Here is a 72,089-nt window from a genome sequence, read left to right on the forward strand (position 1 = left end):
AGAAATCAAAAGGAAACGGAAAAACTAACGCCCACACGTGTGGACGTTTGTAGATCGCCCACACGCCTCCATCACCACTCATTTTGCCACGTATGAATAAATGACATCAGCAGAAATCTTTTTGATTTTCGGCTTAAAAATATTTTATCTCCTAAATAAAAAAGCGAACTAAAAATCCGTTTTCACCATTAAATCCGTCTCGACGAGATCTTCAAAACTAGACCCCATGTTGATATGTTTTGACGAATTTTTTTTTTTGCCCAGAAGTTGCCATGATGTTTACACTATAGTTGCCATAGTTCTTAAACTAAAGTTGCCATGTGACAATTTTAGTTTGTAGATCATGGCAATTTTAGTTTTTTAATGATGGCAATTCCAGTACTTTGATCATGAAAATATTTTTTTTATTGAACCATGGCAATTTTAAGTGCATGTATCATGGCAATTTTAGTTTATGGTGCATGGCAAGTCTAATTTCTTAATTCTACGTTTTATAATATGTTAAAATTTAATTTTAAATATAAAATAAAATAGTTGAAACATATCATGGCAACTTCAGTGTAAATATCATGGCAATTCATGTGCAATAGACATCGCAACTTTTAACCAAAAAAAATTCGCCGAAATATATCGATATGAGATCTAGTTTTGAAGATCTCGTCGCGAGGGATTTAAAGGTGAAAACGGATCTTCAATCGCATTTTTCATTTAAGAGATAAAACATTTTAAAAACTGAAAATCCGAAAAGATTCTCGCATGCATGCATGCGATGACATGGCAATGTATTTGCATTAAAGACGTGTGGTGCGTCTTCTTTCCTGCCACACATGTGGCAGTTATCAACGTCCAAAGGAAAAGCAAGAGATGCATTGTGCTTCAGTTATTTTAAGTCCTCTGACACAATACATCCACCCGGCTATTAAACTACAGGTACAACAACAAATACAACGCAGACATCTGTAGATGACATTGATCTCCTCTAGCAGAGGCTGTACAATGGAGACCAAGATCATGACATCTTCCCCAAAATCCCCGGTATCCTGGCAGTTCCCCATCAGCAACTCAATGAAGATGTCTCTCTCTGGAATGAGTCGCAATGCTACCTGACAGTTTGCAAGTATGCCCAACACGTTAGTTCAGTTGACAAAACTCAAACTCGAGTCCCTCCGATCCACATTGTCGCTGATTGGTACAAAGTTGTACTAAATTACTGACAATTAATATGGATCCAATGGAGTATTAACATTTATCGAAAAAGTGAACTACATTCATCGCGTGAACAATCTCCGAAAGATTGCTAGCTTATACAGTCACGTAAAATACTCCCTCCGTCCCATAATATAAGAGACCGTTTTTTACACTAATATAGTGTCAAAAATGCTCTTATCAGGGCCGGGCCCACAGTGGTGCCAAAAGTGCGGCCCGCACAGGGCCCAAAATTCTGAGGGGCCCCAAATTTTTATACAGACCTAGTATTAGAAAGAAAAAAACTAAGCGCTATTGGGCCTTGTGACGCTGGAGTTGGGCTGGAGAGGCGACGAGGCCATCGATCGAGCGCATGCCTCGTCCTATCGCTACAGGGATCGGGATTCCCTAAAAAAAGAAGCTACAGGATCGGGATCGGCAACCGGCAACTCTCGAATCGATCGTGCCTACAGGAACCGAAGAAACGTCGCCTCCTGGAGGAAAAAGCCCATAGTAAAAGCCCACTAGCGGCCAGTCGACAACGTAATCTTCGATCTGGTCTCCTGGACTCCGTTCTTTCGTCCGTAATTAGCGTATTATCTAACTCTGCCACCGCCGCGGCCGCCGCCGCCGCCGTGTGCCCTTGCCGCACGTCTAACTCTGATCTCCCTACTGCCTACTCTGCTTCTCACAATGTAGCAGATAGCAAGGTACTTCACTGCTTCAGCCAACAAACTAGCAGGTTAGCACATCACACTATATTAATTTCTCTTGATTCTCATCTCATATATGCGTCCTGGGAATTATCCTGATGCAAATTATCCTGTATGAGCTTCTATTTGTGATGTAAAAATTCCTATGTCAACCATATGAGTTTAGAATTCAGAAATTAAAATTCCTCTGCCAAACAACACAAAAGTTAATTTGTTTTTTAAGCTGACTTGCTTCTGAAACTGAGATTCCTCAACTATGAGGAGTGAGAACGCTGCCAAACACCATTTAGATTAATTCATTTTCTTATTGAATTGTCAATGCACTGAAAATGTTAATGAAGCTGGTGTGCAAGTTCTCAACCTTGTTCTCGATAATTATCTTTTGTACTGGATTTTTTTATCCATACTTGGTTTGGCCCCCTATACCCAAATCCTGGCTCCACCCCGCCTCGTCCCTCGTCATTACTCATTAGATCAATCGGATCATCGGAATTTGGATAGGTATGACTTCTTTTTATATGTCCAATTGTTATGTAAGACATTATATTATGTAGATTATACATTATATATATACACATTATAATAGCTCGTTAGTTCATTTTTTGTGAGATAGGGCCCCATTTTTTAGTTTCGCACAGGGCCCTGAATTTTGCCGGCCCGGCCCTGGCTCTTATATTATGCGACAGAGGGAGTATGTAGCAGCCGTGATGATGGACAGCAGTATGTCAGCTGATCAAAGTAAAGTGGTCATACCCTGTAAGCAGCTGATGAGATCCATCCATGGAATGGCTTCAGGGTGCTCTCGTATGTTTCTTCCACCATCTCTTGCAGGCTTGACTCTGGGTTCTTCACTAATCTCTCCAGCAAACATATCGAGAAATTCACCGACCTAAACCGAACGTATTTTGCGACACATGAGAACAAAGGTTTTGGAACAAAATTGACACATATGGTATACAGGTACCATATGTTGTTAGATGATAAGACAGTCCATGTACAGTTAAGTTACCTAGCCAGCCAGATAATTGCCCTTGTACAACTGTTGGTCTTCTTTGAGGTCCCTTCCTCCATTTCTTCCATCACGATCTCCATCAAGCCCGCGTATTTCGAGGTGTCTCTTGCATGGAGATCCTGTAATCTCTGCATAAGGAAAGATAGATAACTGTGAACAAATTAAAACGCGGAGCCGGTATGCTCAGTCAGTCGCTTAGTTATGTGAACAAATGCAACGCAGAATCACAATATTACCTGAACATTTTGCTGAATGTCTTGCCTGAGGACTAGAAGCGTTGGCCCAATCGCATCTTTGACGGCGAAAAACAAAGCATACAGTGAAAAAAGAGGAGATAGTAAACTATGGTTTAAAACAGAGTAGCTCTGAAGAAATCGAAGTTTAATCCATACTGTTTTCAGTTTCAGTTTTGTTCAAGTAACTAACCAAGGACACGTAGAAGCTGGTTGGAGACACAGAGGAGATCCATGGTGGATGACCTCCTAATTTTTCCCTGCTGCTCCTGATCTTCACCATCTCCTGAGCTGGGCAAGGAGAGGTCCTCGATAGCCATCCTCAGCTCAGACTTGCCCCTCTCCATCTTCTCCCTTTCCATCTCTCCTAGTCCTAGCTACTACGTACTACCTTAGCTTGACATCTGGCTCGATTAGTCCCCTAGTTATATACGCACAGATTCAGCCTCATCTGCTGCCATTTCTTGGGACAAATGATGGGGGTCAACTTCTTGATGCTATTTTTGTAATGTAATAATTGTTATGTCTTGGAGCTATCCTATCCTCTATGGGAAGTCAGAGCAGCAAATGGTGTATTATTAGGAGTAAAATATGAGGTGGTGGCTCTGTCGATCGCCTAGCTTGGAAATGGATGATTTGATTCAGTTGATGTACTTGTTTAACGGTTAACCAGCTGGCTTGTACTTGTCGTTGTGTTGTTAAACCATTGGCTCCCCGGAAAAAAGAACGTTGCCAATTAATTGTAGCTCCATCTTAATTAACGGCTAACCAGCTGGCGTGGTTTCCAGGTGAAAGATACATGTACGAAAAAATTTACTTTGAGATGCACCGCAGCTCACTTTGAAGAAGACCCGGCCGGAAGCGCGGTACGCAAGTAATTCGGCGAGCGCTTTCCAAAACCCGAAACCCCACATGCTCGGGTAGGACCTGTCAGGGCGTGCAGCGGCTATGGGTTGCCCTAGGTCGACGTGATCACCCATGAGCCTCGTGGATCGCCGCCCTATAAATGTGTGAAAAAAGGAAATAACATTCAAACCAATGTAGAACCAATTTACTGAAAACAACGCAAAACCACTTAACCAATTTAATTCTGCTAATGTTCTACTTGTATAAATATAATATAGAGCTAAAATACTACTGCTATAATATCAAACACATAAAAATATAGAGCAACATTACTGATAAAAATATATAGCAACAGTAATGATAAAGAAAAACAAAAACAAGACTGCATTGGCTACTACTGATAAATAATAGAGAGCTAAAAATACTTATAAAGAAGAGCTATGGCCAGAGATTTATACTTTTATATCAAGACTAATGGCCAGAGCATAAAAAACTGACAACTCCTACACTGCACTGGCTACTTATGCATTTGGTACTATTGTTGTATCAAGATTTATGGCCAGAGCATTATACTTTTAACATCCTAATTGCAGACTAATTCTATGTGAATTAATAAGTAATCAATTCACAGATTTCACAAAATCACTAAAACAGCTAATTGCACTGCTCACTTACCTTTTTTGCACAGCCTAGAAACCTCCTGTCGCTATTAGTGGATTCAAATGCCACCAACTTTTCACAGGGGGCTCGATGCTCATAACGTGCATCATGATTTAGAGCCAGGACGCTCCATTTCGTGCACTCCATGGTCGCAGGTGGCTAAACATAAGCAAAATGGCTTCAATTTCGATTAGGAACAGAAATTCCCCTTTCTCCCTAGAACCCTAACCCTAGATGTGGTTTAAAGGAGCAGATGCTAACCTGGCTTGTCACAGATTCATCGTCAGACGACGTTGGCAGATCATCCCAAGACACCATGTCTCCCTCCCGTCGGCGGTGCAAAGCTGGTCGCGGCGGCGGATGGCGGCGGCAGCAGCTGCTGCGGTGCGAGAGGGGAACGAGCAGAGGAGAGAGTGGTTGGATGAAATGCCCTCCCGCACGTGACTAAGACTTAACGAGCGGTGGTAACTGTCGTCTGGCCTCGGCCGTTTGCCCGGCCACGTGGTTCCGACGGGGGAGGGGGGGGCCAAAATGTCAGATTTTCACTTAGTCGCGGCTCACATCTCGTTTAGTGCGTTTTGTTATTCACTTGCACCAAAAGTGGTGGTCTTTTGTGATTTTTGGCAAAAAGGTTAGTTTTGGAGTACTCTCGCCACAAATGTGGTAGCTTTCAGCAATTTACTAGTCTGAGTCCCACCACCCACCAGCCAACTCTTTTATGCACTCTAGGGTGATTGGTGCATCGGCAAGGAGAGTTCTTTTGGAGTTGTGCTCTTCGGAGGTGACCGGTGTTGGTTGAGACGCGGCTTCGTTGATCAGTTTAGGGCATGTTCTTATGTGTTGTGGTTGTACTGTCTACATTGGAGTTGGAGTGAGTTTGCTTCTTGCCGGGTTGTAGTGGGAGCTCGTCAGTCTTTTTTGTATTTTACCCTCTGTCTTCTATAAAGCTAAGCCACGCAATTTGCGTCCACTCAAAAAAAAAGTAGAGATCATTAGTCTGAGTATATGATAACTAGAAAAATATCTTTGCGCGTAGCTAGCTTTGTGCTGACCGGTGACACAACAATGAAAACATCTTTGGTTTTATTGCCGTGAGATTGCAAGTGGCTTTAGATCGACGATCGGCGCCATTGTCATCCTCGGCCTCATCTAAGAGATTAGGTGAAGAACTATGATTTGATTGGTTTTTGTATCATGCAGTTAGCAACAAGAGATGAAGAAGAAGATTCTCGATGATCGCTTGTGCGGAAGCATGAACGGTGTTGCCACTAACCAACAAAAATAATGTGAGGGAGGGAGGAAGAAATCAACAGGAAAAACAAGAGACACATTGTGTTTCGGTTATTTAAGTTCTCTCACGATACATCCAACCGGCCACCAAATACAGCGCAGACATGTGTGAAAGCTTTAACAAAAAGGTATCTAGAACCCACCGCCAAAAATAAAATCGATAACTTTCATTTTTACAAGGCAAAGTGGGTTAATTAGCTTATTATATGCGGTACACTAGTAGATATAAGTAGAGCCATCAGGTGACTGGTCATCCTTGTGTTTCAGGTGGATTTCAGCCTGTCGAGCCGGTGCTTAACCTGTAAATTAACCACCATGAGCTGCATCAGCAAATACACACCTTCCCCAAAATGATCATTAAGAAGATGTAGGGATTGATAATGGGGAACCAACGAAAAAAATAGCGCGCTACAAAATATAGCGAGGCTCTTCTCGAAATGCTACATAAGTTATAGCGCGCTAATAGCGTGCTATATTTCAAAATAGCGTTTGCAAAAAATGCCAAATATATCCATAAATAAAGTATTTCAGTAGCTTAAGACACCATCATAGAGAGACATAATCTTGCCAGATAGGAAGCACACATTTTAAACAGAATGTCAAACTGTAGTCAATCTATTTAACATATATTAACTCTGAACACTAGCACCGAGTCTACATCTACCGTGCAATAACTAGAAAGTAAACCTGTGCTTCCCTATTTTTCTGATATTTTTCATTATTTGAACGCTATAACGCTACATGCTACAACGTTATAGCGCCGTGTAGCGTGCTAATTGCGTGAATAGCGCCATAGCGGCTGAATTTGCTAAAATATAGCGTTTCCTTCTGAATACGCTAGAACGGCGCTATAACGGCGTTATAGCGTGCTATTTTTTTCGTTGTGGAGAACACCGACCGAAATGGCATTCATCTCCTCTAGCAAAGGCTGTACAAATGAGAGCAAGATGATGACATCTTCCCCGAAATCCTTGGGATCCTGGCAGTTCCCCATCAGCAACTAAATGAAGATAGCTCTTTCTGGAATGAGGCGCAATGCTATCTGCCATTCGTCTAGAAGATTTTACCTAGCTACCTCCAGGCATCAAACATCTCTCCCTCAGGAGGAGTGAAACGTGGTTACCAACCTGGCTCTTGCATGGCTCTCTGGTCCTCTCAATCAGACTGTTCACCAGAGACTCGAATTTTGATCTTGTCAGTGTGATGTTCAGATGTTTTGCTCCACTGGCATCAGCAGTGATGAAGGGAAGATTGATTTCAGTCTGGGTTGTTGAGGAGAGTTCGATTTTCGACTTCTCAGCTGCTTCACGCAGTCTCTGCAGGGCCAATCTATCCTTTGACAGATCAATATTTTCAGTGTTCTTGTACTCCCTCACTAAGAACTCCATCAGAGTATTGTCAAAGTCTTCTCCACCAAGGAAAGTGTCGCCGTTTGTTGCTTTGACCTGTCAATCAAGAACATAATCAACAACATATCAGGAATGGGAATGAAGCACTATATAACAACTTTCCTTGCTAAAGTAAACTACTGGTAAGAAAGATGCAAGTTACAACAAACACTGACCTCAAACACTCCATTAGAGATCTCCAGAATGGAGACATCAAAGGTTCCTCCTCCAAGGTCAAATACAGCAATCAGACCCTCCTTGTTGTTTGTTCCATATGACAGAGCAGCAGCAGTTGGTTCATTGATGATCCTTTGGACATCAAGTCCAGCAATACGTCCTTGGTGGCCTGCCTCTGAGCATCATTGAAGTAAGCTGGAACAGTGATCACAGCCTTGGAAATAGACTTGCCAAGGTAAGCTTCAGCTGTCTCCTTTTCAAAATCTTGGTCAGCACAAACCCACCAATCTGGCTGGGCGAGTACTGCTTGCCATCTGTGGTCTCAACCCAAGCATCTCCATTGGGAGCCTCAGCCTTCACGATCTTATATGGTACCATGTTCATCTCCTTCTGTGTCTGTGGGTCATCAAAGCGCCGCCCAATCATTCGCTTTGTGCCGAAGAAGGTGTTCTGTGGGTTGGTCACTGCTTGACGCTTGGCCGGAGTTCCCACGAGTAGCTCTCCTTTCTGAGAAAAGGCAACAACTGACGGTGTAGTCCTGGCGCCTTCTGAATTCTCAATCACCTTTGCATTCTGCATTTAGAGGGAGGTTTAATTGCTCAGACAATTTTAAAACAGGAGGAAACTAGCAGAGAACGGAACGTGTACATGCAGAGAAAGTATTCTGGGGCCACACGACAGACCTTTCCCTCCATAACCGCGACACATGAATTGGTCGTTCCCAGATCAATTCCAATAACCTCATTTCCAATTGGCTTTGCACTGAGGAATAAAAGCAAACAAAAGAGTTAGTTAGATTAGATATGCATGCTGCAAGGATCTTCCCCAAATTTTATACTGTATAAACCAAAATAAGATGGTTGTTACCTGAAAGTTCTTGCAAAACTACCCCACTTGGAGCACACATTTGCAGCAGCATATGTTGATTGGACGCTGGCGGTCAGCTGAAATGTCAACAATCAAAATCAATAGTCAGAAAGTCGCATCATTGACAGTATTAATTAATCCCTAAAACATTTCGGTGGTTTAGTGGGCAGATCTGTTCTATGCACAAACAACAAAAGGTTACACTTTCCAGACAGAAGAAAGATGCATATTAGTGAAAATACAGTAGTAACCCCTGTTGTTATTAGCACATAATACACCAATGGGCATCGTCCGCTTACTATTGCGTCCTCTGTTTACCCCACTCATTTGCATGAAAACTTGTTCCAAGTGAACGACCGATTGCTAATCAAAAGCAATCATTCATTCCTAGAAGTCCATACTTACATGTATAGAACAAATTCAGAGTCACCTCTACAGCAATACAAACACGTAGTAATCCTGGACACTAGCGGTTAAGGACATGTTTTTTTTCAGAGAGGTAATAAGGCATACTACAAGGAGATGAGAGGTCGAAATGGAAACATGGTAATACAAGAAACCGTTCCCAGCCACTGAACATTTGGGTTAATCTATCTAGAACATGGCATATGACCTAAGTACTAACAAACAACAGTCCATACTTTGCATGAATATAGAACAAATTCAGAGTCACCTCTACAGCAATGCAGAAACACAATAACAGTCCATACTTGCATGTATGTAGAACATATTCAGAGTCGCCTCTACAGCAATGCAGAGACACAGTCACTGCTGGGCAGTAGCAGTAAAGGACATGCTTTTTTCAGAGGGTTAATCACATCATTGACGATACTCAATATTAAGCTTGTGTAAGGTAAACAATCAATATTCAGAAAGTCACATGATTTACAATATTAAGGCCGAAAACATTTTAGTGGCTTAGTGGGCAGACGTATGCACAAAATGGGGGGCATTTTTCAAACTGAAGAAAACACACATATCACAGTACCAATCCCTGTAAGTGCATAATACAACAATGGGTAAGCATACAGGATTGAGCGTCCTCTGTTTTACCCCACCCCACCCCACCCATGACCCACGGGCATGATAAATTGTTACAAGCCACTAATGGTTGGCTAATCTAGAACATGCACATGATTGCAGTGCATAGCTAGGAAACAAACACTTGCATCATGTGTAGAACAAAAACAGGGTCACCTCTACAGCAGCACTAGAGAGCCATGACATGATTCTTCTGCTACTAGGAGACAAGATATGGAAATGGAAACCTGCAGTCCACACTTGGCATATGATCTAGGGTCAATCTAGAACATGGCATATGATCTCAGTACTAACAGACGACAGTCCACACTTGCATGCATGGAAGAAATTCACAGCACCTCTACAGCAATACATACAGAAATATAATCACTGCTGGCCAATACCAGTAAAGGACATGCTTTCTCAGAGGGGCAATCACATGATTGACAATGAGGTAAACAATTAATTAATAGTCAGAAAGTCAGATCATTGACATATTATTAAGCACTAACTAAAACATTTTGGTTGCTTAAGCACAAAAGGGGGGGGGGTGCATTTTTGAATCAAATATAAGAAAGATGCTTGTAGGTGCATATTATTTACCACAGCAATAGGTAAGTATACAGACAGAGTTGTGCACTGCACTTACTAGTGTGTTCTCTGTTCACCCTTTGCACCCACGGGCGTGAGAAATTGTTACAAGCCACCGATCGTTGGCTAATCTAGTTAGAACATAATATGGCACATGATGGCAGGCAGAGGCAGTACATATGAAACAAACAGACCAGAGGATCATCAATGGGTAAACATAACTAGTACAGAGGCATGACAGACAACACTTTTTATATTTTTCAGAGGGGTAAAAAGGCATGCCTGTTAGTACATGAGATCGGGAAGCACGTAATTAAGCAGTTTGCAAATCACCAAGTTGCTAAGCATTTCGCAAACCCTCGGTGGAGGCATCCGGGGGTGCATAATCCGACAGAGAAGCATCGGATCCGACGAAATCCATCCGCGCAGAAAAGGATGACGGGACGCGGGCACCAAAATCCACCGCACGCGCAGCAGACCAGAGGATCATCACCATCACAAGAAAAACAGAGGCGACGGTACGGTACACTAGGGGAGGATGGCGGAGCTGCACACACACCAACTTTCACCTGCCGCTCTACTGGGCCCTAGCTGTCATTGTTTCTCCTCCTTCTAGACGGCTTCCTCTCAATGCCCCTGTGGGTCCACGTCTTCAATAGATTCTCTTAGCGCTGGGGACGGCATATCGAGCGCGACGAGAGGGCTCCCCGTTTTGGTTTTCATTTGTTTCGTTTTCTTCTTTTCTTTTTGGCGTTTCCATGCAAAAAAAATAAAAATTCATCAATTCCGCACGAAACTCATTTCGAATACCTCGATGTGACAAATCCAACACGGAAATCATTTGTAGTTTGAACACGGAATTCGAGAGATAAAACATTTTGCAAAAAAATTATATCAAAGAGAAAAACGGACATGTTGAACAAGGGTGTGCCACTAGTCCTTGGGTCGTAATTACTATCTTGCTAAGTTCAGTTATCATAGCTGTTCGGAATCCACACACCATCCCGACCGACGGTCATAATTTTTCTTAATATGCCCTTTAGTTTATTCGAGACTTGATCGGAGAAGAATATGGTCCCTGGGTTGCCTCTATTGCAACTATGTTCCTTTTTACCTTTGAAAATTATAGAGTTACCCCATGGGCGACTTTTGAAAGGGGTACCCCTTAATCCATGATTTCAATCAAATTGACGTTGCAAAGGAGGAGGCATCAGACGAGTTAATTGGGCCAGCCCATTTTTAGTTTTGAAGTTTTGTTCACATTTTAAGAAAAATGTTTTGAATTTCGAAAAATATTCATATTTTTACAAAGAATGTTCAAAGCTTCAAAAAATAATCAAAATGTCAAGTTTTGTTTACATTACATAAAATGTTTTGATTCCAAACATGGAAAAAATGATCAAAAATAAAAACTAAATTATCCAAATTTTAAAAATTTGTCGCTTTTCCAACAATGTTCTGATTTTTTTTCCAAAAAATGTTCTCAGATTTCTATAACGTTTGCTACAATGCCTTGTTCCAGCATTGCAGTTGCTCGGTCGATCTCTTCAGTCCTCGGTGTAGAGATACCGTGCATTTCCCGCATGCTTCCCTGTGCTACTAATGGGTCAGTCCACTATGCTACTATTGGGTCAGTCCACTCAGGAACCCCCCCCCCCCCCCCTATGAAAGGGCGACTACTTGTCGCAATGAGCGTCATATAGGAGCTCCCGCGATCGTGTCTACACATTCTTTTTCTTGCTTTTTTACTACCATTCCAATTTTAGGGTCAGATCTCATTCCCCGCATGGGACGGGGAATAGTGATCAAACGCACCATCCCCTAATGAAACGCTTAGTATATGGGCTAGCCTATTCATGTTTCCTCCAAATTACCAGTTTCGAGAAGGTTCTAGGAACTTCCCTGAAATGGTTTTTCCTTTTCAACTTTTCCTTAAAATTTTAAGTTTTTTTGTTTCTTATTCATTTATTTTACATTTTTCTTCCATTTTTCCATTTCATGAACATTTTAGAACAATAGGAACATCTTCTGAAATTTGGAATATTTCTTAAATTGTTTAACTTTTTTCTAAATTCAAGAAAATTTTCTAAAGTCTAGAATCGTTTTTCTTATTAATAATATTTTAAAGTAAAAAAACAAATATCAAATTCATGAAAACCTTTTTTCAAATATAGGAATATATTTTTAAAATTCATGAACATTTTTTGAAATTCATAACAATTTAAGAAATATGGAAATAATTATCAAATCCATGAACATTTTTTGAACTTTGAAACATGTTTTTCAAATTCCTGATAATTTTTTGAAAATTTTAATATTTTTTCTGAAATTTTTGTACAGAATTTTAAAATTAAGAAAAATCTGTGAAAAGGAAAAAACTACCATACTGTTCTTTTGATTTCCTTTTGATTATTTATTTTTCTTTCTTTTTTTCACAAAAAAGCAACTTTTCAGATGAAAATGATGTGCAGTCTTGAAAAAATATTTGCGCTTTTGAAATATAATGTTCTATTTTTCCAAAAATGTTCGTAGTTTTGAAATTTTGTTTGCATTCTAATAAAAAAGTTCCGACTTTCGAAAATATTTTACAAAGAGTGTTCAAGTTTAAAAAATAAAAAAAAATCAAGTTTTGTTTACATTAAAAAAGTTTGGATACCAAATATTGTTCTTTTTTAGGAAAAAGAATTAAAAGTAAAAAGGAAATTATCGTATTTTCAAAATTTGTCGCATTTCCAAATATGTTCTCATTTTTTCCAAAAAAATTCAGATTTTCTATAACATTTGCTACAATGCCTAACTTCGAGATGGATGGTTGTGGTTACGATGGTGATGATGGCTATGGAGATGAGATTGGAAACGGCGGGGGCTAGGGTTGAAAGATGGTTCTGGTGCTCTGTTTCGCGAACATTGTCACTATTGCGCCTATAATTTTTCTTTTTGATTTATTTCTTACCAAACTACGTGTTTCCTAGTACGTGATGATTCACTTCGATATTTTGGCTCTTTTCCCGCGGAAACACATTAAACAAAGGATTTCGTGATCTCTTGCATTCATTAGTCAGCGTGACAATCTCAGAGCAATTTTCTCATAAATTCTAGGATTATTCATTTTAACAACGGTGTGATGAGCACAAAAATATCATTTATCAGATCATTGCTCTCCAACACGAAGAATGAATGACGAATGATAAAGAAATGACAAAAGAGAGATAAAAAAACTAGGGTAAAAATAGTATATGTGCTTGCGATTGTGTTTTTTAATTGGCCATCACCTCTAATCTATAGGGTAGAATTCCGCTGTCTGTAGTGCAGTATGTTGGTTGTAACTTTTGCATATGATCTTGGATTGAGATGATTCAAAAAGCAAAAGCATTTGAAAGACTTTTTATGCGGAACACTTATCCATTTGAGTCCATCTTAAACACATTTTTTTTCCATGCCAAAATGTGACATCAACACAAATCCTCTACTGTGCTTATAAGGATATTACCTTGAGGAGTTAACACCTTCAGATTCCAGTTGTCCTCCGAAATATTTATCTGATTTCCATTCCCCACTCGCCATATTTATATATCCTCTTTTGGAACATTCTAAGGCCAACTCTAACAGATCCCCTAAAAATAAAGGAGGATCGGTCGAGTAAACCTTTAGTGAAGTATTTTTACTCAACTAAGTTTTGGCCGGACCTAGCCGATTCCCTAAATATAATGGGGTATTCCTTTCATTTGCATTTCATTTTTGGCAAATATAATGGAGTATTTTTTCATTTGCATTTCATTTTTGGCTACCGAAAAAATTCATTGCTTCTTTATTTCATTAAACGACATTTTAATACATTGGACTGCATATAATTCACACATTCTTCGCTACGAGAATTAAATCAAAGAAACAAGAACCACAAATAGACACTTTAATAGATATCCAACTTTCATAATTACTCCCACTAGTTGGATTAATATATTTTCTATGTCTTAATTGTTGATTCTCTCTATTGACTTCTCAAGCTTGCACCCTTATTTATTCTTCGGCTCCGATGAATTCGATATTGCGCCGCATCTAATCTCATCTCTAGTACCTACTCTAGTAAGGAGTGCATGAACATCTATCAAATTTTGTGCTATCAATAGATCGATGTAATATTCTTCCTCAAACCACATCTTGCATCCATCCTACACACAAATTTGAGCAAACAATGAGCTACAAATTGCACTGAATCCGATGAACAACCGAATCAAAACTTACTAGTACGTTTGTCTAGACGTGTGTTGCACATGCACGCTTACTAGTAGCTTTAAACAACAAGAAGCACCGATTGTGCTTTCTTTTTTGACCCAACTGGTTCGGTCTGGTCTTTTTTGAGGGTAAAGCCAACAGCTTTAAAACTTAACTGCTCTTGGGCACATCGCCCAAGACACAAACGCCCACATGGGCGGGTACATCGGACTCCCACTCTAGAAAGTGGTTAGGGTCACATGCACGGCCAACACCGGCAAGCTCATGAGCGAGCAACAGAGTTTGCGCTACGCCTACAAACAGAGATAGTAACTTTAGAAAACCAGAGTTTCAAGTGGTATTTTATGTCCTCTATAACAGCTGCATACGCTGAGGAGCCGGCCTTCTGCAAATCCAGTGCTTCTGCTACCAGCTGAGAATCAGTCTCCAGCTCCACTCGAACTATGCCCAGATCCGCCGCAACATGCACAGCCTGCGACATTGCACAAATTTCTGCAGCAAAAGCATCTGAAATATGATCCTGCCTCCCAGCCCGAGCATAGACCAAGGTGCCATCCCTCGATCTGACGGCAACACCCCAGCCCGAATGGTTCTGACCTGGAACGAACGACCCGTCCACGTTGATCTTGAACTCAGTGTGCTCCAGTGGCCTCCACTTGTCAGGAGCCGGCTTGACCGGCTGTTTCCCGAAGATTTCAAGATACTCGAGCACGGTGCTTCTCGTACGGCGGGCCACCGTATCGGCTGACCAGGGCATCTCTCCCTGTCTCAGCTTGTTTCTGTTTGACCACCACATCCACCAAAAGACAAGAACATGCAACCGCTTTTTTACGTCAAGCCCCCAAAGGAAATCCAGAACTGCATGCACAGGCCCGATGGACTCAAGCTCAATGCGTTCCTTCTCCATCTCTAGCAACCTCCAGACTTCTTTCGCATGCTTGCATTTTACGAAGAGGTGGGCACCATCCTCATCTGCCCGACTACAGAAAAGGCATTTGGTGTCAGCTATGGGGATCCCCTTGCGAGCCACATTTGTACGAACGGCCGGGGAATCATGCTTTAGGCGCCAAGTAAACATCTGGATATTGGGGGGGCATGGTAGCTTCCATAACCGTTTCCAAGAGTCATCGGTGATATTATTCAGAATGCCAGGCACATGTGAACTATCCCCCACTCCACCATCCTGTTTCATACGCTCGAGTTGGACTTGAAGTTTATATGCGCTTTTGACCGAGTGCACCCCTTTAGTGTCGTATTGCCAAGCAATGAAGTCCTGAGTTCCGTCCCTTAGCGGTATTTGGGGAATATGCTTGACATCATCTGGCCAAAACGTATCCCGAACAAGCTGCACATCCCACGAGCCCGTGATTGGATCAATCAGGTCGCTAACTTTCTGAAGCAAGTTTGCGCCTCGGGGGGTGATCACCCCGCACGACCACGGACGTGGCAGCCAAGGATCGGACCAGATATTGACCTGCGAGCCATCCCCGATCCTCCAGATATATCCCTCCCGGAACAGCTGCAAACCATGCAACAAGCTTCGCCAAGAGTAAGATATACCATCACGTGGTTTGGCCTCCAGAAGCTTGCCATCCGGAAAGTAGCGGGCCTGTAGTATACGAGCACATAACGACTCCGGGGCCTGTATCAGACGCCAAATCTGACGCGACGGCATAGCGAGGTTGAAACCGTGCATGTCCCGGAACCCTAACCCACCCTGAGCCTTGGGCAGCGTCAACTTTTTCCAGCTAATCCAGTGTGTGGTACGATCCTTGTCTTGCTGGCTCCACCAGTAGTCGCATAGGAGCGAACTCAATTCCTCACAGAAAGTTTTCGTAAGGTAGAAACATGACATAGCAAATGTAGGAATGGCCTGCGCCACGGCCGTGACCAACGTTTCTTTCCCACACTTTGCTATAAATCTTTCCTTCCACCCATACACTCTTCCGGCTATGGCCCCCTTGACAAAGGCAAAGGCTTTCTTCCTGGACTTTCCCACATGGACGGGTAACCCCAGGTATCTGTCACTCCAGGACTCGCTTTGGATCTGCAAAGCATCCTTAACAGCACGTTTATCCTCTGCTTTTGTGTTGGGGCTAAACATAATAGCTGATTTCTCAAGGTTGATGCACTGGCCCGAACAGTTCTCGTACAAGTCCAGAACTTCTCGCACAGCATGAGCTTCATCATGGTTGGCCTTCATTAACAACAATGAGTCATCGGCGAACAACAAGTGTGAAACAACCGGTGCGGTCCGACAGATTTTGACGCCCGTAACTCGTCCACTTTCCTCCGCATCATGTAGCAGCGCCGATAGGCCCTCAGCACAAATAACGAACAAATATGGCGATGCTGGATCCCCTTGGAGAAGGCCTCTCGATGGAGAAAACTGCTCAGTCAAACCACCATTCAGCTTGATTTGATACCTCACCGTAGTGACGCAATTCATGAGAAGATCAGTCCACCTCACACCAAAACCAAGCTTGTACAACATGGCTCTCAGGAAGTCCCATTCAACCCTGTCGTACGCCTTACTCATGTCCGCCTTAACTGCAGCAATGCCCTCATTACCCTTCTTCTTATTCAGTAAGAAGTGCGACACCTCGTATGCAATGAGAACATTATCAGTTATTAGCCGCCCTGGCACGAATGCACTTTGGTTATCCGAGATGATCTCTGGTAGTATCAGCTTCAACCGGTTCGCTATAACCTTGGAAACAAGCTTATAAAGCACGTTACATAAACTGATGGGTCGTAGGTCTTTGATCCTGTCAGGGTTTTTCACCTTGGGTATTAGGACCACCACTGTATCGTTCCAACCCTCCGGCATTGCACCTCCATTAAGGACAGCCAAGACCTCCTCGACCACTTTGTCTCCCATAAAGTGCCAATGCCTCTTGTACACGATGGAAGGCATGCCATCCGGGCCCGGCGCCTTGAGGTCCCCAATATGATCAAGGGCCGCCTTCACCTCCTCTCTGGTAAACTCGGCCTCCAGCACGGCCCTCATGGCCGGGGTTACCCTAGGCTGCACCTTATCAATGAGCTCCGGCAACCGGTCGCCTTGCACCGATGTAAAGAGTTCCTGAAAAAACGAGCAGACATAGTTATTAAGTTCCTCCCCCTCCTTCACCTCCGAACCATCCTCCTTCTTCAACTTTCTAACTCTATTAGCCTTCTTCTTAGCAGACGCCACCGCCATGAAGTATTTCGTGCTTCTGTTGCCCTTCCTCAGCCATGTGACGTGCGACCGCTGCTTTGCCTTCGTGTTTCTCCTTTCCTCAATCTTCTCCACCCTACACCTTAGCTTCGCCTCCTCCCGAACTTTTTCTTCACTCACCGCAGCACGCATACACCTCTCCAACTCCCGTCGTGCTTGTTTAAGCTTCTCCTCCAAATCACCCGCCACCTCCTTGCCCCATTTTGACATGCGCCCCGCCACCGTCTTTAGCGCCGTAGCAACATCGCCACTTCCTTTCATGCATCCTTCCTCCCACGCCCCCTGCACCTCCTCACTGCACCCGGCCTCCTGCAACCACCATGCCTCAAACCGGAAACCTCCATCACCACCTCGCTCCCTTCTAATCCCACCCTGAGTGCACACAATAACAGGCCTGTGGTCCGAGTGGCGAGGAGCCCCATTGAGGACGCTGAAATGTGGGAACCACTCACACCAAGCGTCGTTCGCAGTGGCTCTATCTAGGCGCTCACAGATGTATGTGCTGACTTCCTTGTTGTGATTCCTCCAAGTAAATTTATCTCCCTCAAACCCAATGTCACTGAGCTCGCATGATTCCAGGGCCTCGCGAAAGTTATCCAACGGCCGCTGTGGTCTGTCCGCCCCTCCAACCTTCTCATCCCACGATAAGATTTCGTTAAAATCGCCCAAACAGAGCCATGGTCGACCCCCTTGGTGTTGTTGACCAAGAAGACGTAGGGTTTTCCAAGTCTGTACTTTCCGATCTGCAACAGATTCACCATAAACCCTTGTGAGGCGCAAGATTCTTCCATCCTCCTCTTTTACGTCCACATCCACGTGTCTCCTACCAAAGGATCGTAGTGTTACATCCACCTCTCGCCTCCAGAACAGAGCCACACCTCTACTCCTTCCTTCTGCACTCCAGGCTGCCATATGTGACAGGCCCAACGTCCACCGAAACCTCTCCAACTCCTTATCCGACATCTTTGTCTCCGCCAAAAACAACACATCGGGCTCCTCCATCCTCCCCAACTCGAGGAGGCTACGAACTGCCGGGCCATTCCCGAGCCCCCGGCAGTTCCAGCCAATAATTTTCATTGTGTTCGGCGGGGCTGCTCCAACAGCCCGGCCGATGTACAGTTTTTGGTGACCCCTCTTCTAAATTGGTGTCCTCTCTCGACTCCTGCCCCCCTACCACCGCACGGCTTCTCTTCCCCGTTTGCTCCTCCCCCTCCTCCTCCGTTCTCCCCCTCTTCAGCCCCAACTCCGTCTCATTCTCCTTGCTACCCCCCACCATTGGCCTGTCACGCCCCTTTTTGTGATAGCGCTTGCCGGGGTTAACCTTCGGCGGCTCCCCCGTCTTCTGTAGCTGTGGTGTATGATCGTCCTCCTGCCCAACCCGACTGTCGTTCTCATTCCCCTCTACCACCATAACAATGTCCTTCCCACTCTTCTCCTGAGCTACATTCGAGGCAGTGATCTTTGCTTGCTCAACAGTCAACTTATTCGACCCCTTCTCCTCGAACACGGGTCTCCTGGGGTTTCCTGACTTATGTAGTGCCGGTGCCACTCTGTTGGGGCTCGTCACTTCTTCACCCCCTTCAGCTCCTCCCTTCCCCTCCTCTCCTGATCTTTAAAACTATGGAATGGGTTGATCCAGAAGCTGAAGGTGACAAGGCCCTCGAGAACACCGACAATGTGGTGGCACCAAAGCCGCCAAAGAATGAGAATCTCTCGCGCCATGATCTGCAACCACATCCCCATCACCGTCTCTCCTCCATTTGATTAGCTTAATTAATCCGTAATAGCGAGAAGAAGAGTGAACCAATGGTAGAGCGACACGTGGTGAAGAGAAGGTAAGATAATAAGCATAGAGTCTCCTACTTACTCCGGACAATCGGCTGACTACCTTATTCAAATCAAAGGTACTGCAAGTACGAATCTGATTTCCTTAAATGCGATCTGACTGTAGGAGATATGCCCTAGAGGCAATAATAAATGATATTATTTATCTCCGAGTTCATAATTATGTTTATGTTCCATGCTATAACTGCTATGGTTCTCGAGTCTGCAATAACCACGAGGCTCGGAGGAAGACTCATATGCACGTGTGGAATAATAAACGGTAAAATGTATTCCTAGTCTGGCCTCTAAGACTAGCTCAAGTGTTGCATGATGGTTATGTTTTCCTGATCATGGGCATGTCTATGTCAGCAACCTTGAGGGCACAATGTTAAGAGAACATTTGTGTTGAATCGACCCGGATTGATGTTATGCTATGAGATTCATTCATCACAAGTTTATTGGTACATAACACAGAGATGGTTAACGTTTGCATGATTCCTTAGACCATGAGAGTATTGAGTTTCTTCATGCTTGCTTCATGAACTTTGGGGTTTGTTAAACGTCATCCGTAAATGGGTGGCTATTACGGCGGCTTACGGGTTCATGGAAAACTGTGTCAAATAACTTGATAGCTCAAGATTGGGATTTGCTCCTCTGACGATGGAGAGATATCTCTGGGCCCTCTCGGTGTTACGGTATCCATCATCGTCTGGCCAGACACTTTGTGATTTGATCACGGGGATGCCGGAACACGATAACGAGAAAAGAGAACAATACCGGTAACGAGGTAACTAGCATAGTGGACAAGTTGTTGATCCACGGGAATGCCAACATGTCTCACCTCGGGTATTTGTAACATATCGCGAAGCAACAGGAATAGCACACGGCAACTGGAGGTTCACTCGAATATTTATTCGTGTGGGTATAGGGGTCAATATGGGTGTCCACGGCTCCGATGTTGATCATTGATCGGAAGGGGTTCCGGGTCATGTCTATACTTCACCGAACCTATAGGGTCACACGCTTAAGGGTCATCTATCTGCTGAATACTAGACAGGGAGTCTGAGAGAAAATCACCGAAAAAGTTTCGGACACCGAAAGTTTCGGACAGCGGAATCGTACCGCAGAGAGAGGTCATCGGATAAGTTTCGATGATACCGAAAAGTTGTTTCGGGATACACCATTAAGTCAAATTGGTTTCGGCACATGCCTGATAATTCTTGGAGGATGCCAGAATCATTCTGGAAGCTTTTTGGAATTTTCTGAGATAAAAACCGGAAATGTTCCGGAGCTGCCGGAGCCACTTCAGATGCGTTTCGCAGATGAAAATCACTAAAACCGGAATTGTTTCGGAACGCGTTGAAAATCATTTTAGTGGGTACTGGAAATGTTCTTAGCCCACATAAATATTTTTAGTTCGATCAGACGCTGAAAAATGTCGTCGTGAATAGTGAAAATCAGCTTTATGGTTACTTTATGGAAAGCCACCTTTTGGGGCTTTGCTCCAAAAGATCTTGGGGATGACATGGATGGATAGGAGCCATTTTTGGGGCCCCTCATGGGGGTGTGGCCGGCCACATGGGGTATCCCCCCTTGGGGACCCTCTAGTTCCTTGGTTTCACTCCTAGGTCCTTGTGGAAGGACTTCATTCATGTGCATTTTGGGTTTTTTGTGAAACTACCCTACCCCCTTGGGATTTCCTATAAATAGAGGTGGAGGGGCAGCCCTCCACACTCATCTCTTGCTCTCATACACATGCCATGCATTATCTGGCTTCTTCTCTCCCTCCCACGAAAAGAGTTTCGTAGAGCCGTAAGGCTGTCTGGGTTCCGGCAGGAACTAGTTCTGGACGGCGAAGCCCTACCGGATAGATGACACCGTATGTGTGCAACTCTGTAGAGAGATCGTAGTTTCGGTCTTAGTTCGTGAGTGCCTCCCGAAGGGCTGTCCGTGTGACCGTCCGAGTTTCGAAGGTCCTCCCGAAGGGCTGTCCGAGTGACCGTTCGAGTTTCGAAGGTCCTCCCGAAGGGCTGTCCGCGACACCGTCCGGGGGGGTTGTTCGACCGCCTCCCGGAGGGCTGTCTGAGGAGCAGATGAGGGTATACATCCTCGCGGTTGGGAGGTTGTAAATCCTAGCTGCGGGGATCTGCACCGCCGATCGTCATCGACTCTACTTCCCGCTGCGCTACGAGTCGGTAACGAAAAAGATCAAACCATGTATGCAGTCTCCATAGTGGTCCTGGGCTGGTGCGTAGGTCGGAAATTTTTTGTTTTCTGCTGCGTTCCCTACAGTGGCATCAAGAGCCGTGCTATGCGTAGATGCAGGTTTCGATCTAGAATACATGGAGATGTATGGGTATTGCATAATATAATTAGGTAGTAGATGAGATCTATTGCTGAAAATTATTTATGCGGGTGACAGATGAAATCTGTTATCCGAGGTTCTTATTGCTTCCCTAGAATTTGCGTTTGCTCAATCTCGAGACAGCATGGTGGAATTTGACAAAGTTCTGGCAATCCGTGATCCTGATTGATCATGGAAGTGCTATCAGTTCTTTGGGTTCTGCCGTAGTCAAAAGAAAGATGAAATTCGCAGATGAAAGGGCATTGCAGATATTATCTGCACGGGGGTCATGCGTATGACGAAGTTTAGTATGGGGCTCGAGATTTAATTATCCCGTGTTTCATACACCCCGAGATGTTAATGTAGCAACTTGAATAATCATACTTGATGATAAAACGTTGGTAGTTGCGGTTTAAGTCAAAACCTTAGAAGCCACGTAAAATAAAATTTTGCATAAACCTATTAGAGGCGTCTAACTTGGTTTTGCAGGATGTGCATGTGATGTGGTATAGCAGTGCTCATACTAATTCGATTATGTATGAGATGACTATATGATGTAATTTGATTAACATGACCTGCGTGTCATGATTCGGCATGATGGCTGGAGTCATATGATTGCACTTTAACGACCTGCGTGTCAACCTTGTTGTAATGCATTATTTTGTTAGCTATAGAGATAGCAATATTATCTGGTGCATCGACAAGGTGGTGGCAATCTTCGCGAAGGTGAACACCGACGCGAATGCCGAAGACGAAGAAATGAAATACTTCTCCGTCAGAAAGGGCTATACCATATCATGCTATTATGAATTGCCTGAGATGTTTATCCCTTATGATGCACCCTTCTTGATTGCGCGGTAGTCGCTTTTATTAGGGTGATCTCTCACTTAAAATATCAAGTAGTTAGTGTTCTCCCAAGTGTAGCACCGTCACGGCACCTATCTTTTCGGGGTGCGCCATGGATGCATGGGTACGAACGATTAGAGAAGTGTGAGGCGGGTGAGGTCAGACCTCGCAGCAAGATCACTTGGTTGTCTTGACGTTCATGGCAGGATCGTCCTGAGCTCGGAACACACGCATCGAAAGATGAGCAAGAGTCACATAGAGATGTGATCGGCAAGTTGGCCTACCGATTAAAATTCCCGTTATGAGATGATGATTCTATGGCGATGAATTGAAGTCTGGATCTTGTATCACTCAAAATTAATTGTGGGAGATATTGATTTGAGTGGGAGCGCACTGTTGAATTAACATGTTTAATTCTAAGTGCAATTAATTATGAACACTGTCTAAGTGTTTCTTGCATAATAGTTGTAGAATAATGGCTCGCATTTCCACCTTCCCTATTAAAATTGAATAGCTGTTAAATATCTGGTTAAAACTTTACGATTGGTAACGTAATATGAGGATTGTCATCAAAAGTGCCGAGAAGGACATTGTCCTATCGCATGCTTTCCGTATCCTCCCGCTAATGCTATGGATCATGTGACTCTCGTCCTTCGATCCAAAAGCTAGTATTCTGTTACAGTCAAGTGGAATATGTTTGCTTCCATGAAACCCAAACTTCGAAAGTTGGGATAGTTATATGATATTCATGGAACTGAAAATTATTTTCAGATACAAACAAAGCAATGTTTGTTTGCAAGTATTAGTAAAAGTGTTTACTATGCATTTGACTGTTGGGAAAGGGATCCAGAAGAACGCCTGTCATATAATGAAAGGTGAATAAAACAACAACTTAAAGAGAAAGGAAGTGTCCAAAGGGTGTTAGTATGACTTACACGCCTAGGAAGTCCGGGGCTAATGCCACTCTTAAGTTGGGTGCTTCTTCTGAGAGTAGGAGAAATACTAAAAGTTAAACTGTTAGAAGTATAAAGGCAAAAGGAAAGAAGACTGGAATATCCAGCTCATGTATGAATGTCATACAAGTTTTTGATGTATAGAAGGCTGGTCAAAGATATAGTTCTTGCGAATTATGGTTAAACATGTTAATCACTAATTCTTGGGTATTGTGAGTTCATCACAAAAATGCCCGCTCGATTGCATTCTGTTGCAACTCGATGTAAGAACTACTATGGCCTGAAAGACTAGCTAGAAATGAGGTTAAGGTATACACAGGGAACATAGTAAATGTTACTATACCTTCCATCGGTGTATTGCCGTCTGTATTTATTTTCATAATTCATTTAGAGTTTTACAAACTCTATCCCATTGCATAAGGCATCTTGCAAGAAGGTTGTTCATAAGAGAACTTTTTATGTTCGATGTTATGAATAACACAAGGGCCATACTTTCATTATGAATGAGATGTATGTTATGAATATTGATAATAATACAATACCTCTGGGTTTACTTTCATAATTCATTTTAGAGTTTCATACACTCTAGCCCATTGCACAATGTTTGTTGCAAAAGAGTTGTTCATAAAAACAACAATTGTTGTTAACTATTATGAATAACATAAGGGCCATACTTCCATCATCGATGGGACGTATGTTATGAATATTGAGGGTAATATGATACATCCATAACACTGACGCTAAATGTCGCAAGACTAAAAGAATACCACACAAGTGTGGCACTACATTTGGTCACATTGGAGAAACCCGCATGGAAAATTCCATTATGATGGATTTTGAATCATCTGACACTTGCAACTTTCCTCCAAAAAGTGAAGTGACTAAAATACCGTTCACAGGCCATAAGGAACGAACAACAAACTTATTAGTGATCACACATTTGATGTGTGTAGTCCGATAAGTGTTGTTAGTGGTGGATTTATTTATCTTCAGAAATGACTCAAGTAGATATATGGATATTTACTTGATGAGACGTAAGTTTGGATCTTTTGAAATCATTCGAAAGGTTTTCAAAAATGAAGTAGAAGTTATTGTAACAAGAAAATTATGTTTCTGCAATTTGATTGCATAAAGGAATATTTGAGTTACATGTTTAGCGAATGTCTGATGAGTTGTGAAAGGGGTTTCATAACTTGCACCTCCCGGAACACCACTGTAAGTGGAAAGTCTGTGGAGATGTAATCAAACCATTTATGACATGGTAAGGTCAAAGATGACATAAATAAATTTGCCTTTATCCTTTTAAAGTGATGCTTTAGAGAATGCGGCTTTTACACTGAAAAGAGCTACATCGGGTCTGTTGAAATGAAGCCATGGTATGGTACGCCCAACCATGTTATATCTTTTCTTAAACATTTGGAATATGGGGCTTGTGTAAAAGGTTACAAACCTATTCCAAATCAGACAAGTGCTACTTTGTAGGTTATACCAAAATGTTGGGTATTCCTCCCTCACTATACCGAGGCAAATAGTTTTGCCGCGAAACGGTGTGCTTTTAAAGAGAATGGTTCTTTCAAAAAGGTGAGTGGGAGAATAGTGCAACTCGACGAGATAAACAGTATCTACGTCATCAGATCAAAGGAAAGAGACCTTGGAAGTAATTCCAGAGTTTCCTACCGCGACTGATACGGAAGTCTCTACAATAAAATGTATGAACTTCGGTCGAACTTGCAGCTGAACCACGTAGGCAAGGCTCGTGCAAACCTCTCAGGTGCGCAAACGAGATATTGTTGTTAGACAACATTATACCTACGATACACAAGGAAGCGTTGATGGGCCCTGACTCCGGAATTGGCTAAATGCCAATACAACCCGAGTTAGTTTCCATATAAGTGATTCAAGATTAAAACCTTGATACACCTTTCGGAAGACTTAGAGTCTAAAGAATATTTATGGAACTTAAAACTGATACGGATAAAATGTTTTATCCATAAAGCTCGACTTGTTGAAATAACAAGTTCAAGAGTTGACTACGATGAGGTTGTTTTCATCGTAGCGATGCTTAAAGTCGGTTCGGGTTGAACTAGCAATTAATACATATTTCAATCATGAGATATGAAACATGGATGATAAAAGGATTTCCATCTGATGGAAATGAAAGCTAGGACTTGTATATGATACAGTCCAAAGTAATTTGTCGATCCAGAGGATGCTAGTAGGTATGCAAACTTCAGAGTTCCAGCAATGGACAGAAGAGAGCAAAATGGAGTTGGAATCTTCGTGTTTTGATGAAATGGTCAAAGGGGTTTTGACTTCATCAATGGGTAACGAAGATGCTTGTAATTCAAGAAAGTAAGTGGGAGCGTAATAATATTTCTAAAAACCTTATGTGCTTGGCACATTGGTAATTGGAAATAAATTTCTTGACACAAATTAGGACTTCATTTGAAAATAGTTTTTCGACGAAGTGCTTAGGCTAAATAGCCTCAATATTAGGCATGATGATCTATGGAGATAGATTTACCTAATGGGGCTAAGCAATGAATACATATTGACAAGATGCTAAAAACCTTTTAGCATTTAAAACGCCAATGAGTGATTCTTGCCAAAGTCACATGGAAAGAGTTTTTGCAAGACTCGGTGTCCCAAAACACTGATGAGTAAAATACATGATGCAGATTCCACACACTTTTGTGTTTGGATTAATCATGTAGTCCATGGTATGTAAAATAACCAGATATGTCCGATACTCCCAAGGTGTTGCGAGTATGGATACCAAAGTGATCAAATTACTGATCATGGGACAACAGTGAAAGATGTCACAGAGTACTAGAGTAAGTACTGATGACATGGTTTTCTCGCAAGCAGAGATCATGAAGAGTTCGTTGTAAAATGTTACATCGATACAGTCTTCATCTTTTCTCCATGCGATTTTCGATTTAAATTAAGGGTTTTGTGTAACACACAATGTGGTGGCACAGTTAGTTGGAATTCGTTCAAACTAGTTACTGTCGCGAATTCTATAACAAGGGCTATGTATGTTGACGCTTTAGAAGCGACAAAGAAGATGTTGAATCATATAGTTCATTCATGAACTTAGTATAGTTCCAAGATGGCTTTTGACAATGGGACACTACTGCAGGTAGTTGCTCCATAACTCAGTCTGAGGAATCCAGGTTCGACCTGTGATTCACATACATACAAAGCCAAGTCCACACAAAATATGAATTTTGTGAAAACGTAAAAACGCGAGGGCATGCAAAGATACACACGGAACTGAAGTCATCAGATCCGTTGGACATCAGGCTATACCACAAGCGAAGCATAGTTACACCGGTGTGCCACAGGTGTGAACTGCATTAGCATAAGCTAGATTATTGACTCTAGTGCAAGTGGGAGTCTGTAGGAGATATGCCCTAGAGGCAATAATAAATGATATTATTTATCTCCGAGTTCATAATTATGTTTATGTTCCATGCTATAACTGCTATGGTTCTCGAGTCTGCAATAACCACGAGGCTCGGAGGAAGACTCATATGCACGTGTGGAATAATAAACGGTAAAATGTATTCCTAGTCTGGCCTCTAAGACTAGCTCAAGTGTTGCATGATGGTTATGTTTTCCTGATCATGGGCATGTCTATGTCAGCAACCTTGAGGGCACAATGTTAAGAGAACATTTGTGTTGAATCGACCCGGATTGATGTTATGCTATGAGATTCATTCATCACAAGTTTATTGGTACATAACACAGAGATGGTTAACGTTTGCATGATTCCTTAGACCATGAGAGTATTGAGTTTCTTCATGCTTGCTTCATGAACTTTGGGGTTTGTTAAACGTCATCCGTAAATGGGTGGCTATTACGGCGGCTTACGGGTTCATGAAAAAGTGTGTCAAGTAACTTGATAGCTCAAGATTGGGATTTGCTCCTCTGACGATGGAGAGATATCTCTGGGCCCTCTCGGTGTTACGGTATCCATCATCGTCTGGCCAGACACTTTGTGATTTGATCACGGGGATGCCGGAACACGATAACGAGAAAAGAGAACAATACCGGTAACGAGGTAACTAGCATAGTGGACAAGTTGTTGATCCACGGGAATGCCAACATGTCTCACCTCGGGTATTTGTAACATATCGCGAAGCAACAGGAATAGCACACGGCAACTGGAGGTTCACTCGAATATTTATTCGTGTGGGTATAGGGGTCAATATGGGTGTCCACGGCTCCGATGTTGATCATTGATCGGAAGGGGTTCCGGGTCATGTCTATACTTCACCGAACCTATAGGGTCACACGCTTAAGGGTCATCTATCTGCTGAATACTAGACAGGGAGTCTGAGAGAAAATCACCGAAAGAAAGTTTCGGACAGCGGAATCGTACCGCAGAGAGAGGTCATCGGATAAGTTTCGATGATACCGAAAAGTTGTTTCGGGATACACCATTAAGTCAAATTGGTTTCGGCACATGCCTGATAATTCTTGGAGGATGCCAGAATCATTCTGGAAGCTTTTTGGAATTTTCTGAGATAAAAACCGGAAATGTTCCGGAGCTGCCGGAGCCACTTCAGATGCGTTTCGCAGATGAAAATCACTAAAACCGGAATTGTTTCGGAACGCGTTGAAAATCATTTTAGTGGGTACTGGAAATGTTCTTAGCCCACATAAATATTTTCAGTTCGATCAGACGCTGAAAAATGTCGTCGTGAATAGTGAAAATCAGCTTTATGGTTACTTTATGGAAAGCCACCTTTTGGGGCTTTGCTCCAAAAGATCTTGGGGATGACATGGATGGATAGGAGCCATTTTTGGGGCCCCTCATGGGGGTGTGGCCGGCCACATGGGGTATCCCCCCTTGGGGACCCTCTAGTTCCTTGGTTTCACTCCTAGGTCCTTGTGGAAGGACTTCATTCATGTGCATTTTGGGTTTTTTGTGAAACTACCCTACCCCCTTGGGATTTTCTATAAATAGAGGTGGAGGGGCAGCCCTCCACACTCATCTCTTGCTCTCATACACATGCCATGCATTATCTGGCTTCTTCTCTCCCTCCCACGAAAAGAGTTTCGTAGAGCCGTAAGGCTGTCTGGGTTCCGGCAGGAACTAGTTCTGGACGGCGAAGCCCTACCGGATAGATGACACCGTATGTGTGCAACTCTGTAGAGAGATCGTAGTTTCGGTCTTAGTTCGTGAGTGCCTCCCGAAGGGCTGTCCGTGTGACCGTCCGAGTTTCGAAGGTCCTCCCGAAGGGCTGTCCGAGTGACCGTTCGAGTTTCGAAGGTCCTCCCGAAGGGCTGTCCGCGACACCGTCCGGGGGGGTTGTTCGACCGCCTCCCGGAGGGCTGTCTGAGGAGCAGATGAGGGTATACATCCTCGCGGTTGGGAGGTTGTAAATCCTAGCTGCGGGGATCTGCACCGCCGATCGTCATCGACTCTACTTCCCGCTGCGCTACGAGTCGGTAACGAAAAAGATCAAACCATGTATGCAGTCTCCATAGTGGTCCTGGGCTGGTGCGTAGGTCGGAAATTTTTTGTTTTCTGCTGCGTTCCCTACACTGACATGTACGAATAGGATATCTTAGTCAACACGTGTCAGCCTGCTCTTAAATAAGGTCTGTGTACACCATTTGATTTCTTGGCACGTACAAGTGGTACTTCCTCTGGATCTGGATGTAGTACACTTGTCAACACGCATCGTCAAAAACTACTACTATTGGTAATCTTGATATCACTGTCATTTACATAATTACATACTGCTGTTACCTGAGCAACTAAATATTTGTTCAATTCAGTCAATTTCGCCTAGCGCGCGAGGTTGATATGGGGCAATGTTGGCGGCCACGTCCGGGTGAGGCCTCGCGAGGACCTTAACGTAGTAGGCAGGGGAGACACGGCTTGCTGTCGAAGGAAAGACAACGGGTTCGTAAGTAGGGAAGACGCGGCTTACCGTCGAAGGAGAGACAACGGGTTCGTAGGTTTAGCGTGTAGGGTAGCTGGCTGAGTTCATGGTCGGGGGTCAGAGGGATGGCCAGGGGCAGCGGTGACACGAGCTGTGAGAGGTGGCATCGGCGGTTCGGCCGGTGCGGGTCGATGGCTTGACAGGAGGTGTGTGTGTGGGGGGGGGGGGGGAGGGGGGAACAGTACCGCGGGGTTGAATGAAGAAGGTTGGAATTCTAGCAAAATCGACTTAATCCTAAAAAAGACTGAACAAGTGATTTATGGGTGCTCCTTGTATATATACCTGGATGAAGTTTGAAAAGAAAAGTAAAAAAAAAGGAGAGGTTCAAGAAAGGACCGAAAATGAAGCTAAAATGATGCACCGCCACATCCAGTGACAGTGACCCAGAGATGCAGAGCCAGCAACACTGTCATGTCATCATCTTTTCATTTCACTAATAAAACAGTGTACAAAATAACAAAATGGTGATTCGATTTTGCTCTCTTCTCTTCTGTAACAAGGAAACTGCACGCTCAGTTTGACTAGACTAGACTAGAGCGGGCGCACGTCGCCCTTGAGCGGACCGGCGTGGCGGAAGCCGTAGGCGCGGAGCACCTGGTCGTCGGCGAGGTTGAGCGCGCGGCGCATCCCCTCGGCGCAGCTCTCGTTGGAGTAGATCTCGTTGGGCTTGCTGCCGCAGGGGTTGCAGCCGGTGAAGTGCGTCACGAAGGGCCGGCGCCAGGCGGACGCCTTCTGCCCGCCCCCGTCGGGCCCCGGGACGCCGCCGGCCTTCTTCCTCAGGGCCGCGCGTTCCTCGCCGCCGCATACAGCGCTTGCTCCCCCTCGGCGTGCCGCCGCCGGAGCGCGGGCCCAAACCGCCGCGCCGCGACGCCGTCGAGCTTGTCCACGATCTCCGCCCAGTATCCCTGGAAGTAGTACTCGTGCTCCAGGTAGGTCCTGGCGCCCCATTTTTTGGGGTTCTTGAGCAGCAGGTATGCCAGCGCGGACTGGTCGTCGGGCTTGTCGCTGAGCGTGGCCTTGAGGGTCTTCCCCCATCGCGCGTACTCCGGCGAGGCCGGGCCCATGCTGGCCCATGCGTCCATGAAGTCGAGCGACCACTTATGAGGAAGCGTAGAACCCTTTGTCTCGGGCCGCAATGTATATATATGACCAATGCCTTGATATACACGTTTGAGGGATCGGGATCGATCGTGATCCTCTCGAGAGGTTACAGGAGATATGGGAGAGAAGAAGAGATAGATAGGGATACAAGTTAAACCACTTTCCTATCCCTATACAACTTGTATTCTAACACTCCCCCTCAATCTAAACCCTATTTGCCAAGGTTGAGATTGTACTTGAAATCATCTAACCTTCTCATCGTCAGAGGCTTTGTGAATCCATCAGCAATTTGATCACCTGTTGGAATGAACCTTATATCAAGCAGTTTGCGTGTTACTCTTTCTCTGACGAAGTGAAAATCAACTTCAATATGTTTTGTTCGTGCATAAAAAACAGGATTAGCTGAAAGATAGGTTGCACCAATGTTATCACACCATAATCTTGCAGCCTGTGGAACTTTAATTCCAAGTTCATGTAACAATGTCTGAATCCACATTACTTCAGCTGTTGCATTAGCCAAAGCTTTATACTCAGCCTCAGTGCTTGACCTTGAGACTGTTGCCTGTTTTCTTGCACTCCATGACACAAGGTTTGTTCCCAGAAATACAGCAAAACCACCTGTTGACCTTCTATCATCAGCACACCCTGCCCAATCTGCATCAGAGTAAGCTGACACAAGCATAGATGAAGACTTGACAATCTGAAGACCAAGTCCCTCTGTAAACTTGAGATACCTCAAAATCCTTTTGACTGCTGTCCAATGAGAAGTAGTAGGAGCATGCAAATATTGACATACTTTGTTAACAGAATATGAAATATCAGGACGTGTAAGAGTCAAGTACTGTAATACACCTACAATGCTTCTATAATTTGTTGCATCATCTGACCCAAGTGCTTCTCCACTTTCAACGGTAAGCTTTTCTGAAGTAGAGATAGGTGTACTGACTGGCTTACACTTTTCCATACCTACCCTTCTGAGAATATCAGTGGTATATTTTTGTTGTGTAAGAAGTATGCCATCCTTTATCTTCTTGACCTCAATTCCAAGAAAGTAATGTAGATCTCCTAAGTCTTTAAGAGCAAACTCCAGCTTTAAATCCTTAAGCAGACAAGTTGTGGCATCTGGGCTTGAACTGGCAACAATTATATCATCAACATAGACAAGAACAAATATAGTAATATTGTTCTTATGATAAAAAGAATAATGAGGTATCTGCCTTTGATGGCATAAACCCAAGCTTTTGTAACTGTGTACTTAGCCTTGAGTACCAGGCTCTTGGGGCCTGTTTTAACCCATACAATGCTTTGTCCAACTTACAGACATAATGTGGTGTATTTTTGTTTTCATATCCTGGTGGCTGCCGCATGAACACTTCTTCCTCAAGAACACCATGAAGAAACGTGTTCTGAACGTCTAGCTGTCGTAGGCTCCAACCTCTGGAAATAGCAATAGACAACACAAGTCGAATAGTAGCTGACTTAATAACAGGGCTAAAGGTATCCTCATAATCTATACCAAACCTTTGTTTAAACCCTTTTGCAACTAGTCTAGCTTTGTATCTGTCTATGCTTCCATCAGCTTTTTTCTTAATTTTATATATCCATTTGCAATCAATCACATTGGCATCTCTCTTTGGTGGAACTAACCGCCAGGTTTTGTTTTGAATGAGTGCATCATATTCAACATCCATAGCCTTCTTCCAATCCTTGTGTGCAAGAGCATCATGCAAATTTGTTGGTTCACCAATACTTGTGAAAAAAGCACGCTTAAGTTTATCATACCTGATTGTACCATCTGAATATTTCTTTTCCTTGACAATACCTGACCGAGACCGTGTATGACGGAGAGGAACTGGTGTTGCTGCAGGTCTAGCCGCAGAAGATCCCGAAAATTCTGGTTCTGCAGCAGAAGTGTCGTCCACAGAAAATCCGGCCGGATCCTCATCAGAGGCAGGCGCGCTCTCCCCCTCGCCAGCAGCATCGGGATTCGTGGCACGGGGCGAATCGCTCCCATGCAAATTGGCGGGGTCCGCGCCTGGGGAGCTATCGGCCACCCGGTCGGTTGCCGCGGGCTCCGCGCCTCGGGAGTGGTCGGCCACCCGATCGGTTGCCGCGGGAGACGCGAGGTGATCCGCCTGGGATCCCGCGTCTGTCAGTCTGCGGCGCAAATCCGCCTCGGATCGCGCGGCTGCAGGCGAATCGGCCTGGGATCCCGCGCCGGATCCTGTCTTGGCTGTACCTGGACACATAAAATCACGCCCTGTTGCTGCACAATCAACACCAGATTCAAAATTGTCCATGGAATTTTCCACATGATCAGTTCTAATTAATTCACCCCCATGATCAGAAGAAGACAGAGGATCGAAAAGAAGGGAGATTTCAGCACGCAAAAGAGCTCCGGCATTAGGATGAAGTTTAGCAAATGGAAACAATGTTTCATCAAAAATAACATCACGAGAAATATAGATACGGCCTGATGAGATTTCTAGACATTTGTATCCTTTATGAAGATTACTATAGCCAAGAAACACACATTGTGTGGACCTGAACTCAAGCTTATGACGATTGTAGGGACGCAAATTTGGGTAGCAAGCACACCCAAATTTTTGAGAGAACTATAGTCTGGTTTTTGATGAAACAAACGTTCCAAAGGAGTGGTGTTGCCAATGACTCGACTAGGCAGACGATTGATAAGATAAGTAGCCGTGATAAAAGCCTCATCCCAGTATTTGAGTGGCATTGATGCATGAGCTAAAAGAGACAAACCAACTTCCACAATATGACGATGTTTTCGTTCGGCAGAACCGTTCTGTTGATGGGCATGGGGCAAGAAACATGATGAATAATGCCAATGCTACGAAAGAAAGAGTTGAGTTTCTCATACTCTCCTCCCCAGTCACTTTGGACTGCAAGAATTTTTCTATCAAATTGTCTTTCAACAAGTTTTTGGAACTCTTGAAAAACAGAAAAGACTTCAGATTTGAATTTAAGCAAGTATATCCATGTGAATTTGCTATAATCATCAATAAAACTGACATAGTATTTCTTTCTACCAAAAGAATCTCTTGCATGACCCCATACATCACTCAAAATAAGCTCCAAAGGAGCATGAGACACACTATTTGACAAAGGATAAGGAAGTTGGTGACTCTTTGCACATTGACAAGCTTCACAAACTGACTCACTTTCCGAACTATGTGACAATGAAAGATTGTCTTTATTGACTACTTGCTTGACTATATTTAGAGAAGGATGCCCTAATCTTTGGTGCCACTTGGCTAAGGAGGGCTTGATAGCAGAATGAACTTGACGATGACGCTTTCGATCAAAGACTCTTGATGTGATGGGGTATAATCCTCCAATGCATCTACCGTGATGGATGAGCTCCCTCGTTGCCCGATCCTTTATGAAAAAATAGTTAGGATGAGTTTCAAAGAAAACATTATTGTCGGAGGTTAAGCGAGACATGGAAGCTAGATTTTTATCGGCTTGTGGAACATGAAGGACATCTCTGAGGACAAGATCACGTTTGAGACTAGGGGAATTAATAGAAGATTGACCAATGTGAAGAATGCCCATACCTCCACCGCTTGCGGTGTGAATCTGATCATTGCCATGATACCTCTCTCGGAGAGCAAGCTTCTCTAGCTCGTTTGTGACATGATCAGTAGCTCCAGAATCAGCGTACCATACCGTGTCACCATCAGCTCCGCCGTGCTCCCGTATGGCTGCAGCAGCTTGTCGTATATCAGGCACGAAGTCCTCATCATACCGGTGCCAGCAGTCCATGACTTCATGGCCCGGTTTCTTGCACAGCTGACATCTAGGGCGACGACTGTTGTTGTTGTTGTTGTTGTAGCCGTTGTGGTAGCCGCCGCCGCGGTCACCACCATTGTAGCCGCCGCCGCGGTCACCACCACCAGAGCGAGCCTGGCCCTGGTTACCACCGCGCCCGCCGCCGTTGCTGTTCCCGCGTCCACGCCCTTGCTGTCCACGCCCACGGCCACGTCCGCGGGAGACAGCGTTGACAGAAGACTGGCGCAAGTTTACTCCTTGAAGCATGCTAAGGCGGGCGTCAAAGCTCAGGAGCTGACTATACAGCTCCTGAACCGTAACAGGTTCGACGCGCGCAGCCAGAGCCGAGATCACGGGGTTGTAGTCGATGTCGAGGCCGGCTATGACGTGGGAGATGATCTCGGCGTCTCCGAGCGGTGCACCGGCGCAGGCAACTTCATCTGTAAGGGTTTTAATTTTCCCAAGATATTCTGCCATGGTTAGATTACCTTTCTGCAGATTGGTAAGCGCCATCCTTGTGTTGATCTTCTGGGCCTGTGTTTGCGCAGCGAACATTGCATGGATGGAATTCCATACCTCGGCCGGCGTCTGGAGCATTGCAACTTGAGCGAGGACCTCTCGATACAGAGACCCCATAAGGTACCCTTGGACTTGTTGCTGCTGCGCAAACCAGATCGACCTGGCGTAGTTGAAGACCTGCTCTTCCTTCCCATCGTTGGTGACGGTGATGGTGGCAGGGGGCGCCGGACTTGCGGCATCGAGGAAGTGCTCCATCTGTGCCCCCTTGATCTGGGGTAGCACGACAGCCTTCCAGAGGAGGAAATTCGTCCTCGTGAGCTTCTCTGATGGAGGCGGACCGAGAGAGGGCGAGCTGCTATGGGTAGAGGATGATGCAAAGGTGGAAGATGCGGACAAGGTGGACAGAGCGCTCATGGTGGATGCGGGCCTGGTGGATGCAGCGGTGGACGGCGCGGTGCCTGACATGATTACCTCTCTCTCGATCAACTAGATTGATTCCTTCTCGAGGGCTAGACGTACGAGAGGAAGGGCTCTGATGACCATATGAGGAAGCGTAGAACCCTTTGTCTCGGGCCGCAATGTATATATATGGCCAATGCCTTGATGTACACGTTTGAGGGATCGGGATCGATCGTGATCCTCTCGAGAGGTTACAGGAGATACGGGAGAGAAGAAGAGATAGATAGGGATACAAGTTAAACCACTTTCCTATCCCTATACAACTTGTATTCTAACACCACTGGCAGTTGCGGATGTGGAAGACGCCGGCGTTGAGGCCGACCCAGGACCTGGCCTCGTACACCTCCCTGTCCCAGCCGTGGACGACGAGGTTGTAATCCTTATACCTGGTGGCGAGCGGGGGCGCGAAGTCCATGTCGGTGATGACGGCGTCGGCGTCGAGCCACCAGACCCACTCGGCCTCCGGGTGGGCGAGCATGGCGGCGCGCACCACGGGGATCTTGGCCCAGTAGGCCACCATCCGGGGCTGCAGCAGCGCCGTGTTGTAGAGCAGCTCCATCCCGTGGAGCCGCGCGTAGTCCACCTTGTCCCCGTGACGCAGAACGGCGCGGTCTCCGACGCCATGGTCAGTCGCCTCGAGGACCGCGCGGGCGTGGCGTGTCTTTAGCAAGGTCTGGGCTGGCCAGTGAGGAGTGAGGAGTGTGGAGTGTGAGCCGACGGGAAACGAGGGTGGCAGCGGCGGGAAAGGTGATAGCGTGGGGGCTCGGGTTTGGGGTTGGACCGGGAAATGGCAGGGTGGAACGGGGGCGCAGGGCCGCGGATTCTGGTGTGGGGATCGATCTATTTCTCTCTCTCTCTTCTCCGCGTTGTGTCGGCCGCCGGCGCCGGGCGCGGTGAGCTGCCCGCGTGGGGCTTGCTTGCATGGGCCTTCCGTTCTTTCTTTGCGGTTTGTTTTCTTTCCGTTAATTTTTTTTTGGACCACTCCCAACAGTGTATTTTTTGCTATATTCAATTCAATGTAGATAGATTGGAATGGAATTGCAGAGGCGTGCACACCTCCCCTCGGATCACGCCATTAATGCGCATGCAGATCTGCTCCCTAATTGTAGCTTAGTATGTGTATATTTTGGAGATGCATTTCTGATACGCATATATGCCTTATTTATAAAGAGAGATTTTCTGATCTACACTATAAATGAAAACCAGGCATGTGTGACCTATACGATCTGGCAAATATATTAGCCGTCCGGCCAAATGAGCAAAGCTCAGATGGCTAGGTTCTGTGTGGTGGAACCAAACGACCAGGGTTCAAGTTTTAAACTTGACATTCAACAATCATGCATGTCAATTTGTTTCACTAATCTTTGTGTGGGCATAGATGTGACGCTTGGAGCAACTATATGCAGCAGCTTATATTACACATTTTTATTATTTAGACACCCCATCCAATAGCTTTCTCTTTCTATACAACATTTTACCGCATGCTTCATATGCTTTATTTAAAAAAAATATACTTCCTCCGTTCCTAAATACTATAAGTCTTTGTAGGGATTCCACTATAGACCACATACTATGTATATAGATGCATTTTAGAGTGTAGATTCACTCAGCTTGCTCCATATGTAGTCCATAGTAAAATCTCTGCAAAGACTTATATTTAGGAACAGAGGAAGTATAAACTAAGAGCAAACTTCAATTTGTTTTTGTAATAGTTTTATTTTTTTAGCACCTATTTATGCATATATTTTACAAATGTTCCTGCAGTGATGCGCGGGGCATCATCTAGTTAACTAAACGGGCCTACAAAATTTCAGCTCCATTTCTAATGGATTAATGTGTCGGGATTCATGTTGGTCTGTCCCACGATGTGAGGGCCGTCAATTTATGGTGCATTTTTTTTGTGTCTTAGGGAGGCCATGGTGCGCCTTTGTATGCTACTCCCTCCGATCCAAATTAATTGTCGTTGATTTAGTATATTTTTTTTCATTTTCCTTTTTAATCGGTGTGGGTTCTATTACTAACGCTGGCCTTTTCACATATTTTTTGGTGTTGACATGGGCTACATATGGGTTGTATGGAAGAATGGAGCTGGAAGGAGATGAGCACTTGTTTCTTTTTGTGTTGTTCTTTTCTTCTTAAATATTTTTTGTTTCTATTTTCTAGATTATTCTTTCTTACTTAATGCTTTTACCTCCTTTTTTCACCTTTTCTATCTTTTCTTGGTGAGGGAGAATATATACACATTGTTATTTAATTTCTATAATCGATGAGATTAAGTTAATTATGAAATACACAACTAGATATAGAATTTTTATTCTTTTACTTTGCTATTTACGTTTTCATTACTCTTTCATTTATGTTACTGTATTATGCATCGGGTGAGATTCTAGAAGGGCACAAACCTTTGTGCCTCCATGGTGTCGCCACAGAAGTTAATTTATTCGCAAAACATAGACCCCTTCATTAATGAGATGCTGATGGAGTCCACAAAAACTCTAACATCTTAGGCACCCCCACCTCTCAGTGCCAATATGAAAACCGAAGGCGACGGGACTGAAAGAAGCGCCAGCGCCAGCTGCTTTTCTTCCTCGTACCCTAACTTTCTCTCCAATGTATTATTGTCGACGAAATCATGTTTTCCTTTTTGCCGCACATTATGGCAAAGTGTCGCCGCAACGCACAGGCAGAGCATGATATCTACCGAAGTAGGCCGACCCATTTTGTAGCTGTACGCAAAGCTTTATGTTTCCGGTTCGGGAACATTCTGGAGATTTCCAGCCATTTTTTTCCGGTTTTGGGAACTTTCTAGAAGGCTCCTGAACTGTTTTTTCTTTCTATGTTCTTTTTCCTTTTTTCATTTTTCATTTTCCTGTTTCATCTGTGAACCAAAATTTAATCAAATTTTCGGAATTTGTTTGTTTTCAAATTTGTTCAGAAAATTCCAAAAAAGTTTAGAATATCAATTTTTTTTGAAAATGTTTGCATTTTTAAATTTTCTTCACAAATTCAAAAAATGTTCAAGAATTTCAGAATATGTTCCTGTTTCTAATATTAGTTCACAAATTCAAAAGATTTTTATGTTTTAAAAATTTGTTCCAAATTTCAAAAAATGTCGGGGGATTTCAAAAAATGTTCATGATTCGAAACATTGTTCATAATTCTGAATCATAATTTTCAGAAAATGTTCCTGTTTCCAAAGTTTGTTCACAAATTCAAAAGATGTTCTTGTTTAGAAAATTTGTTCACAAATTCAAAAAATGTTCTGGGGATTTTGTAAATGTTTGTGTCTTGAAAAAATGTATATAATTTCAAAAAAAGTGTACACAACATTCAAAAAATGTTCCAGTTCTAAAAAATATAAATAAAAATATTGTCATGTTTCCAAAATTCAAAAATGTTTGGGGATTTTCATAAACTTTTGCGTTTCGAAAAACGTTTGTTATTTTCAAATATGTTCTAGTTTTCAATTTTTTCACAAATTCAAAAAAGGATTGCGGAATTTCATAAAATGCTTGTGTTTTGAAGATATATTCATAATTTTGAAAATAATTCGTTTTTTAATGTTTGTCTTGTCAAAATTTGTCCAGAAATTCAAAGATGTTCATGTGTTCAAGATTTGTTCGCACATTAAAAGAATTTCGGTTATTTCATAAAATGTTTGCGTGTTGAAAAGAAACTCGTAATTTCAAAAAATGTTTGTGTTTTTCAACAATTGTTTGAGTTTTCATAAGTTTTTTGTAGTTTTGAAAAATGTTCTCATCTTCAATTGTGTCCCTTCTTTTTGCAAAAAAAGTTTGGGGGTCCCAAAAAATGTTTGTGTTTTTTAAAAAATATATTAAATTCTGAAAACGTTCGTTATTCAAGAAATATTTACTTTTTAAAAAAAAATAAATGATGTTCTGAATTTCAAAAAAAGTTTAAAAATTTGTGGCTTATAGTTATTGAAACCGGGTTGCCATTTTGGAGAACAAATCACAGGATCTATAGTGGCTAACGACGTGGTTCACTCCCTGGATGTCGTGTGTTCGATCCTCTAGTTCACGTACTTTTTTGGGGGATTTTTGTCGAACTAGTGTTTAAGTTTTGTCACAATCGCTCGTTTCTTTAAGTGTCGGGCTGCAAGTCTTTTGTTAAAATGAGCTGGTTACGGTGGCAACAGCGTGGCTGCATGTTCAACTGGTCGCGGGTTCGAAACCCCCTCACACGTTCACTTCTGTCGATTTTTTACCGCACCCTACCGCAAATGGGCCAGCCCAGGTCATCTATTCCCTGTGCGAAACAACGACTCTTTGCCCTGATATGCGGCGTATAGGAGGTCCCGACGAAATCTGTCCATTGGCGTCCAAGCCTAAACTAGGCTCATATCATATAGGCCCAATGTGGAGTCTAGGCTATTATATCAAAGTCCAAGCAGAGCTCATATAGGCCTAACGTTGTGCCCATGCTAAAAAGAACGAGGTTTCCCTTTATTTTTCTCTATCTGAACATTTCTATAAAAAAAAAAGAACAATCTAGCCACAGAGGCAGAGCATGCACCATGGAGGAGTCCGCAACACAAGGGCAGAGTAGCGAAGCTAAACTAGTATACGTATGGTAGGAAAGGCAAGTTGATCCAGAGCCACAAATTTCCTTACCAGCATTAGGCATATGCATGTCCACTAGCAAGTTATATAAGTACTGATCACTCCTACCCTCTAATTAGCTGCAAGATATATACTCGATCGCAGTCCAGGCGTAGCTACTTAGAAATTAAAAATCCACCTCTTCGATTTGAAGGCAACTTTTTTTTTAACACAGTACAGACGCAAGCGCTCATATACACGCACATACACTCACCCCTATGAGCGCACATGACTTGAACCCTGCTGGACTGGGGATACCATAGTCCCTCTAACCATTCGAAGGCAACTTTGATACGTTGCTTGTCACCGACGACCTTTTGATCCGGAGACGATAAGGTCGTCCGTGACATGCAGAGCATTAAATATGCGTGTTTCGTTCTCCATTTTGTCTGTCACGTTCGTATTTCCTTTCGAATCCATGAAGGTATACCTTCATTGGTGGCGGTTCTGATCCCTGAGGAGCTCTATATGCAGAATCGTTGCCTGGATGAGGAGGAGCTCTATACAAACGCCGAGTTCATCAGAAACCTTTTCCTTCACACTAAAAACGGTAGAATCTCCATAAGCCCGAAAAGTGACGGTCAACCCAGTCAAGAGCTTGACAAAAATACGCATCCCGCGTCTTCTTCGGAGACACGACTCAACATGAAGGATAGATTCATTTTGCACGTTAGTCAACCAAGGTGTGGCCATGCCGCCCCCTGGTGAGCGAAACATCCGTTGTCTGCTTGGGGGTATGCCGGTTTCGTCGAAAACCTTTGCCTTCACACTGTATATGCTATCTTCTCTCTCAACCTCAATTGTCATGATTTTGCCTGCCAATGTCTTGACAAAGATATGCATCCCTTGGGCGACAAGGTCAGGGTGAGGGTAGACTCCTCCTCCATGTTGTAATGCTCTAGGGTGCACCTGCCCACCTGCAACTCGTTTTCAAATTTGAGTCTCTGATGGCATGCAGGGATGTCCTCCTTTGCCTGAATCTTAGCCTTGACATCATAGATCTTATCTGATCCTGTCACCTTGAGACTGATAGTCTTGCCATTGAGTATATTGACAAAGATCTGCATTTGTTCAATGATCACACAAAACATTAGCATCTTAGACAAAAGGCTTTCATTAGATTAACTAAATGCAAACGACCAAAAAGCAAATCAACACTTTAACCACAATAGATTGACGATGTGTGACGCGGAACGCGGGGTGGGCGACATGCCTAACGCGCAAGGCTCCCCGACGCCGGCTAGCGCGCGTGCCCCCGGCGATCGCCGGAGGGTGGGCGGGCGCTTTTGGGCGCTTGCGGAGGAAGGCAGCGGGGATGAAGACGAAGACGGCGGGCGCGCCGGCGGTTCGCCGGCGTATTCGCCGACTCCCTCGGATGTGATTTGCGAGGCTTTCGCCCCTGGTTACGACGAGGAGGAGGTGGCGGAGATCGTTGAGACGGTCGTCCCTCCCGAGGATCCGACGAGGGTCGGTCTGCGCTCCGGAGAGAAGCTGGAGTTGCTCCGGCAGATCGTGCATCGGCGGAAGGCGGCGATCGCTCCTCGGCCGTGGAAAGGGCCCATTCCCAAGGTTAGTCTCCCAAAACACACTGTGTTTGATCTAGTTAGGCCGGAGGCATGGACTGTGGTGGTCGGTAGGAAGAAAGGACGCCGGGCGGCGGCCGGCCGGAAGCTGGCGGCGTCGATTGGGATCGCCGCTGCTAGGGTGGCGCGTTTGAATTCGCTGATGGGCGCAGATAGGCCGCCCGTGACTTCTGGGCCGCCTTCGGCTGGGTATGAGGCCCAGTGCAAAGCAGCTGCGTTCCAAGCCGAGCTGCATTCACTTGGGCCGGCGAGTTCTATTGGGCCAAGGTCTGGTGGGTATGAGGCCCAGCCGGACGTGGTTACGATCGATACTGAGGAAAGGGGCGCATGCACGTTTCGTTCGTCTTCGCCTATTCCATCGCCGCGCCCTAGGGTTTTGCATCGTCGTCTGCCGTGCCTACGTACGGCCGGACCTGGTCGGGCTCGCCGCATTCCCCCTCTCGGCGCCATGGTGGGCTCTAGAGGCGCGCCTCCTCCCAGGAAGCGGCCGCCTGCGCCCAGCGGGGCTGGTCGGGCTTCCAGGGTGACGCCGCCGGGCCAAGGCAATGGAAGGGGCGTGCTGCCGCCGGGCCAAGGCAATGGCCGGGGCACGCTGCCGACACCGGAGTCGGGTGTTGGTCGTGGTGGCGTGCCGCTACCCAAGACCGCAGCGGGTCGCGGGTCGGGTAGACCTGATGCGGCGCATTTTGCTGACAGAACGCCCGTGGGGAGGCCGCCGGCTCCGGCGGTGCCGTCGGGTGGTCGTGGCGGACCGGGCTCCGGTCCTAGACCGGTGGCTCATGGCGCTACTGCGGTCGTAGCTGCGGGCCGGGGGGCCGCGCCACCAAGGGCCCCCGTGCCGTCGGGTCCGACGCCTAGACCGGCTCCTCCTCCCCACGTCGTTGCTCGCCCGTCTCCGTTGTCGCAGACCAACGGTACTGCTGCTGCGCCCCGGGGTCAGTGGGGGGACGACGGCTATGATGCCTACGGGGCTGGCCAGCACCGTGGTTCTTCGTCTACGGGAGGCGGCCGTGGCTATGCATGGCAAAGCGATGGCTCGGTTGAGAGGCCGTTCTTGGGGCCTGCCGGTGGCTTCGTTGAGGGGCCTTCGGATCCGGGTCATCGGCAGCGAGGAGGTTACCGTGGCCATCGTGGTGGTCGGGGCGGGCGAGGGGGCCGGTACCGTCCACGACCGCCGCCACCACCGGTCGTTGTCGAGCAGATGACTGATAGCGGGGCTGCAAAGGAGCCTGTGTTGTCCGACCACGCTATGGAGGTAGTGACGGCTCTTGCTTGTGCTCCGGTGCCTGAGAAAGAGGTTATGCCTGATGTGTCCGCGGAGATGATGGACAGGGCTGAGTCTGATCGAGCGTCCAAGTGGGCGTGTAGGAAGGAAAAGATGCTTTGCTATCGTTGCGGAGACAAGGGTCACTTCATTGCGGAGTGTGTGGCACGTTTATGTGATACCTGTGGTAAACTGGCACATGAATCTGGGGATTGTCCGTTACTGCGCGATCAGGCGCCTTCACTCAAGATGTATGGAGTATACTGTGCTGAGCTAACTTTTTTCGAGTCTCCGACTGAGCACGAGGTGCCTGACGAGTCTCCGAGTATGACCACGGGGATTGTCAAGGTCACCAGAGGGGAGGTGTCTGAGGCACAGATCGTGCAGAGGCTTCGAGAGCTGGCTCCTGGGGATTTCCAGTGGGACCTTGTCGGTCTTGCTGATAAGATGTTCAGGGTCGAGTGCCCGTCTGTGGAGGGCCTGCAGCGGTTGCTGAGTTTTGGGATGTGTAAGGTGCCGGGTACTGATGGTATCCTTGAGTTTCAGGAATGGAAGCTTGTTGAGCCTCAGGGCGTACCGCTTACGCAAGCGTGGCTATGCTTTTCCGGGGCACCTTCCTCGCCGCTGCAGGATGCTCGGGTTGTGGCCAGTTTGGGCATTCTTTTGGGGAAGCCTGAGCGTGTGGACATGGCTTTCACCAGAGCTCAAGGGATTGCTCGGGTTCTGGTCAGTATTCTGAATGTTGAGTATGTGCCGGAAGTGGTTAAGTGGGCTTATCGAGGCAGGATTTATAATCTGGTTATTGAGTTTGAGGACGAGAGCCTGCTGTCTGCGCCGGCTCACGTGTCTGACGTTGATATGCATGAGGGTGACGGTGGCGCGGGAGTTCAGGAACCGCCGGTTGAGGACTCTGGACGACAGCTGTCCATGGGGCCGGGGTCCGAGACCGCGACGACCGGGGATGGAGCTGCCCAGCCCTCCTCGGTGCCTTCGAAGTCGTTGAGATTTGGATCCTTCGAACCTTTTTCTGCACCGCCGAGGTTGTGGAGCGATCGGGTGGAGTCCGAGGAGGCCTTTGAGCTCGCTTTGCCTGCTTTGGATTTTCTGGATGCTGTGGACTCGGGCTCTGGGGATCTCGGGGCTTCATCACTTACGGTCAGGGGGGCGGAGGAGGTGAGTCGGCAGGTGGCCACTCCCTCTTCTGGTCAGCGCGTGGTTCCCCCTCAGGAGATGCTGCAGCTTACCGGGCCTCGTGTGCAGGGAGGAGCCATAGGCCAGGCGGTCTCGGGTTCTTTTTGTGCTGAGGACGGGGATGCGGGGCAGGTGGCTCCCGTGTCCTCTTCTTCGCTGGGAGGAGGTCCGGGTCAGGAGGACTCGGATACTTCTTCTCCCGTTGCGACTTCTTCTCGGATGGTGTCGGCTTCGCCTTCGGGAGTGGGCTCGGGGCAGGTGGCTTCGGAGCTTTCTCCTATGGTGGCGGCCTCTCCGGTGCAGGTTGGGGAGCCAGGACGGGAGGTCCTGGCTATGTCTCCACCACCATCGGTGATGTCCTCGTCTGGTGGGGCGCGCCAGGCGTCCCTTTCTCCTACTGGCGCGACTGTGGGGAGGCCCATGCAGGTCGCTCGGACTGCGGGTTGGGGTGAGGCAGGAGGTCGTACCCCATCCATGATCTCTCGGGAGGAGGTCATTGCGTTTTGCGGGATCCAGGATCCCTTGTCTGAGGGGCGCCGGGTGAGTGACCGTCTCCAGGCACATCCGGATGTGGACGACATCCAGCAACGGTGCGCCATGAGGGCGGCCAAGCTTCGTGATGTCGAGGTCACTACTGGTATGTCGGTTAATATTTCCAATTCCATTTTGCATTTTTCAAATGATGAGATTCTTGATAATGCAAATCAATTAGGAGTTTCTCTTGGTAGTAATGAAACTGAAATTACTAATTCTATTAATGATCTACTTGACCTAGAGGCTGAGCGGGCCTTAGAGATGATTCGCAATATTGCGGCTGTTAAACCCATGTGTGATTCGGAGGTTGATGCGCTTGGGGTCAGGGTGCTTGACAATTTTTGTGCGGATCTTTTGCCTTCTAGTTCTGAGGCGGGGGTAGAGGATGTCTCTACTGAGATAGGCTTGGCAAGCCCCTCTGACACTGGGTATGAGGACCAGTTGCAGAGTCAAGCTATTCCAAAGCGCAAGTGGAAACGGAAGGTATACCCGTTGTCCGCAGTGCGTAGGAGTGCTAGGTTGCGTTCGGCAAAAAAATTCTACGATGAACTATGAAAGGAATCTTTTGGAATAGCAGAGGTCTAAGAGACTTGGCTAAAAGAAGGTTTCTTGCTGAGGCGTCTGTCGAGCATCACTTAGATTTTATCGCTCTTTTGGAGACGGGGAGAGATAATTTTGCGCCTCAGTTTCTAAATTCTTTGTCGGGGGGTATTGAATTTGATTGGCATTGCTTGCCGCCGAGAGGGAGATCGGGTGGAATCTTACTCGGCGTTAGGTGCGAGACGCTTGAGGTTCGCAGTGTGGTTATGGGAGACTTTGCAGTCAAGTTCCGGGTGCGGTCGAAGGAAGATGGGTTTAACTGGGCTCTGGTTGCGGTTTATGGGGCTGCGCAGCCCGAGCTCAAGCCCGATTTCCTGGCTGATCTAGTTCGGATGTGTGGTTCCGAGCAGTTGCCGTACCTGGTGGGGGGTGATTTCAATATTATTAGAAGGCGTGAGGATAAGAACAATGATAACTTTGACGGCAGATGGTCGTTCATGTTCAATACTATCATTGAGAGTTTGAACCTGAGAGAAATTGAGCTCTCGGGCAGAAAATTCACCTGGGCTAATGCGCTGCCAAATCCGACGTATGAGAAGTTGGACCGTGTGTTGGCTAGTGTCGATTGGGAACAGAAGTTTCCTCTAGTAACAGTCCAGGCCTTATCCCGTGGTATTTCTGACCACACGCCGCTTTTTGTGGACTCTGGTCAGCCCTCCCACTTGGGGAACAAGAATGTGTTCTCCTTTGAGATGGCTTGGTTTGAACGTGAAGGCTTCTTTGATCTTGTGGCTAGAGAGTGGGCTAAGGATTCAGGAGGAAAGACTGCGCTTCAGCGCTGGCAGAATAAGATCAGGCACTTGAGGAGTGTCCTGCGTGGATGGGCTAAGCATCTTAGCGGGATTTATAAGGTTGAAAAGGAAAGGCTTCTCTCCCTTATTCAGTCCCTAGATGTAAAGGCAGAAACCACGCTTCTGCCAGTCGCGGAGCTTCAAGCCAAGCTGGACGCGGAATTGAGGCTGAAGGAACTTCTTAGGGAAGAAGAGTTGAAGTGGGCGTTGCGGGCCAAGGTCCGGAGAGTAGTCCAGGGGGACGCGAACACTGAATTTTTTCACATGATTGCTAATGGTAAGCATCGAAAGAAGAGGGTCTTTCAGCTTGAGCAAGATGAGGGTACAATTGTAGGACAGGAGAACCTAAAATTGTACATTACTGAGTTCTATAAGCAGTTGTTTGGCCCTCCAGAAAATAAATGTGTGTCTCTGGATGAGTCCAGGGTTGAGGATGTTCCTCAGCTCACAGTTGTGGAGAATGATGTTCTGACGGCTCCTTTTACCGAGAAAGAGGTATTTGAGGCCGTCTCACAAATGGAAACTAACAAAGCGCCGGGCCCAGATGGATTTCCAGTGGAGTTTTATAAGAAATGCTGGTTTATCATTAAAGGAGATTTGTTGCCTTTGTTCAATGATCTGTTTGCTGGGCAGCTTCCTTTTCAGCTAAATTTTGGAACGATCACCCTTCTTCCTAAGAAAACAGAGGCTGTGAGAATTGAGCAATTCAGGCCAATCTGTCTTCTTAATGTTAGCTTCAAAATTTTCACCAAGGTCGGGACCAATAGGCTCTCACAGATCGCGCATGCTGTTGTGCAGCCTACCCAAACTGCCTTCATGCCGGACAGGAACATCCTTGAGGGTGTTGTGGTCCTACATGAAACGCTCCATGAAATCCACACGAAAAAGCTGGATGGGGTTGTTTTCAAAGTGGATTTCGAAAAAGCGTATGACAAAGTCAAATGGCCTTTCCTTCAACAGGCTTTACGCATGAAGGGTTTTGATGAGGCCTGGCGACGCCAGGTAGAATCCTTTACGCAAAAAGGTAGTGTTGGAATTAAAGTCAATGATGATATAGGTCATTATTTTCAGACACACAAAGGCCTGAGGCAAGGAGATCCAATGTCCCCTATATTGTTCAACATTGTAGTCGATATGTTGGCCATTCTCATAGGCAGGGCAAAGAACGCCGGTCAGGTAGGTGGCTTGGTGCCCAACCTAGTTGATGGGGGTGTGTCCATTTTGCAGTACGCTGATGATACAATCATCTTCATGGAGCATGACTTGGCAAAAGCGAGAAACATGAAGCTGGTGTTGTGTTTATTTGAACAATTGTCCGGTTTAAAGATTAACTTTCATAAAAGCGAGTTGTTCTGCTTTGGTAGAGCCAAGGAGGAACAAGAGGCTTATAGGCAATTGTTTGGTTGTGAATTAGGGGCTTTACCTTTTACTTACCTAGGTATACCCATTCATCATCGTAAGCTCACGAACAGAGAGTGGAAATGTATCGAAGATCGGTTCGAAAAGAAACTTAGTTGCTGGAAGGGCAAACTTCTGTCTTATGGAGGCCGGTTAATTCTTATTAATTCGGTGCTCACAAGTTTGCCGATGTTCCTACTATCTTTCTTTGAGGTTCCAGTTGGGGTTAGGAAAAGGCTGGACTTCTATCGGTCAAGATTTTTTTGGCAGAGTGATGATCTTAAGAGAAAGTATAGACTCGCCAAGTGGGATATTATTTGTCGTCCCAAGGATCAGGGGGGGTTGGGTATCGAGAATCTTGAGGTCAAGAACAGATGCCTGCTTAGTAAGTGGCTATATAAGTTATCAGTTGGGACTGATGCGACTTGGGCACAGATACTTCGTAACAAGTATCTGCAATCCAAAACTTTGTCACAGGTGACAATGAGACCAACTGATTCGCCATTTTGGAAGGGGCTTATGAGAGTTAAGACAGCCTTCTTTAATAGAACAAAGTTTATAGTCGGCGATGGTAACGATACTCGCTTCTGGGAGGACACTTGGCTTGGTGAGACACCTTTGGCATTACAGTACCCAACTCTGTATCGTATTGTGCATCGCCGTGATGCGCTTGTGGCAACGATTATGCAGGCCACCCCCCTTAATATTCAGTTTAGGAGGGTGCTTGTTGGTAATAGATGGGAAGCTTGGCTTCATCTGGTGCGTAGACTGATGGAGGTTCAGCTACAACATCAGCCCGATCAGTTGTGTTGGAAACTTACTAGGTCTGGACAATTTACCGTTAAATCGATGTACATCGATGTTATTAACTCGAGTGTCATTCCTAACTCCAAACATGTTTGGAAAGTCAAAGTTCCTTTGAAAGTCAAAATTCCTTTGAAAATCAAAGTGTTTATGTGGTTTGTCCATAAACAGGTCATTCTAACAAAGGACAACTTGGTTAAGCGCTATTGGACAGGATCTACTAGGTGTAGTTTCTGTGATCGGGATGAAACCATTAAGCATCTATTCTTTGAGTGCCCGTTGGCAAGAATTTTGTGGCGCTCAGTGCAAATTGCTTTTAACATTACTCCTCCGAGTTCAGTCGGGTCGTTATTTGGAACGTGGCTGGATGGGATAGAGTCCGTTACAGCTAGACACATTCGTGTAGGAGTTTGTGCGTTGTTATGGGCAATTTGGAACTGCAGAAATGATTTGGCTTTTAACAGAATAACTACTATTCATTTTTTGCAGGTTGTATTCCGTGCTACGGCGTTGATCCGTATGTGGTCCCTACTCACTCCGACGGAGGCCAGGAAGCGTTTGGTTACTGGATCTGTCCGGTGAGAGATGGTAGCGCGGGATATATTCAACCGGTTTGGATGGCGGTCATGTAATAGGATAGGCAATTAGTTTCCATACCTATATTTCTGCCAGCCGGTTGTGGCTTTATGGCCTTTTTTTTCGTGTCGAGGTCTATGTGAGCTCGATATTGTTTTCTTTTACGACTATTCGACATTGTTGAACCTATTTTATTTATCTAAGTGGCCGTATGCATCCACCTGATGCAGAGGCCGGGGAGCCCCCCTTTTCCAAAAAAAAAACCACAATAGATTGACAAATCCCAGTTGTCGTTGCATGGGATAATACATCTCTTTCAGATCGGAACGACTGCATATATAAAAATCAAGACTATCTTTGTGCTGTTTTTTCCAGTCCTTCATAGATGTAAAATAATTATTATTAGAGACATATTGTGACAAAGTCATTCTGCTGGAGAATCCTACAGATGAGTTATTCTTCATCTAACCAGTCCTAAGATCCGACAGGTCATATGAGACCAACTACATATATGATGTATCACCTTCCAAATTAATCCACAGCTTGTAAATAAGAAAAAAGCAGCTTGGTGCACATATCTCCTACATGCGCAGGGTATGGGGAATGGCCCGACCACTTTAGGTCTTTTGTACGTAGCCTTTCATTGCATTTCTCCAACGGGCTGTTTCCAGGACTCAGAACCCGTAACCTAATGGTTACAAGGCAAGCTTATGAGACCCTTTTTGTAGAGGAGGATGAAACCCCTGTACTTTGCAAGCTTATGAGACCCTGCGATGAAAAATAAGATATGGAATTTTCTCCATATACTTGGAGCGAGAATAAGCGAAGTCACAAAACATATGGACATCACACCATCCCACTCGCGTCGCCTCCCCTCCCCCTCCCCCTCGCGTCGCCTCCCCTCCCCTCCTCGCGTCGCCCCCCCTCGGGCGGCGCCAGGGGCCCCCGATCCCGCGCCGCCAACCCCTCCCCACTCCTCCATCCCCAGCTGCCACTGCCGCCGGCAAGGGCCGCGGTGGCGGCGAGCCCTGCACCGCAGATCCAGGGCACGTGGTTGCCGCGACAGATGCCGTGAGGTGGAGGCGGCGTCTCACGTGGGGAGGCCGGGGGCGGCAAATAGGGCGGCGCCCCTACTGCACGACAGCGATGGGAACCTACATGGCCAGCGGTGTGGTGGCCGCGAGCGCATGAGTGGCTCCGACGGCTGCGGATCTGGCGTCCTGTCCAGATCCGTCTCGGTACGGTCTTGGTCGGCCGGTGGCGCAAGGACGACCAGTGAAGGGTGGCTGGAGGCTCCCTGCCGGCGTGCCGACGGCGGCCCTCGTCTTCACGGCAAGGTTCCGTTCGGTTCCAGCCAGCTGCGAGGTTGGGGGACGCGACTTCCGGTGAACATCGCGCCGACTTCGGTCGATGGCGGCGTCTATGCCGCCGTTCCCTTCTCGAGGCATCATTGTTGCAGGTCATGGCACCCCACTCGTGATGCTCTGGAGAAACCCTAGATCTGGATCTACCAGATCGGACGATGATGGTACCTTTGATGTCGTTGTCCCTCTTGAGGGCATCATTTCGGAGCAAGTGCTGGTTGGACGGGAGAAGCGGAAGAGCGGTGTCTCATCCACCGCAAGGCTGACGGTGGATCCCGGTGGCATGGTGCCGCAGAGGTTCGACGACGGGCGCGTGTGGATGGATACGTGCAGGATGGTGGAGTTGTTTGGCGTTGTGGTGGTTTCGACGACAGGCAAGGTAAGGTCAATGGGTCAGTTTCTGCTCTGGAGATGGACTGGTGGAAGATGGTGGCAACAGCCTCTGGGAGTGCGTCGGTCCGGTATGGGACCCAGTCCTAGTGTGTGGCTGGGCTAGGGCATTTGGCTTTAAATGTTAGGGTTTGGTGCGATGTCCATGCTTTGAAAAAGAAGTTAGCGGTTCCTCCTGTGAGTGAGCTTCATGAAACGTCCTTTGCCAAGGACAAAGATATCCAGACTCTTAAGCGCAAGTGTGCCTCCTTACCAAATGCAAGCGTAAGCACTTCATTCCCAAGTATATGGACAGCTCATAACAAACTTTTATTTCTGTATATGGACAGCTCATAACAAACACTGTACAAGTTATTTTTCGGCACGCTAGCTTTGCCCAAAAACAGGGGGGCATGTGTTGATGCTCGAAAATGGCATGATCGCAAAGAGTGACTTGAGGCTGTAGCAAGATGAGATCAAATTCATGATTTCATGTCACCATTGGATGGCTCTCTTCAAGCCGATCGAAATAAATATAGAGATGGTACAAAACGAAGCTCGGATGCAAAAGTTATGCCAATCTTAGAGATGCTCGTATTGACATCAGATGAAAGAATGGCATGAAACCTAATTAAGACGACCTCGGATGGAAACAATTACAACTGCAAAGTTCTTAGTCTCGTCGACACGGACGATTTTGATATAAGAATCGTCCCCATCCGAGGTCGTATGCAAAAGTTACAGGCAACACCGTGCGCTGCAGCAATGTTTGGCCGGATCATCCGGGCCGGGGTCCGGATCATCCGGGAAATTGAAGCACGAAGACAACAGAAGGTTTGTGATGAAGCCGGATGATCTGGGTCCAGTCCCGGATGATCCGGGTGGAGGCCGGACAATCCGGGTAGAAGTCCGGACGTCCGGACAACTTTTTCTGCTACAGACTTTAAAAAACGGCCAAAAACACCCTTAAGATGGGCTCATATCAAAAAGCGTTCAACATGAAAGTTGTGCATCTCGTCGAGACGGTTGATTTTCATATAAATTTCATCCAAATACGAGGTCATATGTGGATTCTAGAGCCAAAACAGTGAGCTGCTGTCAGAAAACTGGGCTAGGCCGGATCATCCGGGCCGTGAGCCGGACATCCGGGGCGGAGGTCGTGAATAGTCCGTGTTTTGTTAGGTTTTGATAATTTGGACGGATATGCAGGCCCTTTTCTTGTACGGAAAGTCCATCCGCCTCTTATATAGACAAGAGGTGACGGCCGATTGAACAACACACAATCGAACAAACACATCTACCACTTTTTATCTTTTATCTTTTATCTCTCTCCCTTGTTTTCTTCTTCCTCGTTCTTTGTCTATTCTTCTTGTTGCAGGGCGGCGAACCTCGAGGCCCTAGGGGCGATCATGTCGACCTAAAGCAGCCCATAGCCGCCGCGCGTCCAGACGGGGTCCCTCCCGGGTGTGTGGGGTTTCGGGTCTACAAAAGCGCCCGTCGGATTGCTTGCGTACCGCGCTTCCGGCGAGTCTCCTTCGATGTGAGCTGCGGTGCATCACCCCCGGCATCGAGGATACACGGTGACGTGTTCGTGTGCGAACACCACACTTGCAAATAACGTTCACTCTGTGTATAGGTACTGCCACCCATGCTAATTAATAGTAGATCTGAACAAGGCAGAAAAGAGGGATGTAAAAAAAAGAGTTGTATTATTTTCACACCAAACAGGCACAGGTGTATGTGTTGGTTGAATCAGCATTCATGTAATGTACTAATATGTGTTTGTAGTACTTTCTACGAGGCCCTTTCCCCGGCCCCAAGTCATTCATGATCCATTTCTGCATTTCTGGATTCCACCATTTTTCTTCTTACCTTGTTTTCTTCAAACTGCTTCTGCTCCTTTATGTTATGTGACTTCTCTCATCCTTTACTACAAGTATATGGAGAAAATTCCTTATCTTATTTTTTTATCGCAGAATCTCATAAGCTTGCAGAGTCTGGGGGTTTCTTCTTCCTCTACAAAAAGGGTCTCATAAGCTTGCTTTGCTTCAGTTTTCTTAGCTCTGCTCGTTAGTCTCTTGCCATGTTGTCCGGATCCTCATTGTTTCGACTAAGCTTTACACAATCTCTAGCTTCATTCGGTTGTATGTATCCAGAAATAAGAGAAGAAGGTCTCTACAAGCCTCCTGAGAGATCAGCGATTCTGGGCCGTCGGATTCGTTTGTTTGATGGAGTTTGGGCCGTCGGATCGACCGCGTGGAAGAGCTCAGCCGTCGGATCTGGGAGGAGCACTATAGAAATGAATAGTTACTGCCTCCCCGCGCTGCCGCTCACTCCCATGTTCCTGGCGCGTCTCGCTGACTTGTGGGGTGGCCCGCCTGGTGGGCCTCGCGTCTCTCTCGCGTTGAACCCACCGCCCCCTCCCCTTCTCTCGCATTGAAGCCGCCGCCGCCGCCCCCTCCACCTTCCCCTCGCGCCGCCGCCCTCGGAGAAGCACCGCGGCCACTGCTGCTCCGCGTCGCCGCTCCTCATCCACCACCGCAACCGCCTCCTCTCCCGGAACCCTAGCCAGCCGCACACAACCCATGGCGTCGCCCAGCTCGCCGCCCTCGGCCATCGCGTCGTCGCGCAAGCGCACGACCTCCTCCAAGGCCGCACCCGAGGCCGACCAGGAGGCCACGTTCTCAAACCCATGGCGTCGCCCACCTGCCCGGCCTCTTCTCCTCTCCGCCCAGGAGGGCACGAAGCTGCTGCACCCTCTCTTCATCCATAGCCGCCTCTCCCGCCTGTGAGGACGAGGAAGACACCGCTGCAGCTGCTCTCCCCATCGACATGTGAAGGCCGTCGCTCGCGTCGCTGGTCCGAAGAGAGGCGTCGGTGGGGATCTCCATGGTTGCCGGCGACCGGACGCCGCCACCGCTGTCGTTTCCTCGCCGTCCTCGCTGCTGCACCACAACACAGGTTTGTATGCCTAGCCCTCACCCCTGCTTACCTTACCTCACTGATTCCTTCTTTCTTGCACTGAAGATTCGTTGGTGTCGTGCTCCTCCTGTTACTTAGTGCTTATGTGAAGAAGAGGCATGGCCGCCACCAAGAAACAGACGAGGAATAAGTGAGTTGCTGCTCAACCCATGTGGGTGCTGCATCTCCAATCGGTGGTTGCGACAGGAGAACCACATCCCTGGTCTCTCCATGCCTCCCCAAGCAACATCAACCTGTAGGCACAACGGCAAGGTGAGGCCCCTTCTCAGAAAAATAGGTTCTGGATGTGTTTATCCTAGGATTTAGTAACTTACATTATTATCTTATTTGTTTTCTTCTCATTGGGCATATGGTGTCTTTAGGTTAGGGAATTGTGCATGGCTGTTGACAATCCAATTTTGTGGTCAGCTAAGAGGTTATTATTTAAGGAGGCAAGCTCGAATTTGCTTGCAACTACACTGACTGGAGAGAGCAGTCTTGGTGCATCCAGGCATATAGTTTCTTATTGGTGCAAATATAAGATGTTACTTGTGCGTCGTCTTCACCCTTACCTAATTAAAAAACTCTACCTGTTAAATCAGGCGAAATTTCCTGCTATTATGTGCTTAAATTCTTTATGCATATGTGTATTTTGGTGGATGAATTTTTTTCTCCATGCAGTGGTAGATGTATGCATATGTGTATTTTGGTAGCCTTTTTTGTACATTATAAATTGATTGTATCTGCTGCTGCACCAATGATGGGTTGTAGTGTGTCAACCCTTCTGGTTAATTGATGTCGGAACCATGGGATGAATGCCAACATCCAGGCAGGATTTATAATTGAAGCATGGTCTTTGTTCAGTTATGTACGTAAACTCTCTCTCTCTCTCTCTCTCTCTCTCTGACGGTTCGTACTCTCATCGTTTTGGATTGCAGGTCACCACTGTCATGGGGTAGAACGAGGTCTTTGCAGTAGCTTGGATGGGTTCTCCACCAATCATATATCTGTCATATTAATCTCATGCATTAGTTTTGTAAGCCATGGTGTGTTAGCAGCAAAGACATGAGAAGTGGGTTTCATTCTGCACAATCATCTATGTGCATTGTTCTCTCCAGCAGATTAGTGGTCCTCTAATTAACAACCCCACCACGGCTATGAGCATACCTTTATTCAACTTTTTTATGTGTTGTGGTAGATCTACCATATGTCATAGATAAGAGCAGCAGATTAATTTGATGGGCATCATATGGACATGTTCTAAATTGTACAGTTACATTCTTCTTCACATTTCTGTTGTTACCCGTAGCATTTATCTACTATCCTGCTATTGCACTACTTTACAGAGGAAAATTTATTCGACCATTCATTTTTCTTTTGCTTTGGAACTAAATGGTAGGATTAATCCTGGGACATACCATGGTTTAGCCATATAAGGAGTACACATGGTGCTCTTACAAATATTCTTCCTTTTAGTTCCAAACTCTAAGATGAATAGATTCTATCTCACATTCATAATAAATTGTTTGCTGGCGGTGAAAATTGTGTGTAGGCTCATAATAGAATCTGATCTTTTGCTTTTTTTTTTTAATTCGGTTCTGCTCTTGCTAAGGCTTCAGTAACAATTGTGCTATGAAAGGAGCAAGGATCAGTAACCTGATTTATGTAAGCGATGACGAAGGTATTGTGGAAGTATAGTTGCTGCTAATTTCTGTTACAAATCTTACATTCAACTGACCAATTGTCTCTGATGATCAGATGGGCACCGCTGCAAACGTCGCCATGCTAAAAAGACAAAGGTTCGATGTTGCAGGTAATGTATTCATTGCATGAATGGTTAACTATTCCCTACAAAATATTGTAGTCTGGTACAGAGGTCAATAACAGTAAATAGCATATTCTAAATTCATTTCCAATTGTAAGGTACACACATATATATATATATATATATATAATCTTAAATGGGTAGTGTTCACTCTCAGGCAAAATATCATAGGCTTTTAACTAACTGCTGTTTTGTTGTCTTTGGTCTGACTTCGATTCCACTTCTGCTAGGGCTCTGTTATCTAACACATCGTGAAAAAGACAAGGATCAAAATGACTCGATTTACACCAGTGATCATGAAGGTATTTCAATTCCACTTTGCCATCAAGTTCTGTTGTTTATGTTATGTTCAGCACAGCGACTGCCCTGAATATTCGGTTCAGAGCCCTAATCTGCTAAAGAATTCGGTTCAGTTGAGACAACATTTGCATTTCAGTAATAATGAAATGAGATATCCAATTGTCACACTAATATCTTTGCTTTGCACATTATAGTCAGTTCATCTCCCACCTGATCGACGCCGATGCCACGGTCCTCGAGCAGAACAGGGTGAGCTTCATACCGATCCATTCTTGATGTGAATTATTCAGGCTGTAGATTTTGAGTTGTTCAAGGTCTGGACTGTTGTGTGGTTCCAGTAAAAATATAACTCTACAGATATTTTTGTGTGCATAAAATCTGCATTGTACAATCTCCCTGATATTATGCATTTTATTGATACTCCACTAGAGTTGCTATCTCTTGGTGTTCATGGGTTCTGAGTCTGCCTGTACAGATTTTGAATTTTTCATGTAATAACAAGTAATACCGCTTAGTACTCCACAAATAAACTATTAGTGTGGGAGGTCTCTCAGTGAAACTGTATCATAATATTTGTTAAATTTTGCATGCCATTTGAAGTTCACTTGGCAAGCAAGTATTGTTTATACTGTATTTGTTGGTGCTTTGAGATGAACTTGCAGCATAAACATCGAGTTAGATGAAAAATCCTTCGGTGCCGATTCTGATTTAAACATTGAGTTAATATAGTCCACAACATTACATATTTTGATTTGAAGTTAGTCTGTACAAGCCTATGTTTATGCCCGGTTTGTGTTAATTATCATGAAGTTATTCTGTCACTTCTTTACTGACATTCTTTTTTTCAAGGAATGGTGTGGTACAGTGTCTAATTTTCAGCTGATCGCTTGTATAGAAAATTTTGATCCAGAAAAACCAAGTACTTGTACAGGCACGCACAGCTTCCTCTCACTAAAAAAACTAAGTGCTTGTCTCTCTCACTTTTGTTCACATTTCTTTTAGAGTACATAAATTTTTGATTCAGATAAACTAAATACTTGTACAGGCACACAACTGGTTCCTGATTCACTTTGTCCTCTTTGTTGATGATCCTTTTCTTCCTATGGTTATGCAGGCTTGAGTCTCAGTTTGATCTTACGGTTCTACGGCTCAAAGGTTGATGACTGACATGAGGCACTACCCAGTTAAATCTTCGTAAGTTGTTGAGCATGAACTTTTCTTCTTAATTATTTTCATCTTCTTAGCCTTGCCACATCATCTCTTAAAAATAGTTTGAATCCATCAACTATGTGCTCTGCCTATGCAATTCATTGAACCGTAAGATTAAAACCTTCATAAGTTGTAGCCCTGTCTCCAACTAAATTCTGAATATTAACATTTTTGTTGGAAAAAGACGAAAGATTTAATCATAGTTTGCACTAAATGAAAATGAGTTTTTTTTTACATTTTGTTCACTCACTGGGAGGGTCACTATTTATATGCTTGCTTCAACTTTTTCCGGATCACCATGTAAATCATTTGTACAGGAGCTCTGGAACAAGAAAAACAATAATCACAAGGATGGAGGCTTAACATGTATTTTGTTTGCCATCTGGTGTTTATCTAATTTTTTGATGGTGTGACCAAAACCAGATTACCTTTTCTAATGTTAGTATTGGAGTGTTATCTGCAATGGCATCTACTATATATACTGAAAGTAGTTTTATTTATCTTTAGAACTTGATATATTTTCTAAAACCACTTATTATGCTTCTATTTGTATCTATGACTTCTGAAGCAAGTCAACACCCACACAGGCAAACAAACCAAACTGCCGATAGAGTCACTGCATATAAGGAAATTTACTTTGCATCCAGTAGTGGGTTTAGGCTTGATAGAAGCTTGGTTGTTTATATTTTCAGAAAACTGGATCTATCATGATTAAGATATGGTCAACATGTATATATTTGGTTCTACTGTGCCCTCCAGTGTTGCTTACCAATGTGATTGCTTAATGATTACTACGACATATCTTGCTAGGTCCAAGATGACAACAATCCTCTTGGTCTTAAAAATTTTGTCGAGGCGGCAGGGATCAAAGAATATCATATACATGTCTTCGTCTTCAAAATTAAAAGGGGAAACCATCTCTCACTGTGACCTTGCTGTGATCTCTCCAATCTACGCCAATCTACAACAGCATGGTACATATTTAAGAAATAACATCTAATAATATTATTAGTATTTTTTGTTCCATCAGGATATAAATCCGCAAAACCAGTTTGCTTCTTTTGTGTTTGTTTCTGGTAAAAAAGATACCATGTTTATATTTGGAAAATGGTGATTGCTTTGTTATTGCTTTAGCGTTTGGCATGATCCATATTGATGACCTTCGGTAATAGACTGTGGTCGAGATTTTGTTATGGTGCTTTGGATCGTTCTAGCTACCAACTAATCATATAATATCTATTGTTGGTTTCTTATTCCATAAAAGTGCCTTGCGATGCACTTAAGCTAACCACAATCCCATTGTTTTTGTCATAATACAACAAACTACCATTTTTAATCTTATTACTATGTTCTTCTGCCTGTTGTTGTCGTCACTACCCCCTCTGGCTGAGATGGTCGCCGTCCCCTCTTTTGTGTTTTAGGAATATGCTCTTTTATTTTGCGAGCAGAAACCTTGATCAAGTTTATGTGTTGCCTGCTATGTAGTCTCTAAGTGCGGGCGGGTGGGTATCGGCAAGGAGGGCTGTCAGCACGGTGCTGGAGTTAGTCATTAGAGGTGCACCTATGCCATGTATGGGTCAATACTCTAGGAGGTTGGTTTCTCCAGGTAATTGTTATACTACTGACGTAGATACGCTTTAGTTATCAAGGATTTTTGTATATTATATTATCAAGGGAAAATGATCTATGTATGCACTTCTTATGGTCACCTACGGTTCAGAACCACTGTTATTCATGAAGCACATAATTTAACTAAAGTTTGTGGAAAAAATTGCCCATAAAAATAAACACTTTAGTGTTAGTGTGAAAAGGATGCAGAACATTTGTAACATTTCTTCCCATATTCATGAGACTTTCACTTTGTTGTTGCATTAGTCAAGTTTAATTTCATTACATATGTGTGCATGTATCAGTTTTCATATTTAAAGTGATATATTTAAGAATTATGAATTTTTTTTGCCAAATTTTATGGGCACAAAACAGAGGCATCCAGAAGCAGGACAAATGTCACTGATATTTTGTTGGTCATTTTTGGCGTCACATCTCAAACGGAAGTTGCCGGTGCGGGCTAATTTTAGTGGCGTGGGAAAATTACGGAACACATTGCATGATTGTAATTAGAGTATAATTATATGATTGCTTCATGCTGCTTTACCTCATGATGCTTGGTATATGCTCATCTTGTGGAATTTAACCTTTAGCTAATTATCGAATTGTTTCCTTTTTCAGGGTTCTCCTATGATGGAAGAGGTTCTAATCGTCTTCCAGTCAACGATCAGGGGACGAATGTACTCACAAAAAATGAGCCAGGTAGCCATGATCCGTTTGCAGCAAATTTGACTTCTGGCAATTGTTCTATGATATGTTGGGTGAGCATCCATTTTCCTGTTATAGAGTAGGTTCGCATAACCACCATTTTCTCTATACAAATAACCTTGTGGCATGTGTGATGTTGAGTTGCGGTTTTTGGTATGCTTACGGTCTTCTTTTTTCCTCTTTCCTTCCATTATTTTAATGTGCATTAATTAGAAGAATTAGATTTTACGAGATGATCTGGATTGTGCATTTGGTGTTCTTCATTTATGCTTCCTATATTCACTGCCCCGTTTATATGTTCTGTTCATTGGCATGCCATTTAAATTACAGCCAGCTACATGAACCATGGCCCCAATTTACCTTGGTGTTAGTTGGTTTCTAATTGGTAAGGCCTCAGATGTTCAATTTTACAAGGGGATACACTGTTATGTATTTAATGGCTCATATCATGTTATGTATTTCTGTTATATCGTGTACTTCAATATTTGTATCGAAAGTCTTTTCGAGTATGAGGACTATTATTTATTTACCCCAAGTATTTAGCATGGAATTGGAAGTCTCATTATTAACAGAAATACACTGTTCCTATTCTACCACTATGATTTAGTTCATGTGTTGTCATGGTCCAGGCAAGCCTGTTTGCAATTCTTAAAGATATAGAATCCCCATACTAATGCTGCTACTCTATTTGCTCAAGAGGTCTTAAAATGAAAGCTAGGCATGCTCTTCATGATAAATCGTGTTTTATAACCAGATCAACAAAGTTTTCTGTATTTCATGATTGAGAAGATGAAGTCATGTTTGCAAGTGTCACCCAAAAATACACTTAATTATTTTTCATCCTGGGCTCATTTCCATATCTGCTCTGGAACATTTTCCTACGGATAAGAGGGCCACAATAACAAGTGCATTCCAAGATTTTGTGAAGGCCACAGGGATCAAAGAATAACAGATCTGGGTCTTCGCCTTCCATGATTATAAGGGGAAAACCATCGCTCACTGTCCATATGCTTTAAAAGCAAATCTCAAGTGCATTGCCTATACAAAAATAATTTTGTGGTCATCTATCTCACAAACTGTTCACATCAATTTCATATGGAATGGCACTCACGGAGGCAATTGAACCAACCTATCTATTGTATGCCTAACTATGGCTTCGTAGTTTTATCGCCTCCATTGCCATTGTTGGCTTTTTCTCTCTTATGTTTCTGCTCATATTACTGAACTTAATGTTAGCTAATTAGTTTTTCTATTCGTATGACCGTAGTGGATGCTGCCTTGCTTCTGGCACGGGTTAAACTTTGATAGTCTCATGCCCATGTTTAACTTGATGATGTTACTCTTCTGGCACATATTGAATGTTTCTTCTTACTCTTGAACCGGCCAGATAATTGGTTGTTCTGTTACATGTGCTAAAACTTACCTTCATACTGATACATCATGCCGTTTGATCTTCCATCGGTTGACCATATCGTTGGGACCGGCACCCTCGCGCCAAGGCGCGTTGCCGATCTAGTCTAGCAGTATTACCTGCCTGGCTGGGCTTACGTCGCCTCCTCTCCGGGATCCCATCGCCGCCGCCGACGCCGCGCTTTCCGACAACCGGCCAGCCCAGTTGGTCTCGACTCTGCGATGGGCTAGGCCGCCATGTACACTTGTCATGTACTTTGGGCTCTATATATATAACTAACGTACGGGCCTTAACTAAACGGACCAACTTTTCTAAAAAAAAAAAATGGACTGACTAATGGGCCTTTCGTATGTGTTCTTTTCTCCTCTTTTTTTGAAAGTTTGTATGTGTTGTACGAAACAACTCCATTTTTTTCACACACAAAAGAAACGGAAAAACTCCATTTTCCTGATACGATTCTGCATTTAGGGTGAACCCTCGTGATGTGGGCAAAGATTTTGCATACAGAGCTCCCTCACGGATCTGAACCGTCAAGGATACGATGCAGGTATACCTTCATGGATTAGAAAGGAAATGCGAACCTGACAGACAAATTGGAGAACGAAACACGCATCTTTAATGCTCTGCGTGTCACAGATTACCTTACCGTCCCATGATCAAAAGGTCATCGGTGGCAAGCAGCGTATCAAAGTTGCCTTCGAATCGAAGAGGGGGATTTTCAATTTCTATCTACTCCCTCCATTCCGAATTACTTGCCTTAGATTTGTCTAGATACGGATGTATCTAGCACTAAAATGAGTCTAGATACATCCGTATCTAGACAAATCCAAGACAAGTAATTTAGAACGGAGGGAGTAGGTAGCTACTCCTGGACCGCGATTGAGTATATATATATATCTTGCAGCTAATTAGAGAGTAGGAGTGATCAGTGCTTATATAACTTGCTAGTGGGAATGCATATGCCTAATTTTGGTGGGGAAATCTGTGGCCCTGGATCAGCTTGCGTTTCCTACCATACGTATACTAGCTTAGCTTCATTGATCTGTGCCCTTGTGTTGCCCGCCAAACGTCAGCAACTAATTTTTAGACATAAAACCTTTTCTTAAAGCCATAGTTATTTGTTCGATCCCTTTTTGAAAAAAAAAAGTTATTTGTTCGATCAGGCCACCTAAAAAGGATTTTGTACTAATTACAGCGCCAACATAAATAGACAATACAGGTAATGAAGACGGCCATCATCTCATCTCATTAGTTCCAGAAAGATTTTTCTGGAAAGATTGTGTCTGACGCATTGACCTCCAGATTGGAACATACAAGAATCGACAAAAATTGTTATGATTCAGAATATTGTCCTTCATTTCGCTGGTGGCTACCAAAATGTCAATAATTTGTACTCCCTCCGTTCCGAATTACTTGTCACAGGTATGGATGTATCTAGATGTATTTTAGTTCTAGATACATCCATTTCTGCGACGAGTAATTTGGAACGGAGGGAGCAAGATTTAATATCAATCACTGGACAGAAACTAGTGGAAGACAGACAATGTTCGGTACTGAAATGGAACGAACAGAATTTCAGGTGATAAAATCGTATGCATCATTGCTCGTGTCAATAAAGTCAAATCCACTGAGTTGGATAACAAAAATAAGGTCACTGTGGAAAAGAATCCTAAAACAGGACAACCAAAAGGATCACCAAGACTTAGCAAAGATGGATACTAACAAAATCAACTAGCATGTCTACTTGACAAAGATAAACACAAGAATATTCTCCATTGACAAAGATAAAGGCAGCAGCAAGTTCCTTCCTCGACTCAGACAGCGGCTCAGCCCACATCGTCCTCCACCAACAGGTGGGCCGCCACCACGACCACCACCAGCCTGCATCAATTTTTTTGGCAAGTTCAAATATTAGTGACTATATATATACAGCTGTTGACGACTGTGGTTTGCCAAATAAGTAGAATTCAGCCAAGACCCGAGTGCACAGCTAAGAGATATTATTAACAAGCCACACGATTCTGCTAGGGGAGAGGAATACCTCAGAATGCCATCTGCGCGTGGAGTAGCATGTTGATGGAAATGATCAGATGTGGAATATGCAGTTGGAACTGTGCTACGCTCAAGCCGTCTCCCAAAACTTTTTCAGCCAGATCAATTAGGACTTCGCTGAAAATATTAAGTCGCGTTCCAAGCTGTACAGGCTTAAACCCAATGTCCTTTTTTGCATGCATTAGCTGAATTGCTTCGTGCATGATGCGGGTAATCACGGGAAGAAAACCCTGCTGGCCGTGCAGCACAGGATTTGGAATATGAACAGGCAGTAATGGTTCAAGAACGTCGTCGCGGAGGCGTACCAGCCAGCCAGCTAGCCAGCTGTATCCTCGCAGAACTTCCATCTGTGCACAGGTCCACTGTCTAGTTCTGGTTAGGAAATGGAGCTGTTCGAACATATCGGGTGCCGTAGACAGTTCCCCGAGCGACGACAATCTTATGTTCCGTTGAACACCGAGGACGAAGGGAAGTTGATACAGATCTAGAAGCTCGCCATTGGTGTTGACGTGGGACGCAGCCATGGTGACGAGGCGTCGCGTTCACCCTCACGATGTGGTTCTGCAGGAGGCAAGCAAAGCCAAGTTAATGAGCTATCTGAAGAACAGTCGAGCACCACACAAATCCACACACCACACTAGAGAGAAAGATGGAAAGAAACATAGAAACATACCGGGATCCAGGGGTGGTTAGGCCGGCGGTCGTCTTGGGGCGGATGGCGGCGGCGGGGGACTAACTAGCTGAGGTTGCCGGAAGGAGGCAGTACTAACTAGCTGAGCCTGCCAGAAGAACAAAAGAACAATTTTACCACTACCTTCTTCAAAAGATGAAGTGAGTCAGATAATGGCTACAGAGATGCAAGATGTCATAATAATAATGCCCAGCAGAGAAACGCCAAAATAATGCACAGTAGAGAAAATGGGAACAGGCCGCACCCTCGCACATCATTTGCACGCAAAGCTAGACCGAGAACTTGAATCGCGGATTGCGGACTGTCCTTTTTTACGAGAACAAGGTTAAATTGCGGACTTACCTTGTTCAACGGCAGCAGTTGGGGCAGCCGAGCAGCCCTCGGTCGCAGATCACGCGGAGACGGAGGGGGGGTGGAGGGGTCGAGCGCCGACGCGCCCCGCTTCCGCGGCTCGCCTGCAGATCACGCGGAGACGGAGGGGGGTGGAGGGGTCGAGCGCCGACGCGCCCCGCTTCCGCGGCTCGCCTGCAGATCACGCGGAGACGGAGGGGGGGTGGAGGGGTCGAGCGCCGACGCGCCCCACTTCCGCGGCTCGCCGGCCCGGTGTTGAAGCCCGCCGCCTCGCCTGTCGCCTCGCACGGTGGAGCTCGAGCGGAGTGGAGCCGCGGGTTTCTAGGGTTTCGAGGGCTGGGAAGGGGGAGGGGGGAGGGGATTGGTGAGGATCGCTGTCGCTGTGACTATACCTGGCCAAATGGGCCGGCCCGGCACGGCACGGCCCGGCCTGAGATAAACGGGCCAGGCACGGCCCGGCCCGCTGAGGCACGCGAACTAGTCGTGCCGTGCCGGGCCGGCACGCGTGCTGGCCTTCGAGGCCCAAGCACGGCCCCCTGGCTAAACGTGCTGGCCCGTAGGCACGTGTGGCCCGAGGTGGCCCGCCAGCACGAGGTGGCCCGATTTTTTCAAAAAAAAAGCACGTCTGGCTGGAGTATATGGGCTGGAGCAGGCGCGCAGGGGCGGTGCAGGGCTACTGGCGCGCTCGTTGGCTTGTGCCATCGATGCATGCACGTCACGTACTCATGTTTCGCTGTTTTTTTTAGTACATGTTTCGCTGTCCCGGAGTTAGGCACGGTTAGGTACGTTTGGCACAAATAACTCTAAAAAATATAGAAAAAAATAAAATGAGGCAAAGTGTCATCATATGGGATAAATCTTGAGCTTTATTAGTGACTGCCTCATTAAGACCTTCCATCCCTGGGAAGTAAAAGAGTACAAAGTCACGCTCTAGATTACAGAAGAAAAAGAAAATTACAAAAGCATAAGAAAATTACAAAAGAAAATAGAAAGACTACAACTACTCTTCGTCTTCGTCATCTTCGAGTGCAAGATTTTCGAACGTGGCCATCAGTTCTCTGTTTTCAGCGGTGTGTTGGGCTCTCCTTTTGGCTAGTTCTCCGTCTTTCACGGCCGTGAGTGTTCTCACCATATCCGGGGTCAAACTCGTTCTTCTTTCCTCAAGTATTCTTCCAGCTAGGCTAAAAGCAGACTCCGATGATGTCGATGAGACGGGTACTGATAATACATCCCATGCTAATATGGAAAGCACCGGATATGTAAGCTTGTGTTCATGCCACCACTGAATTATGTCGAAGTCTTCCTCTTCCTCTTCATTGAAGTTGACTTTATCGCTGTTGAGGTACTTCGCTAACTCCCCACCACCCAAAAGCACAGGCGATGAGCCTGATGTGGAAGAGCTCGTTGCAGAGGTGGTAGAACCAAACAACTTGCTCCATGCTCCTTTCTTTTTCCCTGTGGTTGGTGCAGGTGGAGGTCGTTGCATGCGAACTCCGGCATACTTTTGATCATACTTAGCATAAACTTCAGAAAGCTTATCACGAACCTCAGTGAAATAAGCAATATAATCTATCCCTAGGGCCCCAGTTAGTACAACAAGTGCACTAGCAAACAGTTCAAGTTTAACCCTAGGATCCAAGATAAATGCAAATGAATACAAAATAGGAATTTTCGCCCAATATTTGCAATATTTAAGTTTCATGCGAGAAACCATAGGCATTAATAAATTAGTATGTTCGTATGCTTTCAAGTGAGATGCAATGTCTACAAGAGTGTGCATCATTAAAGGAGATGTGGGATAATAAACCCCAGACAAAGAAACTGTTGCCTCATAAAATATTTCTAAAAACTTGACCAAACCTTTAGCAATTTCCCAAGTATCATTAGTGATATATTCTCTCCCCATATTTGCATTAATCCATCCCGAGAATTGAACTTCGTCTCGGATGACTGCCTTAAGCATCATATATGTAGAGTTCCATCTAACAGGCATGTCTAGATTATACTTATGAGGAGTTTTTTCTATTGCTATGCAATATCTCTGGTAACTACTAATTCGCTGATTAGAGTTACCAAGAAAAGAAATTGCATTGCGTAAAATCTCAATGGCTCCCTCACATCTCTTCATAGCACATTTAGCAATAAGATTAATTATATGGCAAGCACAACGTTGATGCAATAAAAATGATGCAGCATATACAGAAAACAGAGGACCGAGGCTCTCCATTGCAGTTGTATTTGATGAAGCATTATCCAAAGTTACTGCAAATATCTTGTCGGTCAGACCAAATTCTAACACAACATTAAGTACAGCTTGAGCTATGTTTTCACCAGTATGTGCTTCGTCAATTAATTCGAATCCTATAATTCTTTTCTGTAGTTTCCATTTTTTGTTAACATAATGAGCGACCACACTAATGTAGTCTTGCTTTGCCCGACCACTCCAGATATCAGATGTTAAAGAGACTGAAAAAGTGCATGTAGTAAAATCATCTTTTATTGTCTGAAGACTAGTTTTGCATAATTTTTTCATATCCCTAGATGTAGTTTGTCTAGAAACTGATTTGAAACTAGGAGTATGCACAGTTTGAATGTATTCGACAAAACCTTCAGACTCACCGAAACCTAATGGTAAATCATTAGAAGCAATTAAACGACAAATTCCTTCTCTATGAAGAGCAGGATCATAGGTGAAATTGCGTACCGTACCGTCGGGGTTGAACTTGAGCGTGGCATGTGTCCCTGCGGACCGCTTGTCCGCGTTCTGATGCATGAGGTTGTGCCTGAGGAGGTGGCCAGTTCCTCCTTTCCCCCCCCGAGGAAAGCAAGTGGCCGCACCTCTGGCACCGAGCTTTCAGCACGTTGACACCGTCCTCCACGACTATTTCTTCAACGAAATACTCCCAGCACGATGAGGTTTTGTGTCGAACCCTCTTTGTGCCGATGGAGGTGGAGGTACTGGACTGGGAAGTGGAATGGCTGCCGGTATACTCATCGGAAGAAGGATATGTGTGGGTTGTGGCTGTGGGATCGATCCACTCGGGGATGTCAACATCTAAGTCACTAGTATTGAAGTTGAACCGGTTGGGATCACTACCCATGGGATCATCCATGTGTTGAGTGTGAGAAATAAGAGGAAGAGGAGGTTTGAGTGTGAGGAATGAGAAGGGTGGGCAGCCCTTTTTATAGCAAAAAGCTGACATTTTTTAGACCAAATTTGCCCTCCAATGTTCAAATATTCAAATTTGCAACAAAATATACCTAAACAGCCCCAAATATGGCCAAACCCCACCCAAACCCCCCCTAAATCCCACTAAACCTCCTAAACCCCCGCTGCCCCGCTCCCCCCAGCCCCCCGCTCCCTCGATCGAAGCGTCCAACGGATCCCTCCCTCGCTCACATACTCCCGTGCCGTGCCGGGCTGGGTCGTGCCCGTGCCGGCCTGTTACTGGGCGTGCCGTGCCGGGCTGGCACGCGTGCCAGGCATAGCAGCCCAGGCACGGCCCAGGCACGGCCCAAGCAGGGCCGCGTGCCAGGCACGGCCCACATAGCCTCGTGCCGTGCCGGCCCGTGACGGGCAGGCACACGGGCTATCGTGCCGGCCCGCCAGAACCGGCCCGTTTGGCCAGGTATGGCTGTGACTAGTGAGATCTGGGATGGTTTTTTACAGTTTGGCCCAATTCCTCAGCTGGCTCCCTTTGCCGTGGCTATCTTGCAGCAAGCGCCGCGACATGTGGAAGTGGTGGCCAAGTGATCTCTCTTTGTGGCCACTAGTTGCTGGGCGCCTCCTCTGTATGCTATTGTAATGCCTGTGCGTACCAACCTAGCTAGCTATTGTATTGTAATTGACAACGTGCTTGTACAGTACCTAGCTATCCTGGGCGTTGCCCTTTTCAATTGTTTTTTTCGTGGGTAGCATATGTGCACGCAACTATTTGCTAAACTTATAAAACTTGCTCAACTCTGGAAAGTAGAGCAATCCAATAGTAGTGACAGTACCATCTTACTGATTGGGAAAATAAAATACAGCAGTAGAAATGCAATACTGGCAGTGCACATTCACAAAATACATTAGGTGAGAGCATCATACATATGGATAAGCTTATATGAACAGAGAAGTAGCAGTCCAGTTTTGTAGCCTAATTGACTGATTACGAAGACAAGTGCTTCAAAAGCAAATGCACACTTAGCAGGTCAAGTTGACCACCGCTTTTTCACATCCGCTCCTGCTGCTACCTAGTCGTCGAGTCAACCTAAACGACCACTGCATCGGCAAGCGTGTAGAGTGCTCTACTTTCCCCGAGGGCATCGAGCTCGTGGAGGCTCAGACTGACGTTATAGCCCGCCCGCGCTGCGGAGGAAAGAAGATGTAAATAAGTTAGATACTTGTTCATGGCTTGTAGATAGCTGCGAGAGTAAATGCTTCAAAGCACTCTTGTTCAGAAAGTGGATTCATTCTCTAATATAGGTAGACAGAGTACATGTGAAGCTTCACATCTAAATGGACAATTATGTGACCATGACGGCAAAATGTATCTCGATAAGTTGGATGGTGAGGCTAGTATAATATAGGATTTCTCAGGTATGGCATTCATCCAAGAATATTCAGAGTTCCAGTCAGGTCAGAGCTACACTTAGTGCACTGGGCTAGCTAAATTCAGAAACATGGCATCTTGGATGGTTCAACTGGTCAAAAGGTACAGATTTAAAATTAAGATTCAAGATCAAATTAGTTTTCATTTGTGGGACACTTTTCTCGTAATTTCAGCATAAAAGGTGAAGTACTGTTCGACCCCATTTTTCAGTAACCATTAGTACTGTTCCAAAATGAGGACATTTAAAAACTCTTTTCTTTTCTTATTGGAAAGTCTGAAGTTACGTGTGGCTTACCGAGTCGAGCAAGACGTTGTAGGCCTTGTAGATCACTGGCGAGATAGCATCAAGAAAGTCCCTTAGCCGCGCCAATAGCAATCTTCATCCTTGTCGATTTTTATCCTTGTCATCCACGGAAGGGAGCAATTTATACCTGAAGGAAATATGATCTTTTAGGTCAGTTTCCTCCTCCACATTGAGGAAGAGTTGTAACTTGCATGTACCAAGAAGCTAGTCGGATAATTAATTCTGCAATCCAAAATATCTAGTATCCCATTTTACTAAATATCCAATATCTACATTCATATGATTTTAAAAATAGAAAGTGTTGACCCTTTGGAAGGGAGAGAACTCAACTATCCTCTTGACTTACAGAAAAGAAAGTTCACAGGAAAAGAACATCTCATTGACAATGGATGAGATGACACTCATACGTGCTCGGATTTCCAAATTAACATTTTTTATCTTGTTGGTCTCAAGAACCACCAGACGTACTAATACCTGTAATGATCAATTGACAACAGAAAGCAGTAAAAAAACTCACTTTTGAAGAGGTGTGTCTTAGGGCTCCCAATGCTCATGAACTTGTACACCAGCATCCTGTGTTCATCCTCATAGCACTGCTCAACCAATTTACCAGGTTCTTCTGCCTCAGTTGCCCAAGAAAGAAAACCTCAGCCTACAAGAACAGAACCATATAAGCTAGCCATTCATCAGCCAGGCTTCAAAATTGATCTGGCATGCACATGATCATGCTGGCGCGTGCAAAGCGCTCTGTTTCACACTCACCAGCCACTCTTTGTCGCTACTGCAGTTAGCATATGCATAATGTATATGTACAGATCATTATAATCAAATATTATGTATGCCATAAATTCTTGAATTTCATCTGTTAAACAAGCAATATATGGGCCATCCATCAAGTTTTGCACAACGGCTAGTACCCTTCATTACCTCGTTTGTGGACTCTCTCTGAGTCACCCTATCCACTTGCCCCCGCCTAGGCCCTAGTTTCTTTTCTAGTTTTCCTTTGCAACTACCCCTCTGGTTGGGAGTTCCCTCAACAACCAACCAATGTAATTATGTAAAGCAAGATTTTATTTTATAAGGCAGTGGGAGCTTCTCTCAACTGTCATTCAAGGTTAAAAAATGGGCAAAGATATCTAACTATGTACACATTTGATTGTAACTTCATAGATGCTTAATGAGTTGGCAATCCTGACTCCTAAATTAAACTACAGTGCAAAACAGAAGAATGTTTCAAATTTATTCATAAGATAGAAAGGGAAGTGAACATAAGGAAATGTACCCCTGCTTTTGATAGCATCGTAATAAAACACGTGTGGATGAAAACCATTAGTTCTTGAATCCCTGGCCCAAATCCTCTAAATCAAAAAGGTCCACCAGATGTTAAAAACATTTAATACAAGTCTCAGAAGTCATTTTCGTAGAAAATTGCAACCGGCGTTGAAGTGAATACAACGGGAGCACAGAAATACAGAACAATATTTACTTCATTTTAACCCGCATTCAGGTGAATACAACCGGCGTTGAAGCGAATATTGACCATAATTTAGTAGACAAAATAGTGCAGTTCAACAAAGGAGAGTTAAACAACCACTATCACTGTTGAAACCCATCATGTCATCTTTTCGTTTTTCAATTTTTAAGCATGGACTGCACAAATAAATCACTATTGTCCAAATTCAGCATTCATTGCACAAGCTAATTAAGTACATGGGGAGAAAGGAGAAGATGTACCCTGTGCATGGTCATCTAAACCCTTAATGAAGTGCTAGCACACATACCTAAAGAGCCAAGAAACCTATGACCAACCGAAGTTGTGTCTGATGGCTCAGGTAGGAATCGACACCAAGATCAGTACCTGCAAAACAACACATAATCATACAGTATCAATCAGGACAAATACTGCAAAATCAAAGGTAACAACACTAAGAAGAATTGTATATATAATTGCAGGTGATATGTATAGGATTCTTTGAGTGACAAAGGTCTTGCTCATGTGGCAAATGTAATAACGGATGTGTGGCTTCCTTGTAGAGACGCCTCAAATTTGTGAGCTTCTTCCTATAGAGCCTCACTTTGTTCCCCATATGCATTGACCATCAGTAAAACGACAATGATACACTGAAACTTTGCAAAGCTACAAAGAGATGGACATTAAGCATTGAGGACTGGACACAGTAGAATGTACGTCGTGGTAGTACCTGACCCTGTTCTCACATTCAGTGTGCACAATCTAATGCCAATAATAACCAAATCTAAATGAAAATGATGTGTAAGCTTTAGTAATGGGTGGCCCTCTATCTAGGATCACACTCATTTAACCCTGCCGCACCCCTCCACACAATGTAAGTACTCAGCCCCCCTCCCCCCCAATGTAACTCGGTTGACAAGACTTTACTAACTCTTTTAATACAAAGACTGTAGGAAAAGTCTCCTGCGGTCATTTACGGTTCAAAAAAAAGTTTTAGTAATGTGTGGTAGAACCCAACTGAGAGCAGTGGAGACAAGATCAAAGTGTAGCTCACCATTACACAGAAGAAGAGGATAGTGTGTGCATTTTATTTAGCTTCAGATGCTGATTTTCTGTATTTTTCTGCTCTCAAAATAGGCACATAAGATCTGAGCATCACAATGTTTCCCGCTAACTAAAAGGGCAGGTACATGATGAGAACAATTCACACCAATAAATTAGATGAAGCTCTGTACCATTTCATTTGCAACATACATACGACCTATTTCTGGAACCATAATTAGTTCAAAACACTAAAAGGAACACTTATCAATTATTATAGCAAATGACTGGATAAGAAGTGAAAGGAAATTACCACTTTAAATTTGGCTTTCCATCACTATATTCATTCATCTTTTGCTGCTAGCCAAATCTGAATATATCAGATCAACAAAAGTAGACATGTCGTTAAATTCATAAAAAAAAAGTAATTATTAGTTTCCAAAGGCACCAACATGATACAAGAAAAAGACATGCCGAAACACTGCCACTAAGCTATGAAGACTCCATCCAAAAGTACAGCTACGCCATTCAGCAAATGTAATCATGTTACAACAATTAGCTGCTTGCATAGGAAACAAGGATCATCTTGGAGTGGCCTCAAGGAGATATTAACTGCTTTCAACTTAGTAAATAATGTAAAACTAATCCATGTCGATGAAGCAACAAATAGGTACTGTTAGCTTTGTTACTTGACATGCAACTAACAGAAGTTAATTTTTCAGGCAGTGAAAAAAATATTAACAGCAAAGCATGAATAAGAAAATTGTGTTATTGTGGTAATCAGCAGAGATCTAAAAAGTAGTTATCCAGCCAATTAGATAAAAGACATTGATTTGAGTATACCTGCACCGTTTATTCTTGGTCTGCATCATATGAACCCAAAGTAAGTTTTCCCGTTTACTCTTGTCTTTTCAAGGAACATGGTTCTAGGAACATGACAAAGGAAGTGAATTGGTAAAATTTCCCTCCAAAACATTAGCCATGGAATGTACACAACAGGAGCATACCAGGTTGAATCTCAAGATGGTGTAGCCTAGCTGAATAGGGAGGTGATTCCTGACCTGTCTCCACTCACTGGTGAGGAAGGAAGCGAAAAAATTAAAGAAGGGGAAGATAAAGAAAGTGGACAGCTAAAATCCAAGGAACAAATGCTCAGCATCCAACCAAAATACCCAAACAAAATTCCAAAGATGTAGCAAAGGCAAGAAGAAGCCAAAAGAGAAATAGGAG

General features: G+C 44.8%; 1 protein-coding gene, 3 long non-coding RNA genes and 2 pseudogenes across 16 annotated transcripts in view; 1 reads left to right on the plus strand and 5 right to left on the minus strand.

The window, feature by feature from the left end:
- Window positions 1–2,645: 2,645 nt before the first annotated feature.
- LOC123097225 (glycolipid transfer protein 3) lies at window positions 2,646–3,507 on the minus strand. The gene is made up of 4 exons (XM_044518936.1): window positions 3,337–3,507; window positions 3,147–3,202; window positions 2,908–3,038; window positions 2,646–2,787 (listed from the first exon to the last, which is right to left on the minus strand). The coding sequence occupies exons 1-4, from the start codon at window positions 3,503–3,505 to the stop codon at window positions 2,646–2,648; spliced, it is 498 nt and encodes a 165-aa protein (XP_044374871.1). The 5' UTR covers window positions 3,506–3,507.
- Window positions 3,508–29,606: 26,099 nt separating this feature from the next.
- On the minus strand, window positions 29,607–36,120 carry LOC123100777 (probable glycosyltransferase 6; annotated as a pseudogene).
- Window positions 34,537–34,675, minus strand: LOC123100899 (uncharacterized; annotated as a pseudogene).
- An 18,117-nt stretch (window positions 36,121–54,237) lies between the features above and the next one.
- Window positions 54,238–57,595, plus strand: LOC123100779 (uncharacterized). Its single transcript, XR_006448462.1, has 6 exons — window positions 54,238–54,974; window positions 55,052–55,106; window positions 55,349–55,420; window positions 55,613–55,667; window positions 56,533–56,612; window positions 57,438–57,595. It is a non-coding gene; the product is annotated as an uncharacterized lncRNA (long non-coding RNA).
- A 4,320-nt stretch (window positions 57,596–61,915) lies between these two features.
- On the minus strand, window positions 61,916–63,786 carry LOC123100780 (uncharacterized). The gene is made up of 4 exons (XR_006448463.1): window positions 63,440–63,786; window positions 63,080–63,185; window positions 62,396–62,967; window positions 61,916–62,235 (listed from the first exon to the last, which is right to left on the minus strand). It is a non-coding gene; the product is annotated as an uncharacterized lncRNA (long non-coding RNA).
- A 3,686-nt stretch (window positions 63,787–67,472) lies between these two features.
- LOC123099222 (uncharacterized) overlaps window positions 67,473–72,089 on the minus strand; it is a 5,725-nt gene continuing 1,108 nt past the window's right edge. For 2 of the 13 annotated variants that reach the window (XR_006448110.1, XR_006448108.1), the window contains 5 exons: window positions 71,867–71,933; window positions 71,703–71,785; window positions 68,865–71,229; window positions 68,339–68,474; window positions 67,473–67,799 (listed from right to left, as the gene is read on the minus strand). This is a non-coding gene — a long non-coding RNA (uncharacterized lncRNA). The remainder of the gene's footprint in view (window positions 67,800–68,338; window positions 68,475–68,864; window positions 71,230–71,702; window positions 71,786–71,866; window positions 71,934–72,089) is intronic. The other 11 variants (XR_006448116.1, XR_006448111.1, XR_006448114.1 and 8 more) reach the window with 11 other exon arrangements.

This window comes from Triticum aestivum, chromosome 4D (assembly GCF_018294505.1).
Source record: "Triticum aestivum cultivar Chinese Spring chromosome 4D, IWGSC CS RefSeq v2.1, whole genome shotgun sequence".
Classification (NCBI taxonomy): domain Eukaryota; kingdom Viridiplantae; phylum Streptophyta; class Magnoliopsida; order Poales; family Poaceae; genus Triticum; species Triticum aestivum.

Coding starts and splice junctions, on each gene's coding strand:
- LOC123097225 (XM_044518936.1), bottom strand. CDS start 3,505: ATGGAAAGGGAGAAGATGGAGAGGGGCAAGTCTGAGCTGAGGATGGCT. Junction 3,203..3,336: donor CCAGCTTCTACGTGTCCTTG/GTTAGTTACTTG, acceptor TCGCCGTCAAAG/ATGCGATTGGGCCAACGCTT. Junction 3,039..3,146: donor ACATTCAGCAAAATGTTCAG/GTAATATTGTGA, acceptor TTCCTTATGCAG/AGATTACAGGATCTCCATGC.